The 72,089-nt window shown below is 43.6% G+C and overlaps 1 protein-coding gene across 2 annotated transcripts; it reads right to left on the reverse strand.

Annotated features, from left to right (window-relative positions):
- Window positions 1-2,203: 2,203 nt before the first annotated feature.
- On the reverse strand, window positions 2,204-37,006 carry LOC129867625 (angiomotin-like 2a). 2 transcript variants are annotated; one of them, XM_055941145.1, is made up of 10 exons: window positions 36,773-37,006; window positions 34,446-35,117; window positions 34,090-34,279; window positions 15,008-15,152; window positions 14,326-14,418; window positions 10,357-10,610; window positions 9,740-10,026; window positions 9,039-9,496; window positions 4,854-5,093; window positions 2,204-3,110 (listed from the first exon to the last, which is right to left on the reverse strand). In XM_055941145.1, exons 2-10 carry the CDS (start codon window positions 34,973-34,975, stop codon window positions 3,028-3,030), a joined length of 2,280 nt encoding a protein of 759 aa, XP_055797120.1. In that variant the 5' UTR covers window positions 34,976-35,117; window positions 36,773-37,006; the 3' UTR covers window positions 2,204-3,027. The 2 variants fall into 2 exon arrangements, with proteins under 2 accessions (XP_055797120.1, XP_055797119.1); XM_055941144.1 differs by having other exon boundaries at window positions 34,446-35,263.
- Window positions 37,007-72,089: the final 35,083 nt, after the last annotated feature.

A 72,089-nucleotide genomic window follows, 5' to 3' on the forward strand; every position in this document is an offset into this window, starting at 1 on the left:
ATGCAGAATGCATGCCATGTTAACAGGGTGAGGTGTCAGACTAGACAGACTCCTCAGAATGCAGAATGCATGCCATGTTAACCAGGGTGAGGTGTCAGACTAGACAGACTCCTCAGAATGCATGCCATGTTAACAGGGTGAGGGGTCAGACTAGACAGACTCCTCAGAATGCATGCCATGTTAACCAGGGTGAGGGGTCAGACTAGATAGACTCCTCAGAATGCATGCCATGTTAACAGGGTGAGGTGTCAGACGAGATAGACTGTTTCTTGGAGTGTGTAGGAGAGTGGGAGAGAGGTAGCATTCCATGAGGAAGGAATGTCAGACGACTAGACCTGGCTTGTCAGCAGGGAGGTGGCAGGGGGAGCGGCATTCTGGGTAGTGGCTGTCTGGGGCACAAAATGATAACCCAGTCTCTGTACCAAATATCACCCTATTCCCTATTTAGTTCACTACTGTTGACCAGGGTCCTATGGGCACTACATAAGGAAGAGGGTGCTGTTTGGGACACAACCTGGCATCTCAAACATCAGGCCTCTGTGCTGTGAACATCAGGCCTCTGTGCTGTGAACATCAGGCCTCTGTGCTGTGAACATCAGGCCTCTGTGCTGTGAACATCAGGCCTCTGTGCTGTGAACATCCGGCCTCCGTGCTGTGAACATCAGGCCTCCGTGCTGTGAACATCAGGCCTCCGTGCTGTGAACATCAGGCCTCCGTGCTGTGAACATCAGGCCTCCGTGCTGTGAACATCAGGCCTCCGTGCTGTGAACATCAGGCCTCCGTGCTGTGAACATCAGGCCTCCGTGCTGTGAACATCAGGCCTCCGTGCTGTGAACATCAGGCCTCCGTGCTGTGAACATCAGGCCTCCGTGCTGTGAACATCAGGCCTACGTGCTGTGAACATCAGGCCTACGTGCTGTGAACATCAGGCCTCCGTGCTGTGAACATCAGGCCTCCGTGCTGTGAACATCAGGCCTCCGTGCTGTGAACATCAGGCCTCCGTGCTGTGAACATCAGGCCTCCGTGCTGTGAACATCAGGCCTCCGTGCTGTGAACATCAGGCCTCCGTGCTGTGAACATCAGGCCTCCGTGCTGTGAACATCAGGCCTCCGTGCTGTGAACATCAGGCCTCCGTGCTGTGAACATCAGGCCTCCGTGCCGTGAACATCAGGCCTCCGTGCCGTGAACATCAGGCCTCCGTGCCGTGAACATCAGGCCTCCGTGCCGTGAACATCAGGCCTCCGTGCCGTGAACATCATGCCTCCGTGCCGTGAACATCAGGCCTCCGTGCCGTGAACATCATGCCTCCGTGCCGTGAACATCATGCCTCCGTGCCGTGAACATCAGGCCTCCGTGCCGTGAACATCAGGCCTCCGTGCCGTGAACATCAGGCCTCCGTGCCGTGAACATCAGGCCTCCGTGCCGTGAACATCAGGCCTCCGTGCTGTGAACAGCAGCCTCTCCTCTCCTCAGACAGACATGCCATTCTCCAGTACTCCACCATCCGGTCTAAAGAAGGGCCATTCTTGTGTTAAGCTGGGAGGAAGCAGGGCCCCAACAGAAGGGCCATTCCTGTGTTAAACTGGGAGGAAGCAGGGCCCCAACAGAAGGGCCATTCCTGTGTTAAACTGGGAGGAAGCAGGGCCCCAACAGAAGGGCCATTCCTGTGTTAAACTGGGAGGAAGCAGGGCCCCAACAGAAGGGCCATTCCTGTGTTAAACTGGGAGGAAGCAGGGCCCCAACAGAAGGGCCATTCCTGTGTTAAGCTGGGAGGAAGCAGGGCCCCAACAGAAGGGCCATTCCTGTGTTAAATGCATGCCATGTTAACAGGGTGAGGTGTCAGACTAGATAGACTGTTTCTCGGAGCGTGTAGGAGAGTGGGAGAGAGGTGGGGGGGGGGGGGGGGGGGGGGGCATTCTGGGTAGTGGCTGTCTGGGGAGGAGGAGAGATTACTACTACAACTGACTTCACTAAGCACACATATTACTGTCAAAGTATTATAGGTAGGATGTGTGTAATCGTAGAACAAGCTAGAGTAGCTGTGGGAGAATTGTGTAGTTTATCCTGGAATGTTGGATCATTTGACTTGGCATGGTGACAGACAGACAGACAGACAGACAGACAGACAGACAGACAGACAGACAGACAGACAGACAGACTTTCTTAAAGGCCAAACAACACAACTCTTCACACAAACACATCACACAATGAGCAACACTTTAATAAGAATATAAATACATTAAATTAAACATAACAGCAATGACATAGAGGCTGTGCAGCGATGCAGAATCCTGTCCGTGTACCTTGGAGGCTTTAGATTGTCACAGTTACACGTGGCAGATCCACTAGAGAACACGGACAGCTAAAGTTCCTCTTCACTTTTCTAGGTGGAAAGAGAGAAACAGGAAGTACAGCTCTCCACTCTGCTCTGTCTGCTAAATACTTCGCTTCACTTCTGGATTCTTTCCCGGGCAGGCAGGTAGGCAGGTAGGTAGGTAGGCAGGCAGGTAGGTAGGTAGGTAGGTAGGCAGGTAGGTAGGTAGGCAGGCAGGTAGGTAGGTAGGTAGGTAGGTAGGTAGGTAGGTAGGTAGGTAGGCAGGTAGGTAGGTAGGCAGGCAGGCAGGTAGGTAGGTAGGCAGGCAGGCAGGTAGGTAGGTAGGTAGGCAGGTAGGTAGGTAGGCAGGTAGGTAGGTAGGCAGGTAGGTAGGTAGGTAGGCAGGTAGGTAGGTAGGCAGGCAGGCAGGCAGGTAGGTAGGTAGGCAGGCAGGCAGGCAGGTAGGTAGGTAGGTACGTAGGGAGAACATGTCCATGTCTCCAAACCTTCTCCACACTGTCTCCAAACTGTCTGTCTTTCTCTAAAGGAAGTGTCCATCTGGAGGTCAGACAGACAGACAGACAGACAGACAGACAGGTTGTCTTCTCCTCGTTGGGAGGGACATACAGGACATGAGGATCTCTCGGTCGTCTCTACCGTGTTGTCACAATCCATCCACAGCGGATCCCACAGTTCAGCGTGCAATGTTTCTTTTAAATGAGGATTTCCACCACTTCTGCTGCTGCGTCTGAACTACGGAGACTCTGGTGTGTGTTGAGTGGTGCCAGGAAGTGCTCTGAGGTGTAATGGAAAAAAATAAACCATGTTTTAGACACTGGATTAAAAACTGCAGGATTTCAGCTCCACAATGAGTTACGTAGTACAACATAGACAGAGGGTCAGTGGGCCACAATCAAGCTGTGATGTTTGACAAGACAATCAAGCTGTGGTGTTTGACAAGACAATCAAGCTGTGATGTTTGACAAGACAATCAAGCTGTAGTGTTTGACAAGACAATCAAGCTGTGGTGTTTGACAAGACAATCAAGCTGTGGTGTTTGACAAGACAATCAAGCTGTGGTGTTTGACAAGACAATCAAGCTGTGGTGTTTGACAAGACAATCAAGCTGTGGTGTTTGACAAGACAATCAAGCTGTGATGTTTGACAAGACAATCAAGCTGTGATGTTTGACAAGACAATCAAGCTGTGGTGTTTGACAAGACAATCAAGCTGTGGTGTTTGACAAGACAATCAAGCTGTGATGTTTGACAAGACAATCAAGCTGTGGTGTTTGACAAGACAATCAAGCTGTGGTGTTTGACAAAACAATCAAGCTGTGGTGTTTGACAAGACAAACAAGCCGTGATGTTTGACAAGACAATCAAGCCGTGATGTTTGACAAGACAATCAAGCCGTGATGTTTGACAAGACAAACAAGCCGTGGTGTTCGACAAGACAATCAAGCCGTAATGTTTAACAAGACAATCAAGCTGTAATGTTTGACAAGACAATCAAGCCGTAATGTTTAACAAGACAATCAAGCCGTAATGTTTGTCAAGACAATCAAACCGTAATGTTTGACAAGACAAACAAGCTGTGGTGTTTGACAAGACAATCAAGCTGTGGTGTTTGACAAGACAATCCAGCCGTCATGTTTGACAAGACAATCAAGCCGTCATGTTTGACAAGACAAACAAGCTGTGGTGTTTGACAAGACAATCAAGCTGTAATGTTTGTCAAGACAATCAAGCCGTCATGTTTGACAAGACAATCAAGCCATAATGTTTAACAGGATAATCAAGCCGTAATGTTTAACAAGACAATCAAGCCGGGGTGTTTGACAAGACAATCAAGCCGTAATGTTTGTCAAGACAATCAAGCCGTAATGTTTGACAAGACAATCAAGCCGTAATGTTTCACAAGACAATCAAGCTGTAATGTTTTTCAAGACAATTAAGCAGTAATGTTTAACAAGACAATCAAGCCATGATGTTTGTCAAGACAATCAAGCCGTCATGTTTGTCAAGACGATCAAGCCGTAATGTTTGACAAGACAATCAAGCCGTAATGTTTGTCAAGACAATCAAGCCGTAATGTTTAACAAGACAATCAAGCCGTGATGTTTGACAAGACAATCAAGCCGTAACGTCCGCTACTTGGGCAACTACCAGCCTTGACTAAACCGTGACTCTAGCCAACACACACAGACACATGCTGTAACTCTGGCTGGTATGAATGAATAAGTCCACTACGTCCCCTCTCTTAGCCTTTAAGGGTGCCATTTGGGATACAGGCTGTCTGCTGTGACCCTGAGTTCTGGTTACACTTCAACCAGCACAGATAAAAAGGGACTTTTATTATTGCATCATCCTTCAAAGCCTGTGTTCCGTTGTAATTCCACTATACATGTCATTTTCTTTTGTATTGTATGTGACTGAAATAGGTGTCCGTGCTCATTTTTGGGTCCCGGTACTGTTTCTACACACACACACACACACACAACAAACATTTTCAGAATAGGAGACAGTTGGCTACACACCGGAGGCAGGTGTCGAGGTCGAGGAAGCCTCAGCGGGTGCTAGCATGCTGGTGGGATCCACTGTAAGATCCGTCTCCTGGGCTAGGACATCACGGTCACACTGGGTGCTGCAGTCACTGCTCTGGGGCTCGGACAGGAACAACATGGCGGGCAGGGCCAATGGGGCGTAGGGGTGTGGGTGGGGTGGCAGGGAGAGAGGAGACATTGCAGCAACCGTCTGGTCATCAGAGAGGCTCCACCCTTACAAGCACAGACAACAAGATGAAGTTGGTTTCATGACTGGATCACAGACAATAAGAGGAAGTTGGCTAAATGACTGGATCACAGACAACAAGAGGAAGTTGGTTAATTACCGGATCAACCAAGTACGCACGCACGCTCAAATATCTACTCTGTCAGCTTCCCTGCCACATCTATCCTAGAGCGGCTATCTCGGAGTGGGGAGATTATAACAGAAAAATGTCATCATCTACTTGAGGAAGGTCCCTCACCGGGATCTTTCCCCAACAGTAGTTATTTTAGGAAGTGTAACATTCTGCCTGGCGACACTACGCACTTAACAGCCGCCAGTTGTCTCTTGAGATAATAACATGGGCTGTTTAAGATCTGACATTCCTCCAGGCGTTATGACCTGTGACCCCTCCCCCCCAGAACACTCAAAAGAAGAAGACAGCGATGTCATAATTCAACAGATTCTTCAGGGAGGAGCTACACTGAGTGTACAAGACATTAAGAACACCTGCTCTTTTCATGACATAGACTGACCAGGTTAATCCAGGTGAAAGCTATGACCCCTTATTCATGTCACTTGTTAAATCCACTTCAATCAGTGTAGATGAAGGATGTCAAACTCATTCCACGGAGGGCCGAGTGTCTGCGGGGTTTTGGTTATTCTATTTTAATTAAGACCTAGATAACCAGGTGAGGGGAGTTCCTTACTGAGACCTAGACAACCAGGTGAGGGGAGTTCCTTACTGAGACCTAGACAACCAGGTGAGGGGAGTTCCTTACTGAGACCTAGACAACCAGATGAGGGGAGTTCCTTACTGAGACAACCAGGTGAGGGGAGTTCCTTACTGAGATCTAGACAACCAGGTGAGGAGAGTTCCTTACTGAGATCTAGACAACCAGGTGAGGGGAGTTCCTTACTGAGACCTAGACAACCAGGTGAGGAGAGTTCCTTACTGAGACCTAGACAACCAGGTGAGGGGAGTTCCTTACTGAGACCTAGACAACCAGGTGAGGGGAGTTCCTTACTGAGACCTAGACAACCAGGTGAGGGGAGTTCCTTACTGAGACCTAGACAACCAGGTGAGGGGAGTTCCTTACTCAGACCACCAGGTGAGGGGAGTTCCTTACTGGGACCTAGACAACCAGGTGAGGAGAGTTCCTTACTGGGACCTAGACAACCAGGTGAGGAGAGTTCCTTACTGAGACCTAGACAACCAGGTGAGGAGAGTTCCTTACTGAGACAACCAGGTGAGGGGAGTTCCTTACTGAGATCTAGACAACCAGGTGAGGAGAGTTCCTTACTGAGATCTAGCCAACCAGGTGAGGGGAGTTCCTTACTGAGACCTAGACAACCAGGTGAGGGGAGTTCCTTACTGAGACCTAGACAACCAGGTGAGGGGAGTTCCTTACTGAGACCTAGACAACCAGGTGAGGAGAGTTCCTTACTGAGACCTAGACAACCAGGTGAGGGGAGTTCCTTACTGTGACCTGGACAACCAGGTGAGGGGAGTTCCTTACTGAGACCTAGACAACCAGGTGAGGGGAGTTCCTTACTGAGACCTAGACAACCAGGTGAGGGGAGTTCCTTACTGAGACCTAGACAACCAGGTGAGGGGAGTTCCTTACTGAGACCTAGACAACCAGGTGAGGGGAGTTCCTTACTGAGACCTAGACAACCAGGTGAGGGGAGTTCCTTACTGAGACAACCAGGTGAGGGGAGTTCCTTACTGAGACCTAGACAACCAGGCGAGGGGAGTTCCTTACTGAGACAACCAGGTGAGGGGAGTTCCTTACTGAGACCTAGACGACCAGGTGAGGGGGGTTATTTACTGAGACCTAGACAACCAGGTGAGGGGAGTTCCTTACTGAGACCTAGACAACCAGGTGAGGTGAGTTCCTTAATGAGACCTAGACAACCAGGTGAGAGGAGTTCCTTACTGAGACCTAGACAACCAGGTGAGGGGAGTTCCTTACTGAGACCTAGACAACCAGGTGAGGGGAGTTCCTTACTGAGACCTAGACAACCAGGTGAGGGGGGTTATTTATTAATTAGTGACCTTAATTCATCAATCATGTACAAGGATGGAGCGAAAACCCGCAGACGCTCGGCCCTCTGGGGAATGAGATTGACACGTGGTGTAGATGAAGGGGAGGAGGTTAAAGAAGGATTTTTAAGCCTTGAGGTAATTGAGACATGGATTTCTATTACAGCATATTGGATGACAGTCCATTCCTATTCCATTCACCCAGTTCAACGTAACATCCATAGGTTTAGGCTACTACATGACACTCACATTTTCCCCTAAACCATCATGAGGTTGCTACAACCTAGCCTTACGAATGAAAGTTTACGGCGTCGGCCGAGTGAATTTTGAGTAATCAAGGTGACAGACAGCGACACATGGAGAGGCAGTGACACATCCAATAACACCTTGCACATTCTTGCCTGCATCTAGCTGATCTAGGATGTAATCATTAGTTCAACAGTCTCAAACGAGTGTTTCTATTGGACAAATTCAGGTATATTTATCCCTGTTTTGTTACGTTTGCTAACGCATTGAATACACCCCCTGATCACACGCAAACACAGTTCACTTTCATACCAGACACATACAAACAGCTCGTTGTATATATCATTCCTACTCTCATCTATCTACGTTCTCTCCTCATATCACCTTTTCCCCTCGCTTGTGGATTACAGTGCACAACAGATCAGCTGTCTTGTGACCAGGCAACAAAAAAAAAAACATTCCAAGCCAAACCTTCATATCATAACTGCTAACCGCTAGACATAACCGCTAGATCGTTTGTCAGTCATAGTCAACATAGTTACGAGAATTAACGTGTCAGTAAACCCGCTACAATCCTGCAGTACAGTGTAGTCAGCAGCAAGCAGTTTAGCAGTTACACCGGCGGGCCCCGGTGGCAGTACATTAATAAAACTAAAAGCGTACCTTGACTTGGAAGAGTTACCAGTGTTGGATAGACATAGCCAGTTAGCTAACATAGCATCCCTCTCTGTTTGACCTGGGTGTTTAAGTAGGCTAAACTAGCTAGCTGCATTTCACACCAGCTAAGTAAGTGAAAGTGAAAAAATATACACTACGATAGCTAGTTCTCTCTCTCTTGCTTCTCATTAATTTTGGAAGAAATTAAATGTTCTAAATTGTTTAACTATTGTCTTTCTCTCTCTTTCAGTCATCTACTCACCATATTTTATGCACTGCAGTGCTAGCTAGCTGTCGCTTACGCTTTCAGTACTAGATTAATTTCCTGATCCTTTGATTGGGTGGACAACATGTCAGTTCATTCTACAAGAGCTCTGATAGGTTGGAGGATGTCCTCTGGAAGTTGTCATAATTACCTTGTGAGTCTATTGAATGGGGTGAGAACCATGAGCCTCCTAGGTTTTGTATTGAAGTCAATGTACCCAGAGGAGGACGGAAGCTAGCTGTCCTCCGGCTACACCATGGTGCTACCCTACAGAGTGCTGCTGAGGCTCCTGTAGTGTGTTTTAATACATTATTTGATGACGTGAATATATTTAGTATAGTTTTATCTAAAAAGGATAACTTTTATAATGTTTCAATATTAAAACATTTCAGAAATTCACTGAAGAGGATGGTCCTCCCCTTCCACCTCTGAGGAGCCTCCACTGCCATAGTCCCTACATAGTAGACAACTTTTGACCAGAGCCCTAAGTAGAGCTCTAAGTAGAGCCCTAATTAGAGCCCCAAGTAGAGCACTAAGTAGAGCCCCAAATAAAGCCCTAAATAGAGCCCCAAGTAGACCCCTAATTAGAGGACTATGTAGAGCACTAAGTAGGGCACTAAGTAGGGCACTAAGTAGAGCCCTAAGAAGAGCCCTAAGAAGAGCCCTGAGTAGAGCACTATAGGATACCATTTTGGACCCAGACTTAGCGTTTGACTTGTGACCCCGGGCCCTAGAGCTCACCTTTCCCCCGGGTGGGTTGCTCCACTGGGCCATCAGTGTTGATGGAGGGGATAGACCTGGCAGGGCGGAGGTCCTGCTGCTCGGTGCTGATGGAGGGAACGGACCTGGCTGGACGGAGGTCCTGCTGCTCGGTGCTGATGGAGGGGACGGACCTGGCAGGACGGAGGGCCTGCTGCTCGGTGCTGATGGAGGGAACGGACCTGGCTGGACGGAGGTAATGCTGCTCGGTGCTGATGGAGGGGACGGACCTGGCTGGACGGAGGGCCTGCTGCTCGGTGCTGATGGAGGGGACGGACCTGGCTGGACGGAGGGCCTGCTGCTCGGTGCTGATGGAGGGGACGGACCTGGCTGGACGGAGGGCCTGATGTTCTAGCCTGTTCTGTTCCCGTCCAGACCGCTGCTGTAACACCCTGATCACTGCATCCTTCTCCAGGAGCTGGGAGTGTAGAGCTCGAACCCTACACACACACACACACACACACACACACACACACACACACACACACACACACACACACACACACACACACACACACACACACACACACACACACACACACACACACACAACGATTGCATATGAAGTCAGTCAGATCACTATGTTGATCTACCTGTGAGTTCTATCTGAACCTAGGTCAGACCAACTGGCGTTACTGTATCGCTTTCAGTGAGCAGGAAGTTATTAAAAGCAGAAATTGTACCTGTTCTCCATCTCCTGATGTCTGTGGCTGGTGGGCAGGTGGTCGTTGAAGCTGTTGTTGGGTGAGTGTTTGATGATGCTGCTGTCTCTCTGAGCTGCGGCGGTCGCGGCCGCGTCCATAGCGAACTGCCTCATGGTGCTCTCCTCCAGGTACTTCTGTTCCCAGTGTGTAATGTCAGCCTCCAGAGCCAGGATCCTCTCTTCTCTCTCAGCCAGCTGCTGCTGTACAGACACCATGGAGCTCACAGCAGAGGGCAGGGAGCCAGGACCGCTAGCTGTGCTGTGGGACTGACACCATGGAAGGAAATTGATATATATATTTTTTTTAAACAAACATGGAGTTGTTTTGTTTTGTAAGACTATGTTAACTGTACAGACTTAGGGGTTGTCAAATATTACGTGTCAATGTGGATCAGAAGGTTTCATTTTATATACCAATGCTGTTCAATTCTAGTCCTGGAGGGCCAAAACACTTCAGGCTTTAGTTTCTACCTGCTAGTTAATTCCCCCCAGCTGGATTCCCAGGTCTAAATAAGTCCCTGATTAGAAGGAGAGGAGGAGAGGCCCTCCAGGACCGACATTGAACAGCCTGCACCACGTGTCTCCTCTCCTGCTCACCTGTGCTGATCGGAGGCTCTTCAGCTCCTGCTCCAGCCTGGTCCTCAGCCTCAGTTCCAGGGCTTCTCTCTTCTCACAGGCTGCCTGTAGCTGGCCCAGGGAACTCTGCAGCCGCTTTACCTTCTCTACGTACGCCCTCTTCCTCCTAAGCTCCTCCTCCAGGGCCAGGTTACGGGCCTGTGCCGACCCCAGGGCCTGCTCCAGAACCTCCCCGGAACCACGCAGACGCTGCACCTCCCGCTGCTGTTCCTCATCTGAGATAGAGAGAGAGAGAGAGAGAGAGAGAGAGAGAGAGAGAGAGAGAGAGAGAGAGAGAGAGAGAGAGAGAGAGAGAGAGAGAGAGAGAGAGAGATACAGAGATACAGAGATACAGAGAGACAGAGAGACAGAGACAGATACAGATACAGAGAGACAGATACAGAGAGACAGAGCCAGAGAGAGACAGAGACAGAGAGACAGGGTCTTGTTGAATATGTTCAGGTGAGAAGGGCTGCTTCAGACATTATGAAGCTTACCGCAGTTCCCCCAGAACAGTTGAGTCCGTCACGTCGTGTTTTTGTTTGTAAAATTACACAACGGGAGAAAGAGGGAGCAGGGGATTCCAGCTCTTGTATTGACAGGGGTCATGTTTTATATTGAATGTCACGTGTGTTTTTTTGCTTCCGTAGAGTGATCAAGGATGACAACTATAGTTTTCCTTGACAGAAAAATCCATTAGTGCAACACATTCAGACAGGAAAAAAGCTTCATTTTCATCAGATGCCGACCAAAGTGTAATGCTATTTGGCTGCCAGCCACACAACTAAATGAGCTTACAATGAAAAAGCAATGTATTTCTTGCAAATAACTAAGCACGGCCATCAATTTTTAGGTAAACACTTTTTCGGCCCACCAACTGACATTTTCACAGTCAAAATAGGAGCATTCCTCAGAGGGTAATCATTGCTCCTGGAGACCAACAGACAAGGGTAGTGTCAGGTTCTGGCCAGGATTGTTCAGGTTTTGGTCACTAGATGCCCCCATTGCCCCTTTTTGAACCTTTTGTTTTTCCCTTGTTCTAGTTATTGTTTTCACCTGTGCCTCATTTCCTTGTAGGTATTTAAACCCTTAGTGTTCCTCAGTTCTTTGCTCTGTGTTTATATGTTAGCACCCAGCCCCAGCCATGCTGTGAACATTTATTTCTCTAGTTGGATTTTCCTGAGGTACTCTGGTTTTGTTCTTGTTTATTTTTGATTATTCTTTTGAGGTTTGTTTTTCCCTGCTGTTCTTACCACTTTGTGGATTTTCATTGTATCTTGGAGGATATTCATTTTTTCTCTTGGCATTACTTTTGACGTTGTGGATTTATAGTTTTTGCCTGAAGATCTTTTTCCTTTATTAAACCACCGTCTCTAGTATTGCTGTGTCTGCCTCATCTTCTGGGTTCTGCCGACTATTAGTGACTGTTTCTCACACCGGGTCCTGACAGGTAGTGTTCAACCTGAACATTATTCTGTTCCATAACTGCTGACAAAGGACCACTTGAAGCTGATTTAAACGTCATTCCCTAACACAATACCAAGTTCACTAAATAATAGTTGTGAAGCTTTACCACAACAACTATTGCCAGGGCAGATGATGAAAATGTGAGAGTAAACCTGACGTCATATACTGGAGGTAAAGAAATGCCCAAAGATGGAGACATATCTATGTGTGTTGTGAGTGGGGAATCGAAGCCCTGCATTAGTTGCCCATGAGGAAGGTGAGGGAGCTCGGCAGCTCAACAGCTATGCAGCCTTGTGCAGCAGAGGGAGGAGGGAGGCATTCCGGAACAGCCTGACATAGCAGAATACATTCCAGGAATCTAGGCCGCATTTACTGTGGAAGGATGTGAATAATGGCTGGCGTTCAAGTGCCAAGGCCGACTCTGTTTAGCAGGCCGGGGAGGGAGGCAGGACCTGAGAGCAGGGAAAACCCCGCTAGCCTGCCTGCCCTCTGACCTCAGACCACAGACTACATTAATGTGGAAGAAATATCAGACACAGTGTAGGAGAACTATGTGCCTGCAAGAGAATGCCAGGGTATTTCACAACGCTCTGTGATTTGTAAAAACAACCCTTGCGAACAGATCTGAAAACACTCTCTCTTGTCCAGTGCCCTGCTCTCTCTGTAGAGAAAATCTTACTCATGCGATTATTTTCTATTTTACCTTTATTTAACTAGGCAAGTCAGTTAAAAACAAATTGTTATTTACGATGACGGTTTAGGAACAGTGGGTTAACTGGTCTAGGAACAGTGGGTTAACTGGTCTAGGAACGGTGGGTTAACTGGTCTAGGAACGGTGGGTTAACTGGTCTAGGAACGGTGGGTTAACTGGTCTAGGAACGGTGGGTTAACTGGTCTAGGAACAGTGGGTTAACTGGTCTAGGAACAGTGGGTTAACTGGTCTAGGAACGGTGGGTTAACTGGTCTAGGAACGGTGGGTTAACTGGTCTAGGAACGGTGGGTTAACTGGTCTAGGAACGGTGGGTTAACTGGTCTAGGAACAGTGGGTTAACTGGTCTAGGAACAGTGGGTTAACTGGTCTAGGAACAGTGGGTTAACTGGTCTAGGAACAGTGGGTTAACTGGTCTAGGAACAGTGGGTTAACTGGTCTAGGAACAGTGGGTTAACTGGTCAAGGAACAGTGGGTTAACTGGTCTAGGAACAGTGGGTTAACTGGTCTAGGAACGGTGGGTTAACTGGTCTAGGAACGGTGGGTTAACTGGTCTAGGAACGGTGGGTTAACTGGTCTAGGAACAGTGGGTTAACTGGTCTAGGAACGGTGGGTTAATTGGTCTAGGAACAGTGGGTTAACTGGTCTAGGAACAGTGGGTTAACTGGTCTAGGAACAGTGGGTTAACTGGTCTAGGAACAGTGGGTTAACTGGTCTAGGAACAGTGGGTTAACTGGTCTAGGAACAGTGGGTTAACTGGTCTAGGAACAGTGGGTTAACTGGTCTAGGAACAGTGGGTTAACTGGTCTAGGAACAGTGGGTTAACTGGTCTAGGAACAGTGAGTTAACTGGTCTAGGAACAGTGGGTTAACTGGTCTAGGAACAGTGGGTTAACTGGTCTAGGAACAGTGGGTTAACTGGTCTAGGAACGGTGGGTTAACTGGTCTAGGAACAGTGGGTTAACTGGTCTAGGAACAGTGGGTTAATTGGTCTAGGAACAGTGGGTTAACTGGTCTAGGAACAGTGGGTTAACTGGTCTAGGAACGGTGGGTTAACTGGTCTAGGAACAGTGGGTTAACTGGTCTAGGAACAGTGGGTTAATTGGTCTAGGAACAGTGGGTTAACTGGTCTAGGAACAGTGGGTTAACTGGTCTAGGAACGGTGGGTTAACTGGTCTAGGAACGGTGGGTTAACTGGTCTAGGAACGGTGGGTTAACTGGTCTAGGAACGGTGGGTTAACTGGTCTAGGAACGGTGGGTTAACTGGTCTAGGAACGGTGGGTTAACTGGTCTAGGAACGGTGGGTTAACTGGTCTAGGAACAGTGGGTTAACTGGTCTAGGAACGGTGGGTTAACTGGTCTAGGAACAGTGGGTTAACTGGTCTAGGAACAGTGGGTTAACTGGTCTAGGAACAGTGGGTTAACTGGTCTAGGAACAGTGGGGTTAACTGGTCTAGGAACAGTGGGTTAACTGGTCTAGGAACAGTGGGTTAACTGGTCTAGGAACAGTGGGTTAACTGGTCTAGGAACAGTGGAGTTAACTGGTCTAGGAACAGTGGGTTAACTGGTCTAGGAACAGTGGGTTAACTGCCTTGTTCAGGGGCAGAACGACAGATTTTTTTTAACCTTGTCAGCTCGGGGGATTTGATCTTGCAACCTTTCGGTTAACTAGTCCAACGCCACTAGGCTACGCGGCCGCCCCGATTATAAAGAGTACGTAACAAGAAGTGCTTCCTCATGTCTCTCTCAACATGTTGGCATCTGATCTCTACCTACTTTGTTCCAGGAGTTTGGTGAAGACCTGCTGTTTCTTGTCTGCCGATTCCTCCTCCTTGACGACTTGCTGTTTGGTAACGGTGTCCAGACGATCTACAGGTGGAAGAGAGAGGGAGGGAACTTGATTAGGATCTATTTGTACTCGTTGGAAGGGGAGACCCACACTTAAAGCCCTACAGACTCTTGCTGTAGGTTACTAGCTTTCCTGCAGTCAAATCACCAAATTGCCTTCTTGTGGCCTCATGGATGGAATGTTATTAATGGGTTTTTAAAATAATTTTATCATTAATTAACTTTTAAAAAATTATAATTTTAACCTGCCCCAAAAATACAGTTTTTCTATGTCAAACGATTTTGTTATATTTCAGTCTTCTGTGATGTATATAACGTGTAATATTGGGATGCAAACTCAAAATGTGATACATGTCATCTCTATATCTGACATGGTACAGGTGTCTTCTATTAAACCCATAACCACGTGAGTGAGGTGTGTACGCTTGTTTCAAAGTAGATTTTTGTTTAAGAAAGAAACACTCTGTGTGACTCTGATTTAGCCCACTGCAGTCTTTTAGTTTTGCTTTATTTAACCTTTATTTATGCAAGTAAGTCCATCAAAAAACAGATTGATTATTTGAAATGACTAGCTGTGCTAGCATTAGCATCTAGCTGCTGATAGCCTTACCTCTGAGGTCTCTGTTGAAGTCGTGTAGTCTCTTGATCTCTGAATCCAGTTTGTTCCTCATGGTTTTCTCCAGGGTCTCTCTCTTGGCTGAGCCCTTCATCAGGGTCTCGTAGGCCTCCGATATCCTCTGGATCTCTACTTCCAGCTGGACGGAAACAGGTAGAGGAGGACACTGTCAGACTGAGGGCTCTAGCTTAAAACACAGCTCATCCCCAACAGGTAGAGGAGGACACTGTCAGTCTGAGGGTCTCTAGCTTAAAACACAGCTCATCCCCAACAGGTAGAGGAGGACACTGTCAGTCTGAGGGTCTCTAGCTTTAAACACAGCTCATCCCCAACAGGTAGAGGAGGACACTGTCAGTCTGAGGGTCTCTAGCTTAAAACACAGCTCATCCCCAACAGTGGTCACTTTTGGGGAGGGGGGGGGGGGACAGTCCTCAGAGGTGGAATCACAAAAGTCGACATTGGAAAAGTGACAATTAACAAAACAATTTGAGGGGTGATTTACAATCAAGGAATCAATGGTCTCACAAGACTGGGATAATGAATGAATGAATGAGACATGTGGAGGAGGAGCAGGAGGTGGAGGAGCAGGAGGGGGGAGGAGGTGGAGCAGGAGGTGGAGGAGCAGGGGGTGGAGGAGCAGGAGGTGGAGGAGCAGGGGGTGGAGGAGCAGGGGGGGAGGAGCAGGAGGGGGAGGAGCGGGAGGGGGAGGAGGGGGAGGAGCAGGAGGGGCAGGAGGGGGAGGAGCAGGAGGGGGAGGAGGTGGAGGAGCAGGAGTTGGAGGAGCAGGGGGTGGAGGAGCAGGGGGTGTAGGAGCAGGAGGTGGAGGAGCAGGGGGGGGAGGAGCAGGGGGGGGAGGAGCAGGAGGTGGAGGAGCAGGGGGGGAGGAGCAGGAGGGGGAGGAGGTGGAGGGGGAGGAGCAGGAGGGGGAGGAGCAGGGGGTGTAGGAGCAAGAGGTGTAGGAGCAGGGGGGGGAGGAGCAGGGGGGGAGGAGCAGGAGGTGGAGGAGCAGGAGGTGGAGGAGCAGGGGGGGGAGGAGCAGGAGGGGGAGGAGCAGGAGGTGGAGGAGCAGGAGAGGGAGGAGCAGGAGGAAGAGGAACAGGTGGTGGAGGAGCAGGAGGGGGAGGAGCAGGAGGGGAGGAGCAGGGGGGGAGGAGCAGGAGGGGGAGGAGCAGGAGGGGGAGGAGCAGGAGGAGCAGGAGGGGGAGGAGCAGGAGGGGGAGGAGCAGGAGGGGGAGGAGCAGGAGGGGGAGGAGCAGGAGGAGCAGGAGGTGGAGGAGCAGGAGGGGGAGGAGCAGGGGGGGAGGAGCAGGAGGGGGAGGAGCAGGGGGGGGAGGAGCAGGAGGGGGAGGAGCAGGAGGTGGAGGAGCAGGAGAGGGAGGAGCAGGAGGAAGAGGAACAGGTGGTGGAGGAGCAGGAGGGGGAGGAGCAGGAGGGGGAGGAGCAGGGGGGGGAGGAGCAGGAGGGGGAGGAGCAGGAGGGGGAGGAGCAGGAGGGGGAGGAGCAGGAGGGGGAGGAGCAGGAGGGGGAGGAGCAGGAGGAGCAGGAGGTGGAGGAGCAGGTGGGGGAGGAGCAGGGGGGGGAGGAGCAGGAGGGGGAGGAGCAGGAGGAGCAGGAGGTGGAGGAGCAGGAGGTGGAGGAGCAGGAGGGGGAGGAGGTGGAGGAGGAGGAGGTAGAGGGGGAGGAGGTAGAGGGGGAGGAGGTGGAGGAGCAGGGGGAGGAAGAGGAACAGGTGGTGGAGGAGCAGGAGGTGGAGGAGCAGGAGGGGGAGGAGGGGGAGGAGCAGGAGGTGGAGGAGCAGGAGGTGGAGGAGCAGGAGGGGGAGGAGGTGGAGGAGCAGGGGTGGAGTAGCAGGAGGTGGAGGAGGTGGAGGAGCAGGAGGTGGAGGAGCAGGAGGTGGAGGAGGTGGAGGAGCAGGAGGGGGAGGAGCAGGCGGTGGAGGAGCAGGAGGGGGAGGAGGTGGAGGAGCAGGAGGGGGAGGAGGTGGAGGAGCAGGGGGTGGAGGAGCAGGGGGTGGAGGAGCAGGAGGGGGAGGAGCAGGGGGTGGAGGAGCAGGAGGTGGAGGAGCAGGAGGTGGAGGAGCAGGGGGTGGAGGAGCAGGTGGTGGAGGAGCAGGAGGGGGAGGAGGTGGAGGAGCAGGAGGTGGAGGAGCAGGAGGGGGAGGAGGTGGAGGAGCAGGGGGTGGAGAAGCAGGGGTGGAGGAGCAGGAGGGGGAGGAAGAGGAACAGGGGGTGGAGGAGCAGGAGGTGGAGGAGCAGGGGGAGGGGGAGCAGGGGGTGGAGGAGTAGGGGGGGGGAGCAGGAGGTGGAGGAGCAGGGGGTGGAGGAGCAGGGGGGGGGGGAGCAGGAGGTGGAGGAACAGGGGGTGGAGGAGCAGGTTGTAGAGGAGCAGGCCTATATGCATGTCTCTGTCACTAAAATAACCTGTACATTTACATTTACATTTAAGTCATTTAGCAGACGCTCTTATCCAGAGCGACTTACTGTAAACATGTCTCTGTCACTAAAATAACCTGTAAACATGTCTCTGTCACTAAAATAACCTGTAAACATGTCTCTGTCACTAAAATAACCAGTAAACATGTCTCTGTCACTAAAATAACCTGTAAACATGTCTCTGTCACTAATATAACCTGTAAACATGTCTCTGTCACTAAAATAACCTGTAAACATGTCTCTGTCACTAATATAACCTGTAAACACGTCTCTGTCTGTCACTAAAATAACCTGTAAACATGTCTCTGTCACTAAAATAACCTGTAAACATGTCTCTGTCACTAATATAACCTGTAAACATGTCTCTGTCACTAATATAACCTGTAAACATGTCTCTGTCACTAATATAACCTGTAAACAAGACTCTGTCTGTCACTAAAGTAACCTGTAAACATGTCTCTGCCACTAATATAACCTGTAAACATGTCTCTGTCTGCCACTAATATAACCTGTAAACATGTCTCTGTCACTAAAATAACCAGTAAACATGTCTCTGTCACTAAAATAACCTGTAAACATGTCTCTGTCTGTCACTAAAATAACTTGTAAACATGTCTCTGTCTGTCACTAATATAACCTGTAAACATGTCTCTGTCACTAAAATAACCTGTAAACATGTCTCTGTCACTAATATAACCTGTAAACATGTCTCTGTCACTAAAATAACCTGTAAACATGTCTCTGTCACTAAAATAACCTGTAAACATGTCTCTGTCACTAAAATAACCTGTAAACATGTCTCTGTCTGTCACTAAAATAACCTGTAAACATGTCTCTGTCACTAAAATAACCTGTAAACATGTCTCTGTCACTAAAATAACCTGTAAACATGTCTCTGTCACTAAAATAACCTGTAAACATGTCTCTGTCTGTCACTAAAATAACCTGTAAACATGTCTCTGTCACTAAAATAACCTGTAAACATGTCTCTGTCACTAAAATAACCTGTAAACATGTCTATGAACCTAAAATAACCTGTAAACATGTCTCTGTCACTAAAATAACCAGTAAACATGTCTCTGTCTGTCACTAAAATAACCTGTAAACATGTCTCTCTCTGTCACTAAAATAACCTGTAAACATGTCTCTGTCACTAAAATAACCTGTAAACATGTCTCTGTCTGTCACTAAAATAACCTGTAAACATGTCTCTGTCACTAAAATAACCTGTAAACATGTCTCTGTCACTAAAATAACCTGTAAACATGTCTCTGTCTGTCACTAAAATAACCTGTAAACATGTCTCTGTCACTAAAATAACCTGTAAACATGTCTCTGTCTGTCACTAAAATAACCTGTAAACATGTCTCTGTCTGTCACTAATATAACCTGTAAACATGTCTTTGTCACTAAAATAACCTGTAAACATGTCTCTGTCACTAAAATAACCTGTAAACATGTCTCTGTCTGTCACTAATATAACCTGTAAACATGTCTCTGTCACTAAAATAACCTGTAAACATGTCTCTGTCACTAATATAACCTGTAAACATGTCTCTGTCTGTCACTAAAATAACCTGTAAACATGTCTCTGTCTGTCACTAATATAACCTGTAAACATGTCTCTGTCTGTCACTAAAATAACCTGTAAACATGTCTCTGTCTGTCACTAATATAACCTGTAAACATGTCTCTGTCTGTCACTAAAATAACCTGTAAATATGTCTCTGTCACTAAAATAACCAGTAAACATGTCTCTGTCACTAATATAACCTGTAAACATGTATCTGTCTGTCACTAAAATAACCTGTAAACATGTCTCTGCCACTAAAATAACCTGTAAACATGTCTCTGTCACTAAAATAACCAGTAAAGATGTCTCTGTCTGTCACTAAAATAACCTGTAAACATGTCTCTGCCACTAAAATAACCAGTAAACATGTCTCTGTCACTAATATAACCTGTAAACATGTCTCTGTCACTAATATAACCTGTAAACATGTCTCTGTCTGTCACTAAAATAACCTGTAAACATGTCTCTGTCACTAATATAACCTGTAAACATGTCTCTGTCACTAATATAACCTGTAAACATGTCTCTGTCTGTCACTAAAATAACCTGTAAACATGTCTCTGTCACTAAAATAACCTGTAAACATGTCTCTGTCACTAAAATAACCTGTAAACATGTCTCTGTCACTAAAATAACATGTAAACATGTCTCTGTCACTAAAATAACCTGTAAACATGTCTCTGTCTGTCACTAAAATAACCTGTAAACATGTCTCTGTCACTAAAATAACCTGTAAACATGTCCCTGTCACTAAAATAACCTGTAAACATGTCTCTGTCTGTCACTAAAATAACCTGTAAACATGTCTCTGTCACTAAAATAACCTGTAAACATGTCTCTGTCACTAAAATAACCTGTAAACATGTCTCTGTCACTAAAATAACCTGTAAACATGTCTCTGTCACTAAAATAACCTGTAAACATGTCTCTGTCACTAAAATAACCTGTAAACATGTCTCTGTCTGTCACTAAAATAACCTGTAAACATGTCTCTGTCTGTCACTAAAATAACCTGTAAACATGTCTCTGTCACTAAAATAACCTGTAAACATGTCTCTGTCTGTCACTAAAATAACCTGTAAACATGTCTCTGTCACTAAAATAACCTGTAAACATGTCTCTGTCACTAAAATAACCTGTAAACATGTCTCTGTCTGTCACTAAAATAACCAGTAAAGATGTCTCTGTCTGTCACTAAAATAACCTGTAAACATGTCTCTGTCATTAAAATAACCTGTAAACATGTCTCTGTCTGTCACTAAAATAACCTGTAAACATGTCTCTGTCACTAAAATAACCAGTAAACATGTCTCTGTCTGTCACTAAAATAACCTGTAAACATGTCTCTGTCACTAAAATAACCAGTAAACATGTCTCTGTCACTAAAATAACCTGTAAACATGTCTCTGTCTGTCACTAAAATAACCAGTAAACATGTCTCTGTCACTAAAATAACCAGTAAACATGTCTCTGTCTGTCACTAAAATAACCTGTAAACATGTCTCTGTCACTAAAATAACCAGTAAACATGTCTCTGTCTGTCACTAAAATAACCTGTAAACATGTCTCTGTCACTAAAATAACCAGTAAACATGTCTCTGTCACTAAAATAACCTGTAAACATGTCTCTGTCTGTCACTAAAATAACCTGTAAACATGTCTCTGTCACTAAAATAACCAGTAAACATGTCTCTGTCTGTCACTAAAATAACCTGTAAACATGTCTCTGTCACTAAAATAACCAGTAAACATGTCTCTGTCACTAAAATAACCTGTAAACATGTCTCTGTCACTAAAATAACCTGTAAACATGTCTCTGTCTGTCAATAAAATAACCTGTAAACATGTCTCTGTCACTAAAATAACCTGTAAACATGTCTCTGTCTGTCACTAAAATAACCTGTAAACATGTCTCTGTCACTAAAATAACCAGTAAACATGTCTCTGTCTGTCACTAAAATAACCTGTAAACATGTCTCTGTCACTAAAATAACCAGTAAACATGTCTCTGTCACTAAAATAACCTGTAAACATGTCTCTGTCTGTCACTAAAATAACCTGTAAACATGTCTCTGTCACTAAAATAACCAGTAAACATGTCTCTCTCTGTCACTAAAATAACCTGTAAACATGTCTCTGTCACTAAAATAACCAGTAAACATGTCTCTGTCACTAAAATAACCTGTAAACATGTCTCTGTCTGTCACTAAAATAACCTGTAAACATGTCTCTGTCACTAAAATAACCAGTAAACATGTCTCTGTCTGTCACTAAAATAACCTGTAAGCATGTCTCTGTTACTAAAATAACCTGTAAACATGTCTCTGTCACTAATATAACCTGTAAACATGTCTCTGTCACTAAAATAACCTGTAAACATGTCTCTGTCACTAAAATAACCTGTAAACATGTCTCTGTCACTAATATAACCTGTAAACATGTCTCTGTCACTAAAATAACCTGTAAACATGTCTCTGTCACTAAAATAACCTGTAAACATGTCTCTGTCACTAAAATAACCAGTAAACATGTCTCTGTCACTAAAATAACCTGTAAACATGTCTCTCTCACTAAAATAACCTGTAAACATGTCTCTGTCACTAAAATAACCTGTAAACATGTCTCTGTCACTAAAACAACCTGTAAACATGTCTCTGTCACTAAAATAACCAGTAAACATGTCTCTGTCTGTCACTAAAATAACCTGTAAGCATGTCTTTGTTACTAAAATAACCTGTAAACATGTCTCTGTCACTAATATAACCTGTAAACATGTCTCTGTCACTAAAATAACCTGTAAACATGTCTCTGTCACTAAAATAACCTGTAAACATGTCTCTGTCACTAAAATAACCTGTAAACATGTCTCTGTCACTAATATAACCTGTAAACATGTCTCTGTCACTAAAATAACCTGTAAACATGTCTCTGTCTGTCACTAAAATAACCTGTAAACATGTCTCTGTCTGTCACTAAAATAACCTGTAAACATGTCTCTGTCACTAATATAACCTGTAAACATGTCTCTGTCACTAAAATAACCTGTAAACATGTCTCTGTCACTAAAATAACCTGTAAACATGTCTCTGTCTGTCACTAAAATAACCTGTAAACATGTCTCTGTCACTAAAATAACCAGTAAACATGTCTCTGTCTGTCACTAAAATAACCTGTAAACATGTCTCTGTCACTAAAATAACCAGTAAACATGTCTCTGTCACTAAAATAACCTGTAAACATGTCTCTGTCACTAAAATAACCTGTAAACATGTCTCTGTCTGTCAATAAAATAACCTGTAAACATGTCTCTGTCACTAAAATAACCTGTAAACATGTCTCTGTCTGTCACTAAAATAACCTGTAAACATGTCTCTGTCACTAAAATAACCAGTAAACATGTCTCTGTCTGTCACTAAAATAACCTGTAAACATGTCTCTGTCACTAAAATAACCAGTAAACATGTCTCTGTCACTAAAATAACCTGTAAACATGTCTCTGTCTGTCACTAAAATAACCTGTAAACATGTCTCTGTCACTAAAATAACCAGTAAACATGTCTCTCTCTGTCACTAAAATAACCTGTAAACATGTCTCTGTCACTAAAATAACCAGTAAACATGTCTCTGTCACTAAAATAACCTGTAAACATGTCTCTGTCTGTCACTAAAATAACCTGTAAACATGTCTCTGTCACTAAAATAACCAGTAAACATGTCTCTGTCTGTCACTAAAATAACCTGTAAGCATGTCTCTGTTACTAAAATAACCTGTAAACATGTCTCTGTCACTAATATAACCTGTAAACATGTCTCTGTCACTAAAATAACCTGTAAACATGTCTCTGTCACTAAAATAACCTGTAAACATGTCTCTGTCACTAATATAACCTGTAAACATGTCTCTGTCACTAAAATAACCTGTAAACATGTCTCTGTCACTAAAATAACCTGTAAACATGTCTCTGTCACTAAAATAACCAGTAAACATGTCTCTGTCACTAAAATAACCTGTAAACATGTCTCTCTCACTAAAATAACCTGTAAACATGTCTCTGTCACTAAAATAACCTGTAAACATGTCTCTGTCACTAAAACAACCTGTAAACATGTCTCTGTCACTAAAATAACCAGTAAACATGTCTCTGTCTGTCACTAAAATAACCTGTAAGCATGTCTTTGTTACTAAAATAACCTGTAAACATGTCTCTGTCACTAATATAACCTGTAAACATGTCTCTGTCACTAAAATAACCTGTAAACATGTCTCTGTCACTAAAATAACCTGTAAACATGTCTCTGTCACTAAAATAACCTGTAAACATGTCTCTGTCACTAATATAACCTGTAAACATGTCTCTGTCACTAAAATAACCTGTAAACATGTCTCTGTCTGTCACTAAAATAACCTGTAAACATGTCTCTGTCTGTCACTAAAATAACCTGTAAACATGTCTCTGTCACTAATATAACCTGTAAACATGTCTCTGTCACTAAAATAACCTGTAAACATGTCTCTGTCACTAAAATAACCTGTAAACATGTCTCTGTCTGTCACTAAAATAACCTGTAAACATGTCTCTGTCTGTCACTAAAATAACCTGTAAACATGTCTCTGTCACTAATATAACCTGTAAACATGTCTCTGTCACTAAAATAACCTGTAAACATGTCTCTGTCACTAATATAACCTGTAAACATGTCTCTGTCACTAAAATAACCTGTAAACATGTCTCTGTCACTAAAATAACCTGTAAACATGTCTCTCTCACTAAAATAACCTGTAAACATGTCTCTGTCTGTCACTAAAATAACCTGTAAACATGTCTCTGTCTGTCACTAAAATAACCTGTAAGCATGTCTTTGTTACTAAAATAACCTGTAAACATGTCTCTGTCACTAATATAACCTGTAAACATGTCTCTGTCACTAAAATAACCTGTAAACATGTCTCTGTCACTAAAATAACCAGTAAACATGTCTCTGTCACTAAAATAACCTGTAAACATGTCTCTGTCACTAAAATAACCAGTAAACATGTCTCTGTCACTAATATAACCTGTAAACATGTCTCTGCCACTAATATAACCTGTAAACATGTCTCTGTCTGTCACTAAAATAACCTGTAAACATGTCTCTGTCACTAAAATAACCTGTAAACATGTCTCTGCTACTAATATAACCTGTAAACATGTCTCTGTCACTAAAATAACCTGTAAACATGTCTCTGTCACTAAAATAACCTGTAAACATGTCTCTGTCACTAATATAACCTGTAAACATGTCTCTGTCACTAAAATAACCTGTAAACATGTCTCTGTCTGTCACTAAAATAACCTGTAAACATGTCTCTGTAGCTAGTATAACCTGTAAACATGTCTCTGTCTGTCACTAAAATAACCTGTAAACATGTCTCTGCCACTAAAATAACCTGTAAACATGTCTCTGTCACTAGTATAACCTGTAAACATGTCTCTGTCTGTCACTAAAATAACCTGTAAACATGTCTCTGTCACTAAAATGACCAGTAAACATGTCTCTGTCACTAAAATGACCAGTAAACATGTCTCTGTCACTAAAATAACCTGTAAACATGTCTCTGTCACTAAAATAACCAGTAAACATGTCTCTGTCTGTCACTAAAATAACCTGTAAGGATGTCTCTGTTACTAAAATAACCTGTAAACATGTCTCTGTCACTAATATAACCTGTAAACATGTCTCTGTCACTAAAATAACCAGTAAACATGTCTCTGTCACTAATATAACCTGTAAACATGTCTCTGTCACTAATATAACCTGTAAACATGTCTCTGTCACTAAAATAACCTGTAAACATGTCTCTGTCACTAAAATAACCTGTAAACATGTCTCTGTCACTAAAATAACCTGTAAACATGTCTCTGTCACTAAAATAACCTGTAAACATGTCTCTGTCTGTCACTAAAATAACCTGTAAACATGTCTCTGTCACTAAAATAACCTGTAAACATGTCTCTGTCACTAAAATAACCTGTAAACATGTCTCTGTCACTAATATAACCTGTAAACATGTCTCTGTCACTAAAATTACCTGTAAACATGTCTCTGTCACTAAAATAACCAGTAAACATGTCTCTGTCACTAATATAACCTGTAAACATGTCTCTGTCACTAAAATAACCTGTAAACATGTCTCTGTCTGTCACTAAAATAACCTGTAAACATGTCTCTGTCACTAAAATAACCTGTAAACATGTCTCTGTCTGTCACTAAAATAACCTGTAAACATGTCTCTGTCACTAAAATAACCTGTAAACATGTCTGTCTGTCACTAAAATAACCTGTAAACATGTCTCTGTCACTAAAATAACCTGTAAACATGTCTCTGTCACTAAAATAACCTGTAAACATGTCTCTGTCTGTCACTAAAATAACCTGTAAACATGTCTCTGTCACTAAAATAACCTGTAAACATGTCTCTGTCTGTCACTAAAATAACTTGTAAACATGTCTCTGTCTGTCACTAATATAACCTATAAACATGTCTCTGTCTGTCACTAAAATAACCTGTAAACATGTCTCTGTCACTAAAATAACCAGTAAACATGTCTCTGTCACTAAAATAACCTGTAAACATGTCTCTGTCACTACAATAACCTGTAAACATGTCTCTGTCACTAAAATAACCAGTAAACATGTCTCTGTCACTAATATAACCTGTAAACACGTCTCTGTCACTAAAATAACCAGTAAACATGTCTCTGTCACTAATATAACCTGTAAACACGTCTCTGTCTGTCACTAAAATAACCTGTAAACATGTCTCTGTCACTAAAATAACCTGTAAACATGTCTCTGTCTGTCACTAAAATAACCTGTAAACATGTCTCTGTCTGTCACTAAAATAACCTGTAAACATGTCTCTGTCACTAAAATAACCTGTAAACATGTCTCTGTCACTAAAATAACCTGTAAACATGTCTCTGTCTGTCACTAAAATAACCTGTAAACATGTCTCTGTCACTAAAATAACCTGTAAACATGTCTCTGTCTGTCACTAAAATAACTTGTAAACATGTCTCTGTCTGTCACTAATATAACCTATAAACATGTCTCTGTCTGTCACTAAAATAACCTGTAAACATGTCTCTGTCACTAAAATAACCAGTAAACATGTCTCTGTCACTAAAATAACCTGTAAACATGTCTCTGTCACTAAAATAACCAGTAAACATGTCTCTGTCTGTCACTAAAATAACCTGTAAACATGTCTCTGTCACTAAAATAACCAGTAAACATGTCTCTGTCACTAATATAACCTGTAAACATGTCTCTGTCTGTCACTAAAATAACCTGTAAACATGTCTCTGTCTGTCACTAATATAACCTATAAACATGTCTCTGTCACTAAAATAACCTGTAAACATGTCTCTGTCACTAAAATAACCAGTAAACATGTCTCTGTCACTAATATAACCTGTAAACACGTCTCTGTCTGTCACTAAAATAACCTGTAAACATGTCTCTGTCACTAAAATAACCTGTAAACATGTCTCTGTCTGTCACTAAAATAACCTGTAAACATGTCTCTGTCACTAAAATAACCTGTAAACATGTCTCTGTCTGTCACTAAAATAACCTGTAAACATGTCTCTGTCACTAAAATAACCAGTAAACATGTCTCTGTCTGTCACTAAAATAACCTGTAAACATGTCTCTGTCACTAAAATAACCTGTAAACATGTCTCTGTCACTAAAATAACCTGTAAACATGTCTCTGTCTGTCACTAATATAACCTATAAACATGTCTCTGTCACTAAAATAACCTGTAAACATGTCTCTGTCACTAAAATAACCTGTAAACATGTCTCTGTCACTAAAATAACCTGTAAACATGTCTCTGTCACTAATATAACCTGTAAACATGTCTCTGTCTGTCACTAAAATAACCTGTAAACATGTCTCTGTCACTAAAATAACCAGTAAACATGTCTCTGTCACTAAAATAACCTGTAAACATGTCTCTGTCTGTCACTAAAATAACTTGTAAACATGTCTCTGTCTGTCACTAATATAACCTGTAAACATGTCTCTGTCACTAAAATAACCTGTAAACATGTCTCTGTCACTAATATAACCTGTAAACATGTCTCTGTCTGTCACTAAAATAACCTGTAAACATGTCTCTGTCTGTCACTAATATAACCTATAAACATGTCTCTGTCACTAAAATAACCTGTAAACATGTCTCTGTCACTAAAATAACCTGTAAACATGTCTCTGTCTGTCACTAAAATAACTTGTAAACATGTCTCTGTCTGTCACTAATATAACCTGTAAACATGTCTCTGTCTGTCACTAAAATAACCTGTAAACATGTCTCTGTCACTAAAATAACCAGTAAACATGTCTCTGTCACTAATATAACCTGTAAACATGTATCTGTCTGTCACTAAAATAACCAGTAAACATGTCTCTGCCACTAAAATAACCAGTAAACATGTCTCTGTCACTAAAATAACCTGTAAACATGTCTCTGTCACTAAAATAACCAGTAAACATGTCTCTGTCACTAATATAACCTGTAAACACGTCTCTGTCTGTCACTAAAATAACCTGTAAACATGTCTCTGTCACTAAAATAACCTGTAAACATGTCTCTGTCACTAAAATAACCTGTAAACATGTCTCTGTCTGTCACTAAAATAACCTGTAAACATGTCTCTGTCACTAAAATAACCTGTAAACATGTCTCTGTCTGTCACTAAAATAACCTGTAAACATGTCTCTGTCACTAAAATAACCAGTAAACATGTCTCTGTCACTAAAATAACCTGTAAACATGTCTCTGTCACTAAAATAACCAGTAAACATGTCTCTGTCTGTCACTAAAATAACCTGTAAGCATGTCTTTGTTACTAAAATAACCTGTAAACATGTCTCTGTCACTAATATAACCTGTAAACATGTCTCTGTCACTAAAATAACCTGTAAACATGTCTCTGTCACTAAAATAACCTGTAAACATGTCTCTGTCACTAATATAACCTGTAAACATGTCTCTGTCACTAAAATAACCTGTAAACATGTCTCTGTCACTAAAATAACCAGTAAACATGTCTCTGTCTGTCACTAAAATAACCTGTAAGCATGTCTTTGTTACTAAAATAACCTGTAAACATGTCTCTGTCACTAATATAACCTGTAAACATGTCTCTGTCACTAAAATAACCTGTAAACATGTCTCTGTCACTAAAATAACCTGTAAACATGTCTCTGTCACTAAAATAACCTGTAAACATGTCTCTGTCACTAAAATAACCTGTAAACATGTCTCTGTCACTAATATAACCTGTAAACATGTCTCTGTCACTAAAATAACCTGTAAACATGTCTCTGTCACTAATATAACCTGTAAACATGTCTCTGTCACTAAAATAACCATTAAACATGTCTCTGTCTGTCACTAAAATAACCTGTAAACATGTCTCTGTCTGTCACTAAAATAACCTGTAAACATGTCTCTGCCACTAATATAACCTGTAAACATGTCTCTGTCTGTCACTAAAATAACCTGTAAACATGTCTCTGTCACTAAAATAACCTGTAAACATGTCTATGTCACTAAAATAACCTGTAAACATGTCTCTGTCACTAAAATAACCTGTAAACATGTCTCTGTCACTAAAATAACCAGTAAACATGTCTCTGTCACTTATATAACCTGTAAACATGTCTCTGTCTGTCACTAAAATAACCTGTAAACATGTCTCTCTCTGTCACTAAAATAACCTGTAAACATGTCTCTGTCACTAAAATAACCTGTAAACATGTCTCTGTCTGTCACTAAAATAACCTGTAAATATTTCTCTGTCACTAAAATAACCTGTAAACATGTCTCTGTCTGTCACTAAAATAACCTGTAAACATGTCTCTGTCACTAAAATAACCTGTAAACATGTCTCTGTCACTAAAATAACCTGTAAACATGTCTCTGTCTGTCACTAAAATAACCTGTAAACATGTCTCTGTCTGTCACTAAAATAACCTGTAAACATGTCTCTGTCTGTCACTAATATAACCTGTAAACATGTCTCTGTCTGTCACTAAAATAACCTGTAAACATGTCTCTGTCTGTCACTAAAATAACCTGTAAACATGTCTCTGCCACTAAAATAACCTGTAAACATGTCTCTGTCACTAATATAACCTGTAAACATGTCTCTGTCACTAAAATAACCTGTAAACATGTCTCTGTCACTAAAATAACCTGTAAACATGTCTCTGTCACTAAAATAACCTGTAAACATGTCTCTGCCACTAATATAACCTGTAAACATGTCTCTGTCACTAAAATAACCTGTAAACATGTCTCTGTCACTAAAATAACCTGTAAACATGTCTCTGTCACTAATATAACCTGTAAACATGTCTCTGTCTGTCACTAAAATAACCTGTAAACATGTCTCTGCCACTAACATAACCTGTAAACATGTCTCTGTCACTAAAATAACCTGTAAACATGTCTCTGTCACTAAAATAACCTGTAAACATGTCTCTGTCACTAATATAACCTGTAAACAAGACTCTGTCTGTCACTAAAATAACCTGTAAACATGTGTCTGTCACTAAAATAACCAGTAAACATGTCTCTGTCACTAATATAACCTGTAAACACGTCTCTGTCTGTCACTAAAATAACCTGTAAACATGTCTCTGCCACTAATATAACCTGTAAACACGTCTCTGTCTGTCACTAAAATAACCTGTAAACATGTCTCTGTCTGTCACTAAAATAACCAGTAAACATGTCTCTGTCACTAATATAACCTGTAAACACGTCTCTGTCTGTCACTAAAATAACCTGTAAACATGTCTCTGTCTGTCACTAAAATAACCTGTAAACATGTCTCTGTCACTAAAATAACCTGTAAACATGTCTCTGTCACTAAAATAACCTGTAAACATGTCTCTGTCTGTCACTAAAATAACCTGTAAACATGTCTCTGTCACTAAAATAACCTGTAAACATGTCTCTGTCACTAAAATAACCTGTAAACATGTCTCTGTCACTAAAATTACCTGTAAACATGTCTCTGTCACTAAAATAACCTGTAAACATGTCTCTGTCTGTCACTAAAATAACCTGTAAACATGTCTCTGTCACTAAAATAACCAGTAAACATGTCTCTGTCTGTCTGTCACTAAAGTAACCTGTAAACATGTCTCTGTCTGTCACTAAAATAACCTGTAAACATGTCTCTGTCACTAAAATAACCAGTAAACATGTCTCTGTCACTAAAATAACCAGTAAACATGTCTCTGTCACTAAAATAACCTGTAAACATGTCTCTGTCTGTCACTAAAATAACCTGTAAACATGTCTCTGTCACTAATATAACCTGTAAACATGTCTCTGCCACTAAAATAACCTGTAAACATGTCTCTGTCACTAAAATAACCTGTAAACATGTCTCTGTCACTAATATAACCTGTAAACATGTCTCTGTCACTAAAATAACCTGTAAACATGTCTCTGTCACTAAAATAACCTGTAAACATGTCTCTGTCACTAAAATAACCTGTAAACATGTCTCTGTCACTAAAATAACCTGTAAACATGTCTCTGTCACTAATATAACCTGTAAACATGTCTCTGTCACTAAAATAACCTGTAAACATGTCTCTGTCACTAATATAACCTGTAAACATGTCTCTGTCTGTCACTAAAATAACCAGTAAACATGTCTCTGTCACTAGAAATGAATGTCCCTCTGATCCATCCACAGTGCACATTCCTGCTACAGCACAGCTAGAGGGCTAATCTCACTGATATGCAGCAATGGCAAACAGACACACACACACAAACGCACACACGGTTTATACTTCTCTACCCACCTCTACCACCTTTGTCAACAGGGGCTTAGAGATAAACCTATTAATGCTTATATAATCAAATTATAGTTTACTCATAACTATTATTGTCACTAAACTATATTACAAGCAGATAGGCTGCTATGAACAGGACGCAGGTATATCAAGGGTACTAGGAGCTTGACCACGTTGTTTTGGACCAACTCTCTCGCTGTCTCTCTCAGAACAATCTTCATGACCCTAACCTCTTGGATTGCATCCTACTTGGCAGGTCGCTCTTACCAGGTGATGTGGAGAGAAATCTGTGTCTGCACCACGTACTCTCGCTACTGGTGTCCCCCAGGGCTCAATTCTAGGACCTCTCCACTTCTGTCTATAAACCAAGTCACTCATCATATCCTCACATGGTCTCTCCTATCGTTGCTATGAGGACGGCCCTCTCCTCTTCTCTCTATACACAAAGGCACTCGGCTCTGAAATATCCTCACATGGTCTCTCCTATCGTTGCTATGCGCATGACACCCAACTACATTTCTCCCTTCCCTCTTCTGACACGCAGATGGTGACATGCATCTTTGCGTGTCTGGCAGGTGTCTATAAGCTTGGACGTTGGCCCACTACCTCAAGCTCAACCTTGACAAGACAGAGCTGCTCTTTCTCCTGGGGAAGGCCTGCCCGCTCAGACATCTCCATCACGGCTGACAACTCCACGGTGTCCCCCTCCCAGAGTGCAAAGAACCTTGGCGTGACCCTGGACAACACCCTGTCGTTCTCTGCAAATATCAAAGCAGGGACTAGCTCCTGTAGGTTCATGCTCTACAACATTCGTAGAGTACGACCCTACCTCCCACAGGAAGCATTGACTAGCTCCTGTAGGTTCATGCTCTACAACATCCGTAGAGTACGACCCTACCTCACACAGGAAGTGGCGCAGGTCCTACTCCAGGCACTTGTCCTCTCCCGTCTGGACTACTCCATCCCACTGATGGGCTGGGCTCCCCTCGCTTGTGCCATCAAACCCCTGCAACTTATCCAGAACGCTGCAGCCTTCCCGGTTTTCAACCTTCCCAAGTTCTTCCATGTCACCCCCCCCTTCTCCACACACTCCAATGGCTTCCAGTTGAAGCTTACATCCACTACAAGACCATGGTGCTTACCTACGGAACAGGAAGAGGAACTGCCCCTCCCTACCTTCAGGCTATGCTCAAACCCTACACCCCAACCCGAGCACTCTGTTCTGCCACATCTGGTCTCTTGGCCCTCCCACCCCTAAAGGAGGGCAGCTCTCACTCAGCCCAGTCCAAGCTCTTCTCTGTCCTGGCATCCCAATGGTGGAACCAGCTTACGTCTGAAGCTAGGACAGCAGAGTCCCTGCCCATCTTCCTAAAACATCTGAAACCTCTTCAATAAGTATCTTACATAATCCCACAGCACCCACCCTTCACCCCCGCCTCACCCCTCACCCTTCACCCCCGCCTCACCCCTCACCCCCGCCTCACCCTTCACCCCCGCCTCACCCTTCACCCCCGTCTCACCCTTCACCCCCGCCTCACCCCTCACCCCCGCCTCATCCCTCACCCCCGCCTCACCCCTCACCCCCGCCTCACCCTTCACCCCCGCCTCACCCCCGCCTCACCCCCGCCTCACCCCTCACCCCCTCCCCTTTCAAGCTCTGACTTTGCTGATAGTTGCTTTATTGAAGAAAAGTGTCCTTACTATGACTGTGATATGTGGTTGTCCCACCTAGCTATCTGAAGATGAATGTACTGACTATGACTGTGATATGTGGTTGTCCCACCTAGCTATCTGAAGATGAATGTACTGACTATGACTGTGATATGTGGTTGTCCCACATAGCTATCTGAAGATGAATGTACTGACTATGACTGTGATATGTGGTTGTCCCACATAGCTATCTGAAGATGAATGTACTGACTATGACTGTGATATGTGGTTGTCCCACATAGCTATCTGAAGATGAATGTACTGACTATGACTGTGATATGTGGTTGTCCCACATAGCTATCTGAAGATGAATGTACTGACTATGACTGTGATATGTGGTTGTCCCACATAGCTATCTGAAGATGAATGTACTGACTATGACTGTGATATGTGGTTGTCCCACCTAGCTATCTTATGGAGATAAATGCACTGACTGTAAGTCACTCTGGATAACAGCGTCTGCTAAATGACTAAAATAATGTCAAAATGAGTGATCTCTCTCTCTACAGGTGACGAGTCTAGCTGCCCCTGTGATCTTCTTAAACACTGACCACTTAACGAACAGTATAATGAAAGGGTCATAAAGACAGCAGGAACAGAGTGACTCAAGCGTCAAACCTAAAGGGCAAATTAGATGGTTGGAATGCTTTGTTTCACACTGATCACAAGGACTTACTGAGTTTCTACTCGGGAAACCCCCTAAATTACTAAAATGTACATGTTAAATGTGAATTAGAATGACTGTATAAGTTAAACGGGGCGGCAGGTAGCCTAGTGGTTAGAGTGTAGGTACGGCAGGTAGCCTAGTGGTTAGAGTGTAGGGACGGCAGGTAGCCTAGTGGTTAGAGTGTAGGGACGGCAGGTAGCCTAGTGGTTAGAGTGTAGGGACGGCAGGTAGGCTAGTGGTTAGAGAGTAGGGACGGCAGGTAACCTAGTGGTTAGAGTGTAGGGACGGCAGGTAACCTAGCGGTTAGAGTGTAGGGACGGCAGCTAACCTAGCGGTTAGAGTGTAGGGACGGCAGGTAACCTAGCGGTTAGAGTGTAGGGACGGCAGGTAACCTAGTGGTTAGAGTGTAGGGACGGCAGGTAGCCTAGTGGTTAGAGTGTAGGGACGGCAGGTAACCTAGTGGTTAGAGTGTAGGGACGGCAGGTAGCCTAGTGGTTAGAGTGTAGGGACGGCAGGTAGCCTAGTGGTTAGAGTGTAGGGACGGCAGGTAGCCTAGTGGTTAGAGCGTAGGGACGGCAGGTAGCCTAGTGGTTAGAGCGTTGGGCCAGTAACCCGAAACCGAAAGGTTGCTAGATCGAATCCCCGAGCTGACAAGGTAAAAAATATGTAATTTCGCCCCTGAACAAGACATTTATTGTTCCCCGGTAGGCTGTCATTGTAAATAATTATTTGTTCTTAACTGACTTGCCTAGTTAAATCAAAATAAATATATATAGAAGGACCTCAACGATGCGTTCCAAAAGGAATGAGTCTCTTCTCTCTCACCTTCTGAAGTCTGGCAGCCTTCTCGCTGTACCCCTTCAACTCTTTCCTCAGTCTCTCATTCTCCCTCAACAGGTCCATTTGGACAGTGTTGTTGTGAGTACTGGGGTTGCTGTTGTGAGTACTGGGGTTGCTGTGGCTCATGTGGACACTGTGTCGAACCAGCTCAGCCTGGGGCTGGGAAGGTACGTACCTGGGGAGAGGAGAGGGACTCATTAGTATGAAACGGTATCGTTCACAAAAATCTTGGTTGTAAACACATCGGGTCACTGGGATATAAGCTATATTCATCCCATATTGAAAACAGGGTGTCATTACTGGTCTGGCACCCATAATTGGTATATGTGTGTCATATTTACCTGTTCTGTGATTGGAATGAGGGATGAGGGTCCTGGTGGTAGTGTCCGGGTGTCTCCTGTGAGTGGCTGAGCATGTATCCAGGAGGCTTGACCAGGAAGGGGTAGTCTGGGGGAGGTCCCCTCTGATCAGGGTACTGGAGAAACTCTGTCCCCTGGTGTTCAACAGGCCCAGAGTGGCCATTAGACAGTTGAGGGTAACTGTGAGAGGAGCTGAGAGGCTGAATGTCTCCACGTGATCTCTCCAGGGAGAGCTGCATGAGACGCTCACTGAGGCTCCGGGCGTGCTTCCGTTTCAGGTCCCAGTGGACATCTCCCTGGTGATCCGTCATCTCAGGTCTCAGACCAAGCTGAGGCTGACCCTGCTGGGCCCCTACCGAGGCCAGGTACTGAGAGTGGGCCTTGGCCTCCTCATAGGTGGGCAACTCCTCTCCGTGTCTGTGGAGCTGGTAGAGGTGACACACAGAGTCACTCTCACAGTGGTTGTAGTCTCCCTTGTACTCCTGTCCCTGGGGGTCCTGTCTGGTGGACATGTGGATGAACTGGGACTCTTCCTGGGTCAGGCTCTCCAGGGAGGAGCGGGGTGATCCGCTAGCGCCTCCTCCGCTGCTGTTGCTACCTCCACGCAGGGCCTGCTGCTGGATGGCCAGAAGGGTACTGGTGTCTGTGGAGTTCCTGTAACGGAGGTGCTCCTGGATTAGACGGTGCAGGACCGTGCCAGAAGGCTCCTCAGCAGTTCTCATCTCAGTCAATCAGAGAATAAATAAGTGAAGGGGTGTGTTGAAGAGATGGATGTTTTGATTTCTTAATAAACCACAGATCTATATAGAGGAGCAATGAGAGAATTAGCTCAATCAAGTAACTAGCTAATACATTTGGTAGCATTTGACATAAAGCCTTATAATGCCGTTATAATTAAGACTTTTTTTATTTAACGTGGCTAGTCAGTCAAGAACAAATTCTTATTTTACAATGACGGCCTACCAGGGAACAGTGGGTTAACTGCCTTGTTCAGGGGCAGAACGACAGATTGTTTTTTAACCTTGTCAGCTCGGGGGATTCGATCTCGCAACCTTCCGGTTACTGGTCTAACGCTCTAACCACTAGACTACCTGCCGCCCCTCCACTCTAACCACTAGGCTACCTACCGCCCCTCCACTCTAACCACTAGACTACCTACCGCCCCTCCACTCTAACCACTAGGCTACCTGCCGCCCCTCCACTCTAACCACTAGACTACCTGCCGCCCCTCCACTCTAACCACTAGGCTACCTACCACCCCTCCACTCTAACCACTAGGCTACCTGCCGCCCCTCCACTCTAACCACTAGGCTACCTGCCACCCCTCCACTCTAACCACTAGGCTACCTGCCACCCCTATACCCATAGTAACACCAAAGTTATAATATTTATAATATATTTATTATAAATACAACCCCTGCAACATTCCCCTCTGGGTTTTTGCTGTTCATTAATAAAAGTATAAGCTTCTAAGTACATGATACTCAGTATAGTCTATTATAATGAAGTAGCATTTACTTCAGCATGTAGATGCAAGCATACCACACACTGTAAACTATAGCATAGGCCTATATTACCTTGTCAAGCCATATTACTAGGTATTATTTTGATAAAAAATAATAAATGCCAAAATCCTGAAGTATTGAAGAAAAAAAATGATATGTTTATTTTAGTTATTGGATATCATTATATTGAGGCATTTCCTGCTGCAAGCTACACAGTTTCCTTTCAGATTACATTAAATTGCCTGATTTGTCCTGTTTTGTGTGTGTGTGTGGGGGGGGGGGTTTACAAATGATTTGGTCTTTCCAAGACGTGCACAGAGATCAAATGTAGGCCACACATTCATTGAGGCTTTGTTGAAAGACAAAATGTATGTTTACTCTACAATCTAAACAGTGTGGATAATACATGCCTACTGTATACATGGGCCTAAATACTATAAACTCTATAGTCAACATACATAGCCTGAGTAGAGCACAGGCTAGACTTTCACATATCTGATAACATTCCAGTCTCAACTAGGGAAATAAAACATATAGCCCAATAAAACAATTTAAACTCACTGTCAATAAAGTGCAGATACAGTCTCAGACTTGATCACAGACCAAAGCCTACTTCCCAACATTTAAATAAAAGTATAAAATATATGTAATGAGGATTTAAAAAGCAAATATTATAACATTATTATAACAAATCCAGTTTAAAGGAACAACCCCGAATGTTCGCCTATAACACTACTTTGAAAGACCTATCCACCATGCGTAAAAGCAACTCATTCCAAAAAAACAGCTAAATTAAATTCTTACCAATTTACATTCTCACCACGGAAGCACGTTGTTCACGGCGTATATTATTTAATCCTAATAAAATTTAGTGGAACTGCAAATGATGTAGAGTATTTGTTGCTCTGAGAGAGAGAGAGCGCGCTGCTAAGGTGTGCGTCTGAGAAGATCTCACAACAGACTGAGCGGTGCGAGAGATCGCGCTGCTATTAAATAACTGAGGGCCGATTGTTCGCTGAGACTGGAATGGTTGGAATGAGAGAACTCCCGAGCCCCCCAGGGATGAAAAGCAGAACCGCAGACCGCAGAGCGCAAAGTGCACAGAGGGAAAAGGGGGCAGGGCAAGTACAATCGGAAACTGCAGAGCAGAACGGAGCGGAGCAGCACCGTGCACATAGCAGAGAGACATCTGCCTGTGTAGTGTAAAGCGTTTTTGTTGTTGTTAGCAGTTGGGGAGATGGAGTCATTAGCTACATGGCATGCTGTGACTAGAAAGAGATTGGGGCGCTATTGTGAAGCAGAGAGTTAATGTTTTCCATTAAAAAAAGCTTTTGTTTAGCCTACCTAACATTCTAAACTCGTCATATAGTATACCATACACCAATAGTCTATTAATTACATCTAGAAATAGTCTATTAATTACATCTAGAAATAGTCTATCAAAAATGAGATTTGACCCACTGTTTTCCTTCTGGGAGTTTCACCATCGACTGCTGTAATATCAGTTAAGTCTGAGAAATCCCTTATAACACTTGATGACAACTGCTGATGTTATAAGGGCTTAATAAAAAATACAATACCACGTATGGTAAGGAGATGCATGATCAAATACAGTCCTTACTACCCACCTGCAATTCAGGCAAAAAGTTGCTGCAATATGTCCGAACATGTGCTTTAGCATGAATGAAGTAGCAAATTAGTAGGCAGGTGATCTGGGAGATCAGCAACATTCGTCATTCAGCGTTATTTCTTTACAGGTCTTTTGTTTGCGTGTGTCTGGTAAATATTTAAGTCGAGGGCCGAGTGTGTGTCTGTGTGTACATGGACTGTGCGTGTGTGTATGTGTGTATGTGTGTGTGTGTTTTGTGTTTGTGTTTGTGGGCACGCTTGTGTATGCCTGTTTGTGTGAGGGGTGTGTGCTGGTCGGGTGTATGAGCCATGCCACCTGCAAGCTGTCTGGGGGTCCCCTGTCCCCAGTCCCCTGCCCCCTGTCCCCTGCCCCCTGTCCCCTGCCCCCTGCCCCCTGTCCCCTGTCCCCAGTCCCCTGCCCCCTGTCCCTTATCCTCTGTCCCCTGCCCCCTGTCCTCAGTCCCTTAGCCCCTGTCCCCTGCCCCCTGTCCTCAGTCCCTTATCCCCTGTCCCCTGCCCCCTGTCCCCTGCCCCCTGTCCTCTGCCCCCTGTCCCCTGCCCCCTGTCCCCTGCCCCCTGTCCCCTGCCCCCTGTCCCTTGTCCTCAGTCCCTTATCCCCTGTCCCCAGTCCTCAGTCCCTTATCCCCTGTCCCCTGTCCTCAGTCCCTTATCCCCTGTCCCCTGTCCCTTATCCCCTGTCCCCTGTCCCCTGCCCCCTGTCCCCTGTCCCCAGTCCCCTGTCCTCAGCCCCTTATCCCCTGTCCCCTGTCCCTTATCCCCTGTCCCCTGTCCCCTGCCCCCTGTCCTCAGTCCCCTGTCCCCTGCCCCCTGTCCTCAGTCCCCTGTCCCCTGCCCCCTGTCCCCAGTCCCCAGTCCCCTGTCCCCTGCCCCCTGTCCCCTGCCCCCTGTCCTCAGTCCCTTGTCCCCTGTCCCCTGCCCCCTGTCCTCAGTCCCTTATCCCCTGTCCCCTGTCCCCTGCCCCCTGTCCCCTGCCCCCTGCCCCCTGTCCCCTGTCCTCAGCCCCTTATCCCCTGTCCCCTGCCCCCAGTCCTCAGTCCCTTATCCCCTGTCCCCTGCCCCCTGTCCCCTGCCCCCTGTCCCCTGTCCTCAGCCCCTTATCCCCTGTCCCCTGTCCCCTGCCCCCTGTCCTCAGTCCCTTATCCCCTGTCCCCTGCCCCCTGCCCCAGTCCTCAGTCCCTTATCCCCTGTCCCCTTATCCCCTGTCCCCTGTCCTCAGCCCCTTATCCCCTGTCCCCTGTCCCCTGCCCCCTGTCCTCAGTCCCTTATCCCCTTCCTAATCAGGGTTAGCTCTGAGAGAAGAGATGCATTGTTCTCCTCACAGCAGACATGACCAGGAGGAGAGGAGAAGAGGAGGTGACAGCCCTGCCATCTGCTGTATGGGAGCCCCTCCTCCACCATCATCATCATAAATGGCACCCTATTCCCTATGTAGTGCACTACTTTTGACCAGGGCCCATAGGGGAATAGGGTGCCATTTGGGACCCTGACCAGGACTAACCAACACCAACCCCCTGGTCCTAGATGGCCTGCATTCTTCACACACATGCTGCATAGGGGGATGCTGCCTAGGCCCTAGGATCAGTTGGCCTGGCTGAGAGAGGGGGATGTGGCTGAGAGAGGGGGATGCTGCCTAGGCTCTAGGATCAGCTGGCCTGGCTGAGAGAGAGGGATGTGGCTGAGAGAGGGGGATGCTGCCTAGGCCCTAGGATCAGCTGGCCTGGCTGAGAGAGGAGGATGCTGCCTAGGCCCTAGGATCAGCTGGCCTGGCTGAGAGAGGAGGATGCTGCCTAGGCCCTAGGATCAGCTGGACTGGCTGAGAGAGGGGGATGCTGCCTAGGCCCTAGGATCACTTGGCCTGCCTGAGAGAGGGGGATGTAGCTGAGAGAGGGGGATGCTGCCTAGGCTCTAGGATCAGCTGGCCTGGCTGAGAGAGGGGGATGTGGCTGAGAGAGGGGGATGCTGCCTAGGCCCTAGGATCAGCTGGCCTGGCTGAGAGAGGGGGATGTGGCTGAGAGAGGGGGATGCTGCCTAGGCTCTAGGATCAGCTGGCCTGGCTGAGAGAGAGGGATGTGGCTGAGAGAGGGGGATGCTGCCTAGGCCCTAGGATCACTTGGCCTGCCTGAGAGAGGGGGATGTGGCTGAGAGAGGGGGATGCTGCCTAGGCCCTAGGATCAGCTGGCCTGGCTGAGAGAGGGGGATGCTGCCTAGGCCCTAGGATCAGCTGGCCTGGCTGAGAGAGGAGGATGTGGCTGAGAGAGGGGGATGCTGCCTAGGCCCTAGGATCAGCTGGCCTGCCTGAGAGAGGGGGATGTGGCTGAGAGAGGGGGATGCTGCCTAGGCCCTAGGATCAGCTGGCCTGGCTGAGAGAGGGGGATGCTGCCTAGGCCCTAGGATCAGCTGGCCTGGCTGAGAGAGGAGGATGTGGCTGAGAGAGGGGGATGCTGCCTAGGCCCTAGGATCAGCTGGCCTGGCTGAGAGAGGGGGATGTGGCTGAGAGAGGGGGATGCTGCCTAGGCCCTAGGATCAGCTGGCCTGGCTGAGAGAGGGGGATGCTGCCTAGGCCCTAGGATCAGCTGGCCTGGCTGAGAGAAGGGGAGGCTAGTGGCTGATAAAGGGAGGAACGTGTGCCTCTAAAATGTATAGAGACACCTGGACGCATCTGATTTTCAGTTAAAGACTATGTACTTTCAGCCAGGATTTCTCTTTAGAGTGATTGTGTTTATGACAAGCCTCAACTTGTTGACTCTGTCAAGAGGACACAGATCCTTATCTCGTCCGAAACATCCCACACATCGTCATCTCCTTGTGAAATTACCTTCCTGGTTAATTTGGATGGCAGTTGAGGGACCAAACTGTTGTTGTAACGTACATTCTTTCAGCCTGTATAAAATGGAATGTTATTGGTCCTGCATACATATTTTGGCAGATGTTATCGCAGGCGTAGTGACATGCTCATGTTTCTCGCTCGGAACAGTTCAGCAATACCTAGCTAACAACACAAAACGATATACACTATTGCAGGTAGCCTGGTGGTTAGAGCGTTGGGCCAGTAACCGGAAGGTTGCTGGATCGAATCCCCGAGCCGACCTGTCGTTCTGTCCCTGATCAAGGCAGTTAACCCACTGTTCCCCGGGTGCCGTGGATGTCGATTAAGGCAGCTACAGGACTGTTTTGCTAGCACAGACTGGAATATGTTCCGGGATTCCTCCAATGGCATTGAGGAGTTTAGCACATCAGTCATCTGTGATCTACCTGGACAGATGACTACAACAATCAGAATCTGTGAACTACCTGGACAGGTCACTAGAACCATCAGAACCTGTGATCTACCTGGACAGTCCACTAGAACCATCAGAACCTGTGATCTACCTGGACAGTCCACTAGAACCATCAGAACCTGTGATCTACCTGGACAGGCCACTAGAACCATCAGAACCTGTGATCTACCTGGACAGGCCACTAGAACCATCAGAACCTGTGATCTACCTGGACAGGCCACTAGAACCATCAGAATCTGTGATCTACCTGGACAGGCCACTAGAACCATCAGAATCTGTGATCTACCTGGACAGGCCACTAGAACCATCAGAACCTGTGATCTACCTGGACAGGCCACTAGAACCATCAGAACCTGTGAACTACCTGGACAGGCCACTAGAACCATCAGAACCTGTGATCTACCTGGACAGGCCACTAGAACCATCAGAACCTGTGAACTACCTGGACAGACGACTACAACAATCAGAACCTGTGATCTACCTGGACAGACCATTAGAACCATCAGAACCTGTTGATTAATGGGCCATTGGGCCTGGCTTAATCTCTGTCAACCCAGAAGTAAAATGAATTTCTGTGTTCGTTATCTCACGTTATCTCACGCATCCTGTTAAATTCTGGCAGATTCTCTCAGCCTACAAACTGAATCTGCCCACGGGAGATTAGGCCAGGTTTAGGCCAGGTTTAGGCCTGGTTTAGGCCTGGTTTAGGCCAGGTTTAGACCTGGTTTAGGCCTGGTTTAGGCCTGGTTTAGACCTGGTTTAGGCCTGGTTTAGGCCTGGTTTAGGCCAGGTTTAGGCCAAGTTTAGGCCTGGTTTAGGCCTGGTTTAGGTCTGGTTTAGGCCAGGTTTAGGCCAGGTTTAGGCCTGGTTTAGGCCAGGTTTAGGCCAGGTTTAGGCCTAGTTTAGGTCTGGTTTAGGCCTGGTTTAGACCTGGTTTAGGCCTGGTTTTCGGCCAGGTTTAGGCCAGGTTTAGGCCAGGTTTAGGTCTGGTTTATTTATTTTATTTTTTATTTTACCTTTATTTAACTAGGCAAGTCAGTTAAGAACAAATTCTTATTTTCAATGACGGCCTAGGAACAGTGGGTTAACTGCCTGTTCAGGGGCAGAACGACAGATTTGTACCTTGTCAGCTCGGGGATTTGAACTTGCAACCTTTCGGTTACTAGTCCAACGCTCTAACCACTAGGCCAGGTTTAGGCCAGGTTTAGGCCTGGTTTAGACCTGGTTTAGGCCTGGTTTAGGCCTGGTTTAGGCCTGGTTTATAGACCTGGTTTAGGCCTGGTTTAGGCCTGGTTTAGGCCAGGTTTAGGCCTGGTTTAGACCTGGTTTAGGCCAGGTTTAGACCTGGTTTAGACCTGGTTTAGACCTGGTTTAGGCCAGGTTTAGGCCTGGTTTAGACCTGGTTTAGACCTGGTTTAACTGAGGCAGTAGCAGCACAATGCAGTCTATGAGCATTGTGGGTGCGACCTGTCTTGTGTTGGGAGGTTGGACACACCAGGCCAGGCACTCCACTCCCTTTGTTTCACTGCTAAAGGAGGAAATGGACACATTCCTGACATTACCATGTCCATGTGGGTTACCCCTAACACCCCCCCCCCCCCCCCACCACCCCCCCCAAGCTCTGTTTTCTGCTGCTGATACCGGCCAAGAGAAGGGGAGGGAGAGGGGAAAAGGGGAGAGAGAGAGGGGAAGAGGTGGGGGAAGAGGGGAGAGAGGGGACGAGGGGGAGAGAGAGGGGAAGGAGAGGGGGAAGAGGAGAAGGAGAGGGGGAAGAGGAGGGAGAGAGAGGGGAAGGAGAGGGGGAAGAAGGGGAGAGAGAGGGGAAGGGGAGGGGGAAGAGGAGGGAGAGAGAGGGGAAGGAGAGGGGGAAGAGGAGGGAGAGAGAGGGGGAAGAGGGGGCGAGAGAGGGGAAGGGGAGGGGGAAGAGGGGGAGAGAGAGGGGAAAGGGAGGGGGAAGAGGGGGAGAGAGAGAAATCATGAGAAAACAAAAAGATCATTACTTGACAAATTGGAAAGTTTTAACAAAAAACAGAGCAAACTAGAATGCTATTTGGCCCTAAACAGAGAGTACACAGTGGCAGAATACTTGACCACTGTGACTGACCCAAACTTAAGGAAAGCTTTGACTATGTACAGACTCAGTGAGCATAGCCTTGCTATTGAGAAAGGCCGCCGTAGACAGACCTGGCAATGAGGTGGAAACTGAGCTGCACTTCCTAACCTCCTGCAAAATGTATGACCATATTATAGACACATATTTCCCTCAGATTACACAGATCCTCAAAGAATTTGAAAACAAATCAATTTTGATAAACTCACATATCTACTGGGTGAAATTCCACAGAGTGCCATCACAGCAGCAAGATATCTGACCTGTTGCCACTAGAAAAGGTCAACCAGTGAAGAACAAACACCATTGTAAATACAACCCATATTTATGTTTATTTATTTTCCCTTTTGTACTTTAACTATTTTCACATAATATGACATTTGAAATGTCTTTATTCTTTTGTAACTTCTGTGAGTGTAATGTTTAATGTTAATTTTTATTGTTTATTTCACTTTTGTTTATTATCTACTTCACTTGCTTTGGGAATGTAAACATATGTTTCCCATGCCAATAAAGCCCTTGAATTGAATTGAATTGAGAGAGAGGAAGGGGGGGGGGAAGAGGTGGGAGAGAGAGGGGAGGAGGAGGAGAGAGGAAGGGGAGGGGATAGATGGGGGAGAGAGAGAAGAAGGGGAGAGGGAAGAGGGGGTCAGGGAGAGAGAGAAGAAGGGGAGGGAGAGAGAGGTGGGGAGAGAGGGGAAGAGAGAGGGGAAGGGGAAGGGGAAGGGGAGGGGGAAGAGAGGGGGGGGAAGAGGTGGGAGAGAGAGGGGAGGAGGAGAGAGGAGAGAGGAAGGGGGGGGGAGATGGGGGAGAGAGAAGAAGGGGAGAGGGAAGAGGGGGTCAGAGAGAGAGGAAGGGGAGGGGAGAGAGGTGGGGGAGAGAGGGGAAGAGGTGGGAGAGAGGGGAAGAGGGGGAGAGAGAGGGGAAGAGGAGGGGGAAGAGGTGGGAGAGAGAGGGCAGGACGAGGACAGAGGAAGGGGAGGGGGAAGATAGGGGGGGAAGAGGTGGGAGAGAGAGGGGAAGGGGAGGGGAGAGAGGTGGGGGAGAGAGGGGAAGAGGTGGGAGAGAGGGGAAGAGGGGGAGAGAGAGGGGAAGAGGTGGGAGAGAGAGGAGGAGAGAGAGGGGAAGGGGAGGGGGAAGAGAGGGGGGAAGGGGAGGGGGAAGAGGTGGGAGAGAGAGGGGAGGAGGAGAGAGGTGAGAGGAAGGGGAGGGAGAGAGAGGTGAAGAGGTGGGAGAGAGGGGAAGAGGGTGGGAGAGAGGGGAAGAGGGGGAGAGAGAGGGGAAGAGGAGGGGGAAGAGGTGGGAGAGAGAGGGCAGGACGAGGACAGAGGAAGGGGAGGGGGTAGATGGGGGAGAGAGAGAAGAAGGGGAGAGGGAAGAGGGGGTCAGGGAGAGAGGGGAAGAGGTGGGAGAGAGAGGGGAAGAGGGGGAGAGAGAGAGGGGAAGGGGAGGGGAAGCATCCACACGAAGACATTAGGTGTTGATATAATGTTCTGTGATGGAATAAACAGTAGCTGCCTTCTCCACAATAGTTTGTTGAAGACCATGGAGTTTAACAACAGAAAAAGGCATCACCTAAAAAGGCAAATCAGAACCCATAAAACCTAGAGTTAATTATTTTTTGTCTCATTAAAACCCACAGATTCTTGTCATTTCTACCACATTAAGATGTTGAATAAAGGGGCTGTGATGGAAGAGAAACACCTCATTGTAACTTGTTGGAGGGCCACAGGACACACTAGGAAACAAATACCATCTTGCTATCAGGACTATGTTAAAACTGTTAGAGCTGAGCAACATTTACTCACGCCTGTCTGTGTTGTAACAGCTAATGGTTCCACAGCACCTGCAGTCTTTAGTGCCGACTCAGGGCATTCCACTCTCAGCCATAAAGTTCAAACAAGCCCTTCAAAGAAAAGCCTAAAGAGAAAAAGAGAAACTCCTCCTGTGTGGTATATCATTAACCAATGGGTCAGGGATACACAGGGACAGACATTTACACTGAGGGACATTCTCTCGTTTGTAGACTTGTAGCATCAGGTCTGTCCTCAACTGAATTAACTCAAACCAGGATACTAGATTTGAATAGAAGTGACTGAAACAAAACCAGGATACTAGATTTGAATAGAAGTGACTTAACCTATTTCTCGAACTTTTCTCTGGCTGTCCAGTGCTGTCAGTCACAGCGTGCATCCAAATTGGCACCCTGTTCCCACTCCTTCTCCCTCCTTCCCCCTCCTTCTCCCTCCTTCCCCCTCATTCTCTCTCCTTCTCTCTCCTTCCCCCTCATTCTCCCTCCCCCTCATTCTCCCTCCTTTCCCCTCATTCTCCCTCCTTTCCCCTCATTCTCCCTCCCCCTCATTCTCCCTCCTTTCCCCTCATTCTCTCTCCTTTCCCCTCATTCTCCCTCCTTCCCCCTCATTCCCCCTCCTTCCCCCTCATTCTCCCTCATTCTCCCTCCTTCCCCTCCTTTCCCCTCATTCTTCCTCCTTCTCCCTCCTCTCCCTCATTCTCTCTCATTCTCCCTCATTCCCCCTCATTCTCCCTCCTTCTCCCTCCCCCTCATTCTCCCTCCCCCTCATTCTCTCTCCTTCCCCCTCATTCTCTCTTCTTTCCCCTCATTCTCCCTCCTTTCCCCTCATTCTCCCTCATTCTCCCTCCTTCCCCTCCTTTCCCCTCATTCTTCCTCCTTCTCCCTCCTTCTCCCTCATTCTCTCTCATTCTCCCTCCTCTCCCTCATTCTCCCTCATTCTCCCTCATTCTCCCTCATTCCCCCTCCTTCCCTCTCTTCCCCCTCTTTCCGTTCCTTCTCCTTCCTTCTCCTTCCTTCCTGTCCTTTGACAGCTGTGGGTTCTTAGGTTACCGTTCAGAATGTAGGATTGTCTGTGACCGTCCTTACAGCTGTATGGCTCCTCCTCCTCCTCCTCATCTTCTCCAGCAGCATTAGGCCAGCTGGACCTCACCCTACCAGGTGTATGACCAAACACAGCTAATTTACTCTTTATTTTATCGCTTTGGTACTATTTTCACAAGTATGTGGTCAAATTTCACAACTCTTAGTACAAAACTCAAAACATATCATCAAAAAGGCAGTTTAAAAAAAAAAGAGAACTTTAAGCACATTTTATGTTGACTAAAGTACAACACACAAAATCACCCAGTAACTTTTTCACCAAACCTAATCAGTGTTTCATCTAGAAATACTTTTCATATAAAAGTAATTGCCTTTCACAATGCAATTCTCACAATACTTTTCATATGATTCTCTTCTCATTTGTTTAAAATACATTTGATCATCACATAGTCAAACTGAGCTTAAATGGTTAATCACTTAACTGTTTGGTAAACCTATAGACTTTAAATTGGTTTTGTCGAGAACTAGAACTACATAAATAAAGTGTGTGTTTGTGAAGTATAAACATCTAAATGACATGTAGTGTATGATACATGACACAAATACATAATGACTACTCGTTATTGATAATTGATTTCACATATATAAAAGGGTGTGTGTGAACACTTGTAATTTCTTTCAACATGGAACAGGATAGACAGCAAGGGAGAGGAAGAAATGAAAGAGCTCGTGGACCAGGGGCCCGTCAGAGAGGTGGACATGGGGCCCGTCAGAGAGGTGTACCAGGGGCCCGTCAGAGACGTGGACCAGGGGCCCGTCAGAGAGGTGGACCAGGGGCCCGTCAGAGAGGTGGACCAGGGGCCCGTCAGAGAGGTGGACCAGGGGCCCGTCAGAGAGGTGAACATGGGGCCAGTCAGAGAGGTGGACCAGGGGCCCGTCAGAGAGGTGGACATGGGGCCCGTCAGAGAGGTGGACATGGGGCCCGTCAGAGAGGTGGACCAGGGGCCCGTCAGAGAGGTGGACCAGGGGCCTGTCAGAGAGGTGGACCAGGGGCCCGTAAGAGAGTTGGACCAGGGGCCCGTCAGAGAGGTGGACCAGGGGCCCGTCAGAGAGGTGGACCAGGGGCCCGTCAGAGAGGTGGACCAGGGGCCCGTCAGAGAGGTGGACATGGGGCCCGTCAGAGAGGTGGACCAGGGGCCCGTCAGAGAGGTGGACCAGGGGCCCGTCAGAGAGGTGGACCAGGGGCCCGTCAGAGAGGTGGACCAGGGGCCCGTCAGAGAGGTGGACCAGGGGCCCGTCAGAGAGGTGGACCAGGGGCCTGTCAGAGAGGTGGACCAGGGGCCGTCAGAGAGGTGGACATGGGGCCTGTCAGAGAGGTGGACCAGGGGCCCGTCAGAGAGGTGGACCAGGCGCCCATCAGAGAGGTGGACCAGGGGCCCATCAAAAAGGTGGACATGAGCCCCATCAAAGAGATGGACATCAGAGAGAGGGAGGCAGACGGCAGGGAACTGTTGGCTGCCCATCCAGCCAGCCAGGTGTTCAGGTGTACTGCCTGTCCATCCAGCCAGCCAGGTGTTCAGGTGTACTGCCTGTCCATCCAGCCTGCCAGGTGTCCAGGTGTACTGCCTGTCCATCCAGCCAGCCAGGTGTTCAGGTGTACTGCCTGTCCATCCAGCCAGCCAGGTGTTCAGGTGTACTGCCTGTCCATCCAGCCAGCCAGGTGTTCAGGTGTACTGCCTGTCCATCCAGCCAGCCAGGTGTTCAGGTGTACTGCCTGTCCATCCAGCCAGCCAGGTGTTCAGGTGTACTGCCTGTCCATCCAGCCAGCCAGGTGTTCAGGTGTACTGCCTCTCCATCCAGCCAGCCAGGTGTTCAGGTGTACTGCCTGTCCATCCAGCCAGTCAGGTGTGTTTGGGTCAGTGTTTGGGTCAGTCCTTGGGTCAGTGTTTGGGTCAGTCCCTGGGTCATTGTTTGGGTCAGTGTTTGGGTCAGTGTTTGGGTCAGTCCTTGGGTCAGTGTTTGGGTCAGTCCCTGGGTCAGTCCATGGGTCAGTGTTTGGGTCAGTCCTTGGGTCAGTGCTTGGGTCAGTGTTTGGGTCAGTGTTTGGGTCAGTCCTTGGGTCAATGTTTGGGTCAGTGTTTGGGTCAGTCCTTGGGTCAGTGTTTGGGTCAGTTCCTGGGTCAGTGCTTGGGTCAGTTCCTGGGTCAGTGCTTGGGTCAGTGTTTGCTTGCCTTTGACTGGCGGCTACATGGGAGTCAAAGAATCCACGACGTCAGCGTTGCAGAAAAGGTTCCAAGTCCAATTTCACCGTCTCAGGAAAATAAACAACTTTTGTTTGGCCCACAACATCATTCCTTTGTGATTATTTCAATGAGATTCTCATTTGTTGGCAGTTTCTATTCAGATGTCGTTGAACCCTCATCCAGCATCGTGTTGTGGAAACAACGGGTAGTACGTGATAAAACATATCAACACTGAAATGAGAAATGTGCTCTTATTTATCGTTCCGTTATTAGACATGATCTTAAATTTAGTCTGAGCTTGTCAATTTGATTAATTTGTGAACATTCACAACAAATGATGAAAAAAACAAAATGAGGGAAATTAAAATCTAATTGATCGGTTTTAACTTGCTTGAGGAAGAGGAGGTTGGTGTGTGTGTCCGTGGGTGACTGTGTGTGTTTGTGTGTGTGTGTGTATGTGTGTGTGTGTGTTTTTCTTAAACAAATAGAGGCAGCATAACTCTTGGCCCAGGGGCATTGCAAGGCTTTATAGTGGCAGATGCACCTGTCCTGTCAGCAGACCCCCCCTATCACCATATGGCTGGTCTGTCTGTAGAGAGAGATGTTACCGCAGAGCTCCATAAACACACCCCTCCTTGCACACATACAATAGAAACACACACACACACACACACACACACACACACACACACACACACACACACACACACACACACACACACACACACACACAAACTAAATCCCTCTTCTAGACACTAGAATCTAAATCCCTCTTCTAGACACTGGAAACTAAATCCCTCTTCTAGACACTAGAAACTAAATCCCTCTTCTAGACACTAGAATCTAAATCACTCTTCTAGACACTGGAAACTAAATCCCTCTTCTAGAAACTAAATCCCTCTTCTAGACACTAGAAACTAAATCCCACTTCTAGAAACTAAATCCCTCTTCTAGACACTAGAAACTAAATCCCTCTTCTAGACACTAGAATCTAAATCACTCTTCTAGACACTGGAAACTAAATCCCTCTTCTAGACACTAGAAACAAAATCCCTCTTCTAGAAACTAGAATCTAAATCCCTCTTCTAGACACTAGAAACTAAATCCCTCTTCTAGAAACTAGAAACTAAATCCCTCTTCTAGAAACTAAATCCCTCTTCTAGACACTGGAAGCTAAATCACTGGCCTTCTACCATAAGACATACTGAACAATGGAGCTGAGGTCACACGTGTGCGTGCCTGCATAGCTCTCTTTCTCTCCTCCACCTTCACCCCCTCCATTCATCCATCCAGCCAAGGGCCAGCGCTAGGAGCAGATGGCTGGGAAGAACCAAGGCGTTGTCCCAGATAAAGACATCTATCTCCTGGACCATGCTGACCAGATCTGCTCATCAGCCATTGAAATAAAATGCTCTGTTGCTTTAATATAATATATAATAAGATGCTCTGTTGCTTTAATATATAATAAGATACTCTGTTGCTTTAATATAATATATAATATATAATAAGATACTCTGTTGCTTTAATATAATATATAATAAGATGCTCTGTTGCTTTAATATAATATATAATATATAATAAGATGCTCTGTTGCTTTAATATAATATATCATATGTAATAAGATGCTCTGTTGCTTTAATATAATATATCATATATAATAAGATGCTCTGTTGCTTTAATATAATATATAATAAGATGCTCTGTTGCTTTAATATAATATATAATATATCATAAGATGCTCTGTTGCTTTAATATAATATATAATATATAATAAGATGCTCTGTTGCTTTAATATAATATATAATAAGATGCTCTGGTGCTTTAATATAATATATAATATATAATAAGATGCTCTGTTGCTTTAATATAATATATAATATATAATAAGACGCTTTGTCTCTGCCTGCAGCCTAGTGACAACAAGAGGGCAGGTGGTGGAGGAAGAAAGGGGGGTACATACCTCACAAAGCCCCAGTCACTTAGACTGTGGTTACATTCTGGACTGTCTAGATATAGAAGAAATGCAGGCTGTACAGTGGAGGAAGAAAGGGGGGTACATACCTCACAAAGCCCCAGTCACTGGAAAGAAGGAATGCTTCATGTAGTAACTATCACGTTAGAAAAACTCACAACAAAGCAACACATTTTAAAAGGACAGTGACGTAGAGGGCGGTATTTCTCAACAACAAAAAACATCACATGATTTGAACTTCATCACCCTTCTGTTGCATCACTAAAACATTTATGCTTCCCGAGAACATCTGAAATACGTACAGTTGAAGTCGGAGGTTTACAGACACCTTAGCCAAATACAATTAAACTCAGTTTTTCACAATTCCTGACATTTAATCTGAGTAACGATTCCCTGTCGTATTTCCCTTAGGTCAGTTAGGATCACCACTTTATTTTAAGAATGTGAAATGTCAGAATAATAGTAGAGAGAATTATTTATTTCAGCTTTTATTTCTTTCAGCACATTCCCAGTGGGTCAGAAGTTTACATACACTCAATTAGTATTTGGTAGCATTACCTTTAAAATTGTTTAACTTGGGTCAAACGTTTTGGGGAGCCTTCCACAAGCTTCCCACAATAAGTTGGGTGAATTTTGCCCATTCCTCCAGACAGAGCTGGTGTAACTGAGTCAGGTTTGTGGGCCTCCTTGCTCGCACACGCTTCTTCAGTTCTGCCCACAAACATTCGATAGGATTGAGGTCAGGGCTTTGTGGTGGCCACTCCAATGCCTTGACTTTGTTGTCCTTAAGCCATTTTGCCACAACTTTGGAAGTATGCTTGGGGTCATTGTCCATTAGGAAGACCCATTTGCCACCAAGCTTTAACTTCCTGACTGATGTCTTGAGAAGTTGCATCAATATATCTTTAAATCTTTGCTAGGTAAAGCCCCGCCTTATCTCAGCTCACTGGTCACCATAGCAGCACCCACTCGTAGCACACGCTCCAGCAGGTATATTTCACTGGTCACCCCCAAAGCCAACATCTCCTTCTGCCACCTTTCCTTCCAGTTCTCTGCTGTCAATGACTGGAACGAACTGCACAAATCACTGAAGCTGGAGACTCATATCTCCCTCACTAACTTTAAGCACCAGCTGTCAGAGCAGCTCACAGATCACTGCACCTGTACATAGCCCATCTGTAAACAGCCCATCCAACTACCTCATCCCCATACTGTTATTTATTTTAATTATTTTGCTCCTTTGCACCCCAGTATCTCTACTTGCACACTCATCTTCTGCACATCTATCACTCCAGTGTTTAATTGCTAAATTGTAATTATTTCGCCACTATGGTCTATGTATTGCCTTACCTCTGTTATCATAACTCATTTGCACACACTGTATATAGACTTTTTCTATTGTGTTATTGACTGTACACTTGTTTATTCCATGTGTAACTCTGTGTTGTTGTTTGTGTTGCACTGCTTTGCTTTATCTTGGCCAGGTCGCAGTTGTAAATGAGAACTTGTTCTCAACTGGCCTACCCGGTTAAATAAAGGTGAAAAAAATAAATAATATATCCACATAATTTTACTCATCATGATTTTTCCTCCAAACATAGCGATGATCATTATGGCCAAATAGTTATATTTTTGTTTCATCAGACCAGAGGACATTTCTCCAAAAAGTACGATCTTTGTCCCCATGTACAGTTGCAAACCATAGTCTGGCTTTTTTATGGCAGTTTTGGAGTAGTGGCTTCTTCCTTGCTGAGCGGCCTTTCAGGTTATGTCGATATAGGACTCGTTTTACTGTGGATATAGATACTTTTGTACCTGTTTCCTCCAGCATCTTCACAAGGTCCTTTGCTGTTGTTCTGGGAGTGATTTGCACTTTTTGCACCAATGTACGTTCATCTCTAGGAGACAGAACGCGTCTCCTTCCTGAGCGGTATGACGGCTGCGTGGTCCCATGGTGTTTATACTTGCGTACTATTATTTGTACAGATGAACGTGGTACCTTCAGGCGTTTGAAAAATGCTCCCAAGGATGAACCAGACTTGTGGAGGTCTACAATATATTTCTGAGGTCTTGGCTGATTTATTTTGATTTTCCCATGATGTCAAGCAAAGAGGCACTGAGTTTGAAGGTAGGCCTTGAAATACATCCACAGGTACACCTCCAATTGACCCAAATGATGTCAATTAGCCTATCAGAAGCTTCTAAAGCCATGACATAATTTTCTGGAATTTTCCAAGCTGTTTAAAGGCACAGTCAACTTAGTGTATGTAAACTTCTGACCCACTGGAATTGTGATACATTGAATTATAAGTGAAATAATCTGTCCGTAAACAATTGTTGGAAAAATGACTTGTGTCTTGCACAAAGTAGATGTCCTAACCGACTTACCAAAACTATAGTTTGTTAACATGACATTTGTGGAGTGGTTGAAAAACGAGTTTTAATGACTCCAACCTAAGTGTATGTAAATTTCTGACTTCAACTGTATATCGAACAATGAAAAAAAGATAAAGAGGACTAGCTTTAGAGACCGTGACCGTGAAAGCCAGCAGATCTAGTGGGGAGTGTTTGTGTGTTTAAAGAGAGGTTGATGTTTTAGCTCTGGGAGACCAACAGGATTTCCCCTGAAAAACTGTCTATCTGTCTATCTGTGTGTGTTCAGGACAGGGGGCCGCTAGCAGTAGTCCAAGCAGTATACAGTACAGTCTATCTGTGTGTGTTCAGGATGTCATTAAAGCCCTCAGTGGCTGAGCCAGTCCACACAGAGGCTCTCATACTGCTCTCTCTCACACACACACACACACACACACACACACACACACACACACACACACACACACACACACACACACACACACACACACACACACACACACACACACACACACACACACACACATCAGAAAGATGACCACACAGTTTACATGAAGCCATAGCTTGGTGATACTTGTACAAAGCCTTCAGAAAGTATTCACACCCCTTGACTTTTTACACATTTTGTTGTGTTACAGCCTGAATTTAATTTTTTTTTAATGCAAAGCTGAAATGTATTGAGTCATTTAAGTATCCAACCCCTTTGTTATGGCAAGCCGAGATAAGTTGGGTTTGAACACAATTTCCCCTGTCTACCCGCCCGCCCCAACTCCCAGTGTGTGTGTGTGTGTGTGTGTGTGTGTGTGTGTGTGTGTGTGTGTGTGTGTGTGTGTGTGTGTGTGTGTCGGCTTATTGTCTGACTACGTGCTTTTGGCAATCTCCTCCCATTGTTGCATACTTCCTGTCCAGCCAGGAAGGTCTCTGTAAGACGGCCCTTTCTAATATTACAGATGTTTCCAAGCATTTATGACTCGGGTCAATTCCTGCCATTTTCAATGAGGGTGTGTGTCGGGACTGGACAGAAGTTTTCTGAAGATTTCACATAAAGAGTACAACCTTGAATCCTGCAATGATGGGATACATAGTAGACGGACGTGACACACATCCGTTTTCACTACAATACTAGTTACCCTGATATACCTGATATCACTACAATACTAGTTACCCTGATATACCTGATATCACTACAATACTAGTTACCCTGATATACCTGATATCATTACAATACTAGTTACCCTGATATACCTGATATCACTACAATACTAGTTACCCTGATATACCTGATATCACTACAATACTAGTTACCCTGATATACCTGATATCACTACAATACTAGTTACCCTGATATACCTGATATCATTACAATACTAGTTACCCTGATATCACTACAATACTAGTTACCCTGATATACCTGATATCACTACAATACTAGTTACCCTGATATACCTGATATCACTACAATACTAGTTACCCTGATATCACTACAATACTAGTTACCCTGATATACCTGATATCATTACAATACTAGTTACCCTGATATCATTACAATACTAGTTACCCTGATATACCTGATATCATTACAATACTAGTTACCCTGATATCATTACAATACTAGTTACCCTGATATCATTACAATACTAGTTACCCTGATATCACTACAATACTAGTTACCCTGATATACCTGATATCACTACAATACTAGTTACCCTGATATACCTGATATCACTACAATACTAGTTACCCTGATATACCTGATATCACTACAATACTAGTTACCCTGATATCACTACAATACTAGTTACCCTGATATACCTGATATCATTACAATACTAGTTACCCTGATATCATTACAATACTAGTTACCCTGATATACCTGATATCATTACAATACTAGTTCCCTGATATCATTACAATACTAGTTACCCTGATATCATTACAATACTAGTTACCCTGATATCACTACAATACTAGTTACCCTGATACACCTGATATCACTACAATACTAGTTACCCTGATATACCTGATATCACTACAATACTAGTTACCCTGATATCACTACAATACTAGTTACCCTGATATACCTGATATCACTACAATACTAGTTACCCTGATATACCTGATATCACTACAATACTAGTTACCCTGATATCACTACAATACTAGTTACCCTGATATACCTGATATCATTACAATACTAGTTACCCTGATATCATTACAATACTAGTTACCCTGATATACCTGATATCATTACAATACTAGTTACCCTGATATCATTACAATACTAGTTACCCTGATATCATTACAATACTAGTTACCCTGATATCACTACAATACTAGTTACCCTGATATACCTGATATCACTACAATACTAGTTACCCTGATATACCTGATATCACTACAATACTAGTTACCCTGATATCACTACAATACTAGTTACCCTGATATACCTGATATCACTACAATACTAGTTACCCTGATATACCTGATATCACTACAATACTAGTTACCCTGATATACCTGATATCATTACAATACTAGTTACCCTGATATCACTACAATACTAGTTACCCTGATATCACTACAATACTAGTTACCCTGATATACCTGATATCACTACAATACTAGTTACCCTGATATACCTGATATCATTACAATACTAGTTACCCTGATATCATTACAATACTAGTTACCCTGATATACCTGATATCACTACAATACTAGTTACCCTGATATACCTGATATCACTACAATACTAGTTACCCTGATATACCTGATATCACTACAATACTAGTTACCCTGATATACCTGATATCACTACAATACTAGTTACCCTGATATCACTACAATACTAGTTACCCTGATATCACTACAATACTAGTTACCCTGATATACCTGATATCACTACAATACTAGTTACCCTGATATACCTGATATCACTACAATACTAGTTACCCTGATATCACTACAATACTAGTTACCCTGAGAAATACCTGATATCATTACAATACTAGTTACCCTGATATCACTACAATACTAGTTACCCTGATATCACTACAATACTAGTTACCCTGATATACCTGATATCACTACAATACTAGTTACCCTGATATACCTGATATCATTACAATACTAGTTACCCTGATATCATTACAATACTAGTTACCCTGATATACCTGATATCACTACAATACTAGTTACCCTGATATACCTGATATCACTACAATACTAGTTACCCTGATATACCTGGTATCATTACAATACTAGTTACCCTGATATACCTGGTATCATTACAATACTAGTTACCCTGATATACCTGATATCACTACAATACTAGTTACCCTGATATACCTGATATCACTACAATACTAGTTACCCTGATATACCTGATATCACTACAATACTAGTTACCCTGATATACCTGATATCACTACAATACTAGTTACCCTGATTTCACTACAATACTAGTTACCCTGATATCACTACAATACTAGTTACCCTGATATACCTGATATCACTACAATACTAGTTAACCTGATATACCTGATATCACTACAATACTAGTTACCCTGATATCACTACAATACTAGTTACCCTGATATACCTGATATCATTACAATACTAGTTACCCTGATATCACTACAATACTAGTTACCCTGATATCACTACAATACTAGTTACCCTGATATACCTGATATCACTACAATACTAGTTACCCTGATATACCTGATATCACTACAATACTAGTTACCCTGATATCACTACAATACTAGTTACCCTGATATACCTGATATCATTACAATACTAGTTACCCTGATATACCTGATATCACTACAATACTAGTTACCCTGATATCACTACAATACTAGTTACCCTGATATCACTACAATAATAGTTACCCTGATATACCTTATATCACTACAATACTAGTTACCCTGATATACCTGATATCACTACAATACTAGTTACCCTGATATCACTACAATACTAGTTACCCTGATATACCTGATATCACTACAATACTAGTTACCCTGATATACCTGATATCATTACAATACTAGTTACCCTGATATACCTGATATCACTACAATACTAGTTACCCTGATATACCTGATATCACTACAATACTAGTTACCCTGATATACCTGATATCACTACAATACTAGTTACCCTGATATACCTGATATCATTACAATACTAGTTACCCTGATATCACTACAATACTAGTTACCCTGATATACCTGATATCACTACAATACTAGTTACCCTGATATACCTAATATCACTACAATACTAGTTACCCTGATATCACTACAATACTAGTTACCCTGATATACCTGATATCATTACAATACTAGTTACCCTGATATCATTACAATACTAGTTACCCTGATATACCTGATATCATTACAATACTAGTTACCCTGATATCATTACAATACTAGTTACCCTGATATCATTACAATACTAGTTACCCTGATATCACTACAATACTAGTTACCCTGATATACCTGATATCACTACAATACTAGTTACCCTGATATACCTGATATCACTACAATACTAGTTACCCTGATATACCTGATATCACTACAATACTAGTTACCCTGATATCACTACAATACTAGTTACCCTGATATACCTGATATCATTACAATACTAGTTACCCTGATATCATTACAATACTAGTTACCCTGATATACCTGATATCATTACAATACTAGTTCCCTGATATCATTACAATACTAGTTACCCTGATATCATTACAATACTAGTTACCCTGATATCACTACAATACTAGTTACCCTGATACACCTGATATCACTACAATACTAGTTACCCTGATATACCTGATATCACTACAATACTAGTTACCCTGATATCACTACAATACTAGTTACCCTGATATACCTGATATCACTACAATACTAGTTACCCTGATATACCTGATATCACTACAATACTAGTTACCCTGATATCACTACAATACTAGTTACCCTGATATACCTGATATCATTACAATACTAGTTACCCTGATATCATTACAATACTAGTTACCCTGATATCATTACAATACTAGTTACCCTGATATCACTACAATACTAGTTACCCTGATATACCTGATATCACTACAATACTAGTTACCCTGATATACCTGATATCACTACAATACTAGTTACCCTGATATCACTACAATACTAGTTACCCTGATATACCTGATATCACTACAATACTAGTTACCCTGATATACCTGATATCACTACAATACTAGTTACCCTGATATCACTACAATACTAGTTACCCTGATATACCTGATATCATTACAATACTAGTTACCCTGATATCACTACAATACTAGTTACCCTGATATCACTACAATACTAGTTACCCTGATATACCTGATATCACTACAATACTAGTTACCCTGATATACCTGATATCATTACAATACTAGTTACCCTGATATCATTACAATACTAGTTACCCTGATATACCTGATATCACTACAATACTAGTTACCCTGATATACCTGATATCACTACAATACTAGTTACCCTGATATACCTGATATCACTACAATACTAGTTACCCTGATATACCTGATATCACTACAATACTAGTTACCCTGATATCACTACAATACTAGTTACCCTGATATCACTACAATACTAGTTACCCTGATATACCTGATATCACTACAATACTAGTTACCCTGATATACCTGATATCACTACAATACTAGTTACCCTGATATCACTACAATACTAGTTACCCTGAGAAATACCTGATATCATTACAATACTAGTTACCCTGATATCACTACAATACTAGTTACCCTGATATCACTACAATACTAGTTACCCTGATATACCTGATATCACTACAATACTAGTTACCCTGATATACCTGATATCATTACAATACTAGTTACCCTGATATCATTACAATACTAGTTACCCTGATATACCTGATATCACTACAATACTAGTTACCCTGATATACCTGATATCACTACAATACTAGTTACCCTGATATACCTGGTATCATTACAATACTAGTTACCCTGATATACCTGGTATCATTACAATACTAGTTACCCTGATATACCTGATATCACTACAATACTAGTTACCCTGATATACCTGATATCACTACAATACTAGTTACCCTGATATACCTGATATCACTACAATACTAGTTACCCTGATATACCTGATATCACTACAATACTAGTTACCCTGATATCACTACAATACTAGTTACCCTGATATCACTACAATACTAGTTACCCTGATATACCTGATATCACTACAATACTAGTTAACCTGATATACCTGATATCACTACAATACTAGTTACCCTGATATCACTACAATACTAGTTACCCTGATATACCTGATATCATTACAATACTAGTTACCCTGATATCACTACAATACTAGTTACCCTGATATCACTACAATACTAGTTACCCTGATATACCTGATATCACTACAATACTAGTTACCCTGATATACCTGATATCACTACAATACTAGTTACCCTGATATCACTACAATACTAGTTACCCTGATATACCTGATATCATTACAATACTAGTTACCCTGATATACCTGATATCACTACAATACTAGTTACCCTGATATCACTACAATACTAGTTACCCTGATATCACTACAATAATAGTTACCCTGATACACCTTATATCACTACAATACTAGTTACCCTGATATACCTGATATCACTACAATACTAGTTACCCTGATATCACTACAATACTAGTTACCCTGATATACCTGATATCACTACAATACTAGTTACCCTGATATACCTGATATCACTACAATACTAGTTACCCTGATATACCTGATATCACTACAATACTAGTTACCCTGATATACCTGGTATCATTACAATACTAGTTACCCTGATATACCTGATATCACTACAATACTAGTTACCCTGATATACCTGATATCACTACAATACTAGTTACCCTGATATACCTGATATCACTACAATACTAGTTACCCTGATATACCTGATATCACTACAATACTAGTTACCCTGATATCACTACAATACTAGTTACCCTGATATCATTACAATACTAGTTACCCTGATATCACTACAATACTAGTTACCCTGATATACCTGATATCACTACAATACTAGTTACCCTGATATACCTGATATCACTACAATACTAGTTACCCGGATATACCTGATATCATTACAATACTAGTTACCCTGATATCATTACAATACTAGTTACCCTGATATACCTGATATCATTACAATACTAGTTCCCTGATATCATTACAATACTAGTTACCCTGATATCACTACAATACTAGTTACCCTGATACACCTGATATCACTACAATACTAGTTACCCTGATATACCTGATATCACTACAATACTAGTTACCCTGATATCACTACAATACTAGTTACCCTGATATACCTGATATCACTACAATACTAGTTACCCTGATATACCTGATATCACTACAATACTAGTTACCCTGATATCACTACAATACTAGTTACCCTGATATACCTGATATCATTACAATACTAGTTACCCTGATATCATTACAATACTAGTTACCCTGATATCATTACAATACTAGTTACCCTGATATCACTACAATACTAGTTACCCTGATATACCTGATATCACTACAATACTAGTTACCCTGATATACCTGATATCACTACAATACTAGTTACCCTGATATCACTACAATACTAGTTACCCTGATATACCTGATATCACTACAATACTAGTTACCCTGATATACCTGATATCACTACAATACTAGTTACCCTGATATCACTACAATACTAGTTACCCTGATATACCTGATATCATTACAATACTAGTTACCCTGATATCACTACAATACTAGTTACCCTGATATCACTACAATACTAGTTACCCTGATATACCTGATATCACTACAATACTAGTTACCCTGATATACCTGATATCATTACAATACTAGTTACCCTGATATCATTACAATACTAGTTACCCTGATATACCTGATATCACTACAATACTAGTTACCCTGATATACCTGATATCACTACAATACTAGTTACCCTGATATACCTGATATCACTACAATACTAGTTACCCTGATATACCTGATATCACTACAATACTAGTTACCCTGATATCACTACAATACTAGTTACCCTGATATCACTACAATACTAGTTACCCTGATATACCTGATATCACTACAATACTAGTTACCCTGATATACCTGATATCACTACAATACTAGTTACCCTGATATCACTACAATACTAGTTACCCTGAGAAATACCTGATATCATTACAATACTAGTTACCCTGATATCACTACAATACTAGTTACCCTGATATCACTACAATACTAGTTACCCTGATATACCTGATATCACTACAATACTAGTTACCCTGATATACCTGATATCATTACAATACTAGTTACCCTGATATCATTACAATACTAGTTACCCTGATATACCTGATATCACTACAATACTAGTTACCCTGATATACCTGATATCACTACAATACTAGTTACCCTGATATACCTGGTATCATTACAATACTAGTTACCCTGATATACCTGGTATCATTACAATACTAGTTACCCTGATATACCTGATATCACTACAATACTAGTTACCCTGATATACCTGATATCACTACAATACTAGTTACCCTGATATACCTGATATCACTACAATACTAGTTACCCTGATATACCTGATATCACTACAATACTAGTTACCCTGATATCACTACAATACTAGTTACCCTGATATCACTACAATACTAGTTACCCTGATATACCTGATATCACTACAATACTAGTTAACCTGATATACCTGATATCACTACAATACTAGTTACCCTGATATCACTACAATACTAGTTACCCTGATATACCTGATATCATTACAATACTAGTTACCCTGATATCACTACAATACTAGTTACCCTGATATCACTACAATACTAGTTACCCTGATATACCTGATATCACTACAATACTAGTTACCCTGATATACCTGATATCACTACAATACTAGTTACCCTGATATCACTACAATACTAGTTACCCTGATATACCTGATATCATTACAATACTAGTTACCCTGATATACCTGATATCACTACAATACTAGTTACCCTGATATACCTGATATCACTACAATACTAGTTACCCTGATATACCTGATATCACTACAATACTAGTTACCCTGATATACCTGATATCACTACAATACTAGTTACCCTGATATCACTACAATACTAGTTACCCTGATATCACTACAATACTAGTTACCCTGATATACCTGATATCACTACAATACTAGTTACCCTGATCTACCTGATATCACTACAATACTAGTTACCCTGATATACCTGATATCACTACAATACTAGTTACCCTGATATACCTGATATCACTACAATACTAGTTACCCTGATATACCTGATATCACTACAATACTAGTTACCCTGATATCATTACAATACTAGTTACCCTGATATACCTGATATCATTACAATACTAGTTACCCTGATATCATTACAATACTAGTTACCCTGATATGCCTGATATCACTACAATACTAGTTACCCTGATATCATTACAGTACTAGTTACCCTGATATACCTGATATCACTACAATACTAGTTACCCTGATATACCTGATATCACTACAATACTAGTTACCCTGATATCATTACAATACTAGTTACCCTGATATCATTACAATACTAGTTACCCTGATATACCTGATATCACTACAATACTAGTTACCCTGATATACCTGATATCACTACAATACTAGTTACCCTGATATACCTGATATCACTACAATACTAGTTACCCTGATATACCTGATATCACTACAATACTAGTTACCCTAATATACCTGATATCACTACAATACTAGTTACCCTGATATACCTGGTATCACTACAATACTAGTTACCCTGATATACCTGATATCACTACAATACTAGTTACCCTGATATACCTGATATCATTACAATACTAGTTACCCTGATATACCTGATATCACTACAATACTAGTTACCCTGATATACCTGATATCACTACAATACTAGTTACCCTGATATCACTACAATACTAGTTACCCAACATAACTGATATCATTACAATACTAGTTACCCTGATATCATTACAATACTAGTTACCCTGATATACCTGATATCACTACAATACTAGTTACCCTGATATCATTACAATACTAGTTACCCTGATATACCTGATATCACTACAATACTAGTTACCCTGATATACCTGATATCACTACAATACTAGTTACCCTGATATACCTGATATCACTACAATACTAGTTACCCTGATATACCTGATATCACTACAATACTAGTTACCCTGATATCACTACAATACTAGTTCCCCAACATACCTGATATCATTACAATACTAGTTACCCTGATATCATTACAATACTAGTTACCCTGATATACCTGATATCATTACAATACTAGTTACCCTGATATCATTACAATACTAGTTACCCTGATATATCTGATATCACTACAATACTAGTTACCCTGATATACCTGATATCATTACAATACTAGTTACCCTGATATCATTACAATATTAGTTACCCTGATATCATTACAATACTAGTTACCCTGATATCATTACAATACTAGTTACCCTGATATACCTGATATCACTACACTACTAGTTACCCTGATATCATTACAATACTAGTTACCCTGATATCATTACAATACTAGTTACCCTGATATCACTACAATACTAGTTACCCTGATATACCTGATATCATTACAATACTAGTTACCCTGATATACCTGATGTCATTACAATACTAGTTACCCTGATATCATTACAATACTAGTTACCCTAAAATACCTGATATCATTAAAATACTAGTTACCCTGATATCACTACAATACTAGTTACCCTGATATCATTACAATACTAGTTACCCTGATATACCTGATATCATTACAATACTAGTTACCCTGATATCATTACAATACTGGTTAACCTGATATCATTACAATACTAGTTACCCTGCTATACCTGATATCAATACAATACTAGTTACCCTGATATCATTACAATACTGGTTACCCTGATATACCTGATATCACTACAATACTAGTTACCCTGATATCACTACAATATTAGTTACCCTGTTATCACTACAGTACTAGTTACCCTGATATCATTACAATGCTAGTTACCCTGATGTACTTGATATCACTACAATACTAGTTACCCTGCTATCATTACAATACTAGTTACCCTGATATCATTACAATACTAGTTACCCAACATACCTGATATCATTACAATACTAGTTACCCTGATATACCTGATATCATTACAATACTAGTTACCCTGATATCACTACAATACTAGTTACCCTGATATCATTACAATGCTAGTTACCCTGATGTACTTGATATCACTACAATACTAGTTACCCTGCTATCATTACAATACTAGTTACCCAACATACCTGATATCATTACAATGCTAGTTACCCTGATGTACTTGATATCACTACAATACTAGTTACCCTGATATCACTACAATACTAGTTACCCTGATATCACTACAATACTAGTTACCCTGATATACCTGATATCATTACAGTACTAGTTACCCTGATCTACCTGATATCATTACAGTACTAGTTACCCTGATATCATTACAATACAAAAGGCTCCTTAACAGATCCTATCCCCAATTCATAAGACTGCTGAACAATTAATCAAATGGCCACCCGGACTATTTACATTGTCACTGCTGCTACTCGCTGTTTATTATCTATGCGTAGTCACTTCACCACTTCCTACATGTACAAATGACCTCTAACCTGTAACCCCGCACATTGACTCGGTACCGGTGCCCCCTGTATATAGCCTCGTTATTGTTATTTTTTACTTTAGTTTATTTAGTAAATATTTTCTTAAATCTGTTTCTTGAACTGCATTGTTGGTTAAGGGCTTGTAAGTAAGTGTTTCACTGTGAGGTCTACTACACCTGTTGTATTCAGCATTTCACTGTGAGGTCTACTATACCTGTTGTATTCAGCATTTCACGGTAAGGTCTACTACACCTGTTGTATTCAGCATTTCACTGTGAGGTCTACTACACCTGTTGTATTCAGCATTTCACTGTAAGGTCTACTACACCTGTTGTATTCAGCATTTCACTGTGAGGTCTACTACACCTGTTGTATTCAGCATTCCACTGTAAGGTCTACTACACCTGTTGTATTCAGCATTTCACTGTGAGGTCTACTACACCTGTTGTATTCAGCATTTCACTGTAAGGTCTACTACACCTGTTGTATTCAGCATTTCACTGTAAGGTCTACTACACCTGTTGTATTCAGCATTTCACTGTGAGGTCTACTACACCTGTTGTATTCAGCATTTCACTGTAAGATCTACTATACCTGTTGGATTCAGCATTTCACTATGAGGTCTACTACACCTGTTGTATTCAGCATGTCACTGTGAGGTCTACTACACCTGTTGTATTCAGCATTTCACTGTAAGGTTTACTACACCTGTTGTATTCAGCATTTCACTGTGAGGTCTACTACACCTGTTGTATTCAGCATTTCACTGTAAGGTCTACTACACCTGTTGTATTCAGCATTTCACTGTAAGGTCTACTATACCTGTTGTATTCAGCATTTCACTGTGAGGTCTACTACACCTGTTGTATTCAGCATTTCACTGTGAGGTCTACTACACCTGTTGTATTCAGCATTTCACTGTGTGGTCTACTACACCTGCTGTATTCAGCATTTCACTGTGAGGTCTAGTACACCTGTTGTATTCAGCATTTCACTGTGAGGTCTACTACACCTGTTGTATTCAGCATTTCACTGTGAGGTCTACTACACCTGTTGTATTCAGCATTTCACTGTGTGGTCTACTACACCTGTTGTATTCAGCATTTCACTGTAAGGTCTACTACACCTGTTGTATTCAGCATGTCACTGTGAGGTCTACTACACCTGTTGTATTCAGCATGTCACTGTGAGGTCTACTACACCTGTTGTATTCAGCATGTCACTGTGAGGTCTACTACACCTGTTGTATTCAGCATTTCACTGTGAGGTCTACTACACCTGTTGTATTCAGCATTTCACTGTAAGGTCTACTACACCTGTTGTATTCAGCATTTCACTGTAAGGTCTCCTACACCTGTTGTATTCAGCATTTCACTGTGAGGTCTACTACACCTGTTGTATTCAGCATGTCACTGTGAGGTCTACTACACCTGTTGTATTCAGCATTTCACTGTAAGGTCTACTACACCTGTTGTATTCAGCATGTCACTGTGAGGTCTACTACACCTGTTGTATTCAGCATGTCACTGTGAGGTCTACTACACCTGTTGTATTCAGCATGTCACTGTGAGGTCTACTACACCTGTTGTATTCAGCATGTCACTGTGAGGTCTACTACACCTGTTGTATTCAGCATTTCACTGTGAGGTCTACTACACCTGTTGTATTAAGCATTTCACTGTAAGGTCTACTATACCTGTTGTATTCAGCATTTCACTGTGAGGTCTACTACACCTGTTGTATTCAGCATTTCACTGTGAGGTCTACTACACCTGTTGTATTCAGCATTTCACTGTGAGGTCTACTACACCTGTTTTATTCAGCATTTCACTGTGAGGTCTACTACACCTGTTGTATTCAGCATTTCACTGTAAGGTCTACTACACCTGTTGTATTCAGCATTTCTCTGTAAGGTCTACTACACCTGTTGTATTCAGCATTTCACTGTGAGGTCTACACCTGTTGTATTCAGCATTTCACTGTAAGGTCTACTACACCTGTTGTATTCAGCATTTCACTGTAAGGTCTACTACACCTGTTGTATTCGGCATTTCACTGTAAGGTCTACCTACACCTGTTGTATTCAGCATTTCACTGTGAGGTCTACTACACCTGTTGTATTCAGCATTTAACTGTAAGGTCTACTACACCTGTTGTATTCAGCATTTCACTGTAAGGTCTACTACACCTGCTGTATTCAGCATTTCACTGTAAGGTCTACTACACCTGTTGTATTCGGGCGCATGTGACAAAGACAACTTGATTTTATTTTATTTCTAAATGACACAACTCGCCCTCATATTAAATCCATCAATTACAGTTTGACAGAGGAATGAGGAAATGGGTTGTTTTACCCACAGGCTGTTCACCATACTATGAAATAGGAGGAGGTGTGTGTGTGTGTGTGTGTGTGTGTGTGTGTGTGTGTGTGTGTGTGTGTGTGTGTGTGTGTTGGGGTGGGGGTGTGGGTGGTGTTGGCTTTGACAACATCTTCTGTGTAGTCACCTGAGATGACAGTCAGCCTCTCCAGTCTACCCACTTCCCCCCAGAAGAGCTCTCATGGCAGAGGAGACAAAGAGATGAACCAAAACCCATTTGACTGACACTCACAGTGTGAGTTCTACATGGCAACCTATACCCTTTATAGTGCACTAGTGTTGACCAGGGCCCATAGTGCTTTGGTAAAAATGTGTTCACTGTATAGGGAATAGGGTGCTGTTCGGGACTCGGTCAGAACTGCTTCTGTCTACAACTCAACTCTGGTCTAAATACACTCTTAGAAAATTAAGTGCAGCCTCCCGAGTGGCGCAGTGGTCTAAGACTTCGTGTCCAGGCTCTGTCGCAGCCGGCCGAGACCGGGAGACCCATGGGGTGGCACACAATTGGCCCAGCGTCGTCCGGGTTAGCGGAGGGTTTATCCGGCAGGGATATCCTTGTCCAGTCGCGCACTAGCGACTCCTGTGGCGGGCCGAGCGCAGTACAAGCTGACACGGTCGCCAGGTACACGGTGTTTCCTCCGACACATTGGTGCGGCTGGCTTCCCGGGTTAAGTGGGCATTGTGTCTTGAAGCAGTGCGGCTTGGTTGGGTTGTGTTTTGGAGGACGCACGGCTCTCGACCTTCGCCTCTCCTGAGTCTATACGGGAGTTGCAACGATGAGACAAGACTGTAACTACCAATTGGATAACATGAAAATTGGGGAGAAAAAGGGTAAAAAAAATAATTAAAAACTAAAAGGGTTCTTTGGCTGTCCCCCATAGGATAATTACTTTTGGTTCCAGGTAGAACTATATTTGGTTCCAGGTGGAACTATATTAGGTTCCAGGTAGAACTATTTTTGGTTCCAGGTAGAACTATTTTTGGTTCCAGGTAGAACTATTTTTGGTTCCAGGTAGAACTATTTTTGGTTCCAGGTAGAACTATTTTTGGTTCCAGGTAGAACAATTTCGGTTCCAGGTAGAACTATTTTTGGTTCCATGTAGAAACATTTTTGGTTCCATGTAGAAGAGTTCTACCTGTAACCAAAAAAGGGTTCACCTATTGTTTCTAAGAGTGTTCTGTAAACCTACTTCCTCCTCTTGTACCCTCTCGCTATGCTGCACAACCTTGGTCAATGTCATGGTTAGATACTTGATGTCAGTTTTCTTGTCCTTGAAGATAATACAGCTGCCTGAATTTGTAGACTTTCAGTATATTTTTAAGTGGTTTATCAATGTACAGGCCTTTATTAAAGTGTTCAATATCCACATTCACAGAAAGACAGTGAAACTCCCTCTGTTATGAGCAGAAACCAGAATGTCCACATTCCTTTCCACACAAATATTGAGAGAGAGAGAGAGAGACTTTCCTAACGATGGAGAGTTTAAAAATAATAATACAAAATAAAATAGTAACTAACACAAGAGGAATAAAATACAATACACAAGAATGGAGGTATATACAGGAAGTACCAGTACCAGATCAATGTGGAGCTATATACAGGAAGTACCAGTACCAGATCAATGTGGAGGAAGTACCAGATCAATGTGTAGCTATATACAGGAAGTACCAGTATCAGATCAATGTGTAGCTATATACAGGAAGTACCAGATCAATGTGGATAAATATACAGAGAGTACCAGTACCAGATCACTGTGGAGCTATATACAGGGAGTACCAGTACCAGATCAATGTGGAGCTATATACAGGGAGTACCAGATCAATGTGGAGCTATATACAGGAAGTACCAGATCAATGTGGAGCTGTATACAGGGAGTACCAGTACCAGATCAATGTGGAGCTATATACAGGGAGTACCAGATCAATGTGGAGCTATATACAGGGAGTACCAGATCAATGTGGAGCTATATACAGGGAGTACCAGATCAATGTGGAGCTATATACAGGGAGTACCAGATCAATGTGGATAAATATACAGAGAGTACCAGTACCAGATCACTGTGGAGCTATATACAGGAAGTACCAGTACCAGATCACTGTGGAGTTATATACAGAGAGTACCAGATCAATGTGGAGTTATATACAGGAAGTACCAGATCAATGTGGAGCTATATACAGGGAGTACCAGATCAATGTGGAGCTATATACAGGAAGTACCAGATCAATGTGGATAAATATACAGAGAGTACCAGTACCAGATCAATGTGGAGCTATATACAGGAAGTACCAGTACCAGATCAATGTGGAGATATATACAGGGAGTACCAGTACCAGATCAATGTGGAGCTATATACAGGAAGTACCAGATCAATGTGGAGCTATATACAGGAAGTACCAGTACCAGATCAATGTGGAGCTATATACAGGAAGTACCAGATCAATGTGGAGCTATATACAGGGAGTACCAGTACCAGATCAATGTGGAGCTATATACAGGGAGTACCAGTACCAGATCAATGTGGAGCTATATACAGGGAGTACCAGATCAATGTGGAGCTATATACAGGGAGTACCAGATTAATGTGCAGAGGTACGAGGTATTTGGGGTAGATAGGTACATAAAGGCAGGGTAAAGTGACTAGGCATCAGGATAGATAATAATAAGGTATTTGAGGTAGATATGTACATGAAGGCAGGGTAAAGTGACTAGGCATCAGGATAGATAATAATAAGGTATTTGAGGTAGATATGTACATGAAGGCAGGGTAAAGTGACTAGGCATCAGGATAGATAATAATAAGGTATTTGAGGTAGATATGTACATGAAGGCAGGGTAAAGTGACTAGGCATCAGGATAGATAATAATAAGGTATTTGAGGTAGATATGTACATGAAGGCAGGGTAAAGTGACTAGGCATCAGGATAGATAATAATAAGGTATTTGAGGTAGTTATGTACATGAAGGCAGGGTAAAGTGACTTATTCATGGTTTCCTGGTTGGTAAAGGTGGTGGATTTATGAGGTAATTACCAGTAATTAAGTCATGGTCAGAATACGATGTATCTGTAGACACGCCTCCTCCACACCTTCATTAATATGGTGTATCTGTAGACACGCCTCCTCCACCACACCTTCATTAATATGGTGTATCTGTAGACACACCTCCTCCACACCTCCATTAATATGGTGTATCTGTAGACACGCCTCCTCCACACCTTCATTAATATGGTATATCTGTAGACACGCCTCCTCCACACCTTCATTAATATGGTGTATCTGTAGACACGCCTCCTCCACACCTTCATTAATATGGTATATCTGTAGACACGCCTCCTCCACACCTTCATTAATATGGTATATCTGTAGACACGCCTCCTCCAAACCTTCATTAATATGGTGTATCTGTAGACACGCCTCCTCCACACCTTCATTAATATGGTATATCTGTAGACACGCCTCCTCCACACCTTCATTAATATGGTGTATCTGTAGACACGCCTCCTCCACACCTTCATTAATACGGTGTATCTGTAGACACACCTTCATTAATATGGTGTATCTGTAGACACGCCTCCTCCACACCTTCATTAATACGGTGTATCTGTAGACACACCTTCATTAATATGGTATATCTGTAGACACGCCTCCTCCACACCTTCATTAATATGGTATATCTGTAGACACGCCTCCTCCACACCTTCAAGTTCAAGGTCAGAAAAAAAAGTGCATAAGAAAAAGGTAATCGGGGGCCTATCTCAATACACCAAAAATAATATAGAACTTCCCAGATTTACAGGAGGAAGGGGATTGTTACGGTCAACCTCCATCATGGCGGCCATCGAGGGAGGGTCTGTCTTTCTCTTTTGTATTTCCCGGCTAGAAACAGGAGATATAATGTCTAACTGATAAGGAATGACAAGGCTGTGGGAACCAGACCAGTACATATAGAACCACTATGGTGGGAACCAGATGGAGGAATGACAGAGAGAGATTGCTGTTTCTCAACACATCCCAAGAATGTTCAAAGGGAATAACTTTGACAAGACCGATCTGCTTTTCCTCCCCGGGAAGCCCTTCCCGCTCCAAGACCTCTCCATCACGTTTGACAACTCCACGGTGTCCCCCCCCTCCCAGAGTGCTAAGAACCTTGGCGTGACCCTGGACAAAACCACCTCGTTCAACGGAAACATCAAAGCAGTGACTAGCTCCTGCATGTTCATGCTCTACAGCATTCGTAGAGTACAACTCTTCCTCACACAGGAAGCGGAGCAGGTAGGAATCACTCCCTACCTTTAGGCTATGCTCAAACCCAACATCCTCAATCCGAGCACTTCAGTCTGCCACCTCTGGTCTCTTGGCCCTCCCGCTCAGCCCGGTCAAAGCTCCCGCTCAGGCCGGTCAAAGCTCCCGCTCAGCCCGGTCAAAGCTCCCGCTCAGCCCGGTCAAAGCTCCCGCTCAGCCCGGTCAAAGCTCCCGCTCAGCCCGGTCAAAGCTCCCGCTCAGCCCGGTCAAAGCTCCCGCTCAGCCCGGTCAAAGCTCCCGCTCAGCCCGGTCAAAGCTCCCGCTCAGCCCGGTCAAAGCTCCCGCTCAGCCCGGTCAAAGCTCCCGCTCAGCCCAGTCAAAGCTCCCGCTCAGCCCAGTCAAAGCTCCCGCTCAGCCCAGTCAAAGCTCCCGCTCAGCCCAGTCAAAGCTCCCGCTCAGCCCAGTCAAAGCTCCCGCTCAGCCCAGTCAAAGCTCTTCTCTGCCCTGGCACCCCGATGGTGGAGCGAGCTTCTCCCTAACATCAGGACAGGACAGCGAAGTCCCTGCCCATCTTCCGAAAACGTCTGAACCCCCCCCCCCCCCCGCGGACTTTACTAGCTCTGTCTTTTACTTTATTGAAGAAAAGTGTACTTACTATGACTGTGATATGTGGTTGTCCCACCTAGCTATCTTATGGAGATAAATGCACTGACTCTAAGTCACTCTGGATAACAGCGTCGGCTAAATGACTAAAATAATGTCAAAATGAGTGATCTCTCTCTCTACAGGTGACGAGTCTAGCTGCCCCTGTGATCTTCTTAAACACTGACCACTTAACGAACAGTATAATGAAAGGGTCATAAAGACAGCAGGAACAGAATGACTCAAGTGTCAAACCTAAAGGGGAAATTAGATGGTTGGAATGCTTTGTTTCACACTGATCACAAGGACTTACTGAGTTTCTAATCGGGAAACCCCTTAAATTACTAAAATGTACATGTTAAATGTGAATTAGAATGACTGTATAAGTTAAACGGGGCGGCAGGTAGCCTAGTGGTTAGAGTGTAGGGACGGCAGGTAACCTAGTGGTTAGAGTGTAGGGACGGCA

This window comes from Salvelinus fontinalis, chromosome 12, assembly GCF_029448725.1.
Source record: "Salvelinus fontinalis isolate EN_2023a chromosome 12, ASM2944872v1, whole genome shotgun sequence".
Taxonomy (NCBI): domain Eukaryota; kingdom Metazoa; phylum Chordata; class Actinopteri; order Salmoniformes; family Salmonidae; genus Salvelinus; species Salvelinus fontinalis.

Bases quoted from the DNA above. Each gene is read 5' to 3' on its own strand.
- LOC129867625 (XM_055941144.1), bottom strand. From the start codon at position 35,185: ATGAGAACTGCTGAGGAGCCTTCTGGCACGGTCCTGCACCGTCTAATC. The intron at 14,419-15,007 runs GTAAGGCTATCA...TTCCACCTGTAG, and splicing joins CTTCAACAGAGACCTCAGAG to ATCGTCTGGACACCGTTACC. The intron at 10,027-10,356 runs GTGAGCAGGAGA...CCATGGTGTCAG, and splicing joins AGAGCCTCCGATCAGCACAG to TCCCACAGCACAGCTAGCGG.